The 72,089-nt window shown below is 46.4% G+C and overlaps 1 protein-coding gene across 1 annotated transcript; it reads left to right on the top strand.

The window, feature by feature from the left end:
• The first annotated feature begins 44,607 nt into the window (after positions 1-44,607).
• PDIA6 (protein disulfide isomerase family A member 6) lies at positions 44,608-71,144 on the top strand. The gene is made up of 13 exons (XM_083178549.1): positions 44,608-44,801; positions 46,029-46,170; positions 47,269-47,326; positions 48,571-48,697; positions 50,786-50,895; positions 62,612-62,754; positions 64,755-64,869; positions 65,648-65,788; positions 65,897-65,981; positions 68,581-68,653; positions 69,190-69,348; positions 70,318-70,414; positions 70,603-71,144. Exons 1-13 carry the CDS (start codon positions 44,783-44,785, stop codon positions 70,669-70,671), a joined length of 1,338 nt encoding a protein of 445 aa, XP_083034675.1. The 5' UTR covers positions 44,608-44,782; the 3' UTR covers positions 70,672-71,144.
• The last annotated feature ends 945 nt before the right edge of the window (positions 71,145-72,089 follow it).

Raw genomic sequence — 72,089 nt, 5'->3', positions numbered from 1 at the left:
GCCTGGAGGCAGGGACCCCTTTATAGGAAGGTCCCCACTCCCTCAGGGTCCCCGCCTGGACTGACCAGTCAGGGATTAATGCAACAGCCAGGGGAACTTATACAAAAGTTCCCCCCAGATGTGGCCTGCTGACTGTTTGGGCCCGGTGCTGGTTGACAAACCTCTTTCTACTCTCTTTCCCCCCCATATTTTGGGAACCAGGACCAGCCCATAAGCCTGATGCTGGTTATAGAAATATGGGGGGACCCCACTTTTTTGGACCCCTGAATTTATAAAACCAGGACCGGTTCAATGAGCCCACTGCTGCCTTGTACATATTTGGCGGTCATAAATACGGATGGCTGCAACATCGGAAAATACAAATCTGGAGAATATGGCAGCTTCGTAAATTTGCCATATTTTCCATTCATATTTTCAGATCATATACGGCCGATCCTGTTCGTACCCATCCGTATGGGTATGGACCGTATATGGCCGACATTAGTAAATTTCCCCCTTTGTATCTGAAACTAATCAGTTGTGACAGTATGGGGTACATTTTATAAAGCGTCTAAAAATGAAGAGATGATGTTGCCTGTTGTATCCTAGAAAATTATAGACATGGGGCCAGATTCTCTAAGCTTCAAAAGTGATAAAATGGAGAGTGATAAACAGCCAGCCAATCAGCTCCTGTCTGACATTTTTCAAACACAGTCTGTGACATGGCAGGTTGGAGCTGATTGACTGGCTGTTTATCACTCTCCATGTTATCACTTTTGAAGCTTAGAGAATCTGGCCCAGAATCTTTTCATATGTAGAAGTAAAACTTAAAGCCACCCACAACTTGTTAAGAGGACCAGTGGCGTAACTATAGTCCCGCAGCCCCCGCGGTGGCGGGGAGGCGCTAGGCAGGTGTGGGCGCCTGGGGGGTCTGCGGGACTATAGTTACCACCTGGTCCCGACTCCTGCCCTCCTTACCCCATTGCCGCCGGCGCCGCTGCCTCTAACCCGACACGCAGATCTGTGTCGGGTGACGGGTGGTCCCCAGCTCCGGCTGCAGTGCTAATATAATAAGAGACACTCGGAAAATGGCTGCCCCCATAATGCTGTATGGGGGCAGCCATTTTTCGAGTGTCTGTTATTATATTAGCACTGCAGCCGGAGCCGGGGACCGCCCGTAACCCGACACAGATCTGCGTGTCGGGTTAGAGGCAGAAGCGCCGGCGGCAATGGGGAACGGGTAAGGAGGGGGTTAATATTTCGGGGGGGGGGCGCCCGAAATGTCCGGCGGGGGGGCGCAAAAAAAGTAGTTACGCCTCTGAAGGGGACGCGGCACAGAACCTATGCCACTTAGGGGTTAATTATGCCAAGTTTACCTTCAGCTCACCAAGCAGTCATACTGATGGCAGACAGGCAGACTGCTGTATAAGTGGTGCAATGATGGATATGCAGCCAGCCAATGTCACCACTGAGTACAATGATTACACACAAATACGCTCACCAAACATTAATAATGGAGGGCATGGAACACTTGCATTACAAGGTAGATTGGTGACTTTCACACTTAGCAGAGCATGAAAACATGTCATAGAAACACAATTAAAGGGCATGGCACAATGGGGTTTATTCTAGTTCATTCTTTCTGACAAAATCCTTCTTAGATGGACAAAACCATGTGCACTGCAGGGGGGCAGATGTAACATGTGCAGATAGAATTAGATTTGGGTGAGTTATTTTGTTTCTGTGCAGGGAAAATACTGACTGCTTTATTTTACACTGCAATATAGATCTCACTTTGAAGAAAAACCCCACCCAAATCTAATTCTCTCTGCACAAGTTACATCTGCCCCACCCGCAGTGCACATGGTTTTGTCCATCTAAGAAGGATTTTGTCAGAAAGAATGAACTAGAATAACCCCCAATATGTCACTCAGCCCGAACTGCAGCATGCCGATAAAACAGCAAATAATCACAAAAGGGAGATTTATATTGAACATACTATTAAAAATATATAGTCATATTAACTACTTAATGGGGGAAATTTACTAAGATCGAATGGGTGCAAGTGCACCCATTCGTACCTAATCGATCTTAAATACAGCCGAGAACCCTGCATCGGCAAATTTACAATTAGTCCAATGCGCCGTATTTAAGTATGGTAAGCTCAACTGAATTTGGCTGTACGAATGAACACACCATTGATAGAACACGGATGTATATGCTATAGTGTTCTATCTGATCGGCAAATTGACTATCATTCGTGCTGCTGAAGTCGGCCGGGAATTCAGTAGAAAAAATAGGAATAGTGAGACCGCTTAGAAAATTAACTTAAATCACTAAGGGGTAGATTTATTAAGCTTGGTGAAGTGATAAACTGTCTGGTTTTTATCACCGGCCAATCAGCTCCTGCCTGTGAAGTTACAGGCTTGGTTTGAAAAATGACAGGTAGGAACTGAGTGGCCGGTGATAATAACCAGACAGTTTATCACTTCACCAAGCTTAATAAATCTGCCCCTAAGTGTGTAGGCCCCATTAGCTCCAGAGACCTGCAACTATCTACAGAAACCACTGCACCTCTACCACATACCTGAACAGGCACGCACCGGTGTGCTGTCTGACCCCACTCTGCTTCATGCTCCTCCTTATCCAGTATAACAGTGATTATGTCTGTACAGTCACCTATTCAGTCACTGGATTTGTGTCTTGGATCAGTTATAACTTAAGTATTGCAGTTGGAATTGTTGTTTTGATGTGTTACAAACTCAGTGAACACTTTTGAATTGTGCCATTTGATGTCTTCCTCTAACGGACAGTGTCTTTGGTAACAAGGATGCATTCCCCATACATTATCGCTTAACCAAGGTCATCCTTCGCTTCCATATACAGCACTTAGTGAGACGTTCGGTGCACCGAAGTGTAATCCTCAGGGGCTGACTGACAATACGCCATATTCATATTATGAACAGTAGACGGTATAGTCAGACCGGATGCACACTATTGGGGTGATTCGGCGTGGTTCGGAAGGGGCCAAATTCCCCTTGGGGGGGGGGGTCTGTGCATGTGCGTATTTACGCATGTGCAGACCCGCTGTACAAACGCCTTCGGTGAGCATAACATTCACCAAGGTGTTCGCATGGGTAGAGCTGGGTAGAGGAGGGAGGGGGTGGGCAGGCAGGGGGTTCCTGCTCGGGGCAAGAGTGTGACATCATCTCCTATATATTTGGCTACATCTGTCACTCAAAGTGTGTGTCTGTGTCTATAACGCTCTGTTCCTGGACTTTCCTCTTAATGTGTGATTGCCTTCATCTGTGCTGAACACCTTTCTGAGAAATTAACCTGTTTAAAACAGGTGATGGCAATCATACATTAAGGGGAAGTCTAGAAACAGAGCATTGTGTCCCTCCTGGAGAGGGTCATGTTGGGAGGTATGTGACAGAGAACCAGCCCAGTGAGCCCACAGACAGTGCCAGACACCCACTGCCTTCCCATGTTGCCCAGCACTGCTACTCAACAGCCACCAGGTGAGCGCCCCCCTCCCGCGATTTGCGGCAAAACCTCCCCCCCGCGCCCCCCCTCCCGCGATTCGCGGCAAAAACACCCGCTCCCCCGCGACCCCCCCTACCGCGATTCGCAGCAAAAACACCCCAGCGACCCCCCCTCCCGCGATTCGCTGCAAAAAGAACCCCCCCACGACCCCTCCCGCAATTCGCGGCATAACCACCACCCCGCGACCTCCCTCCCGCGATTCGCGGCAAAAAGAAACCCCCCGCGACCCCCCCTTGCACGATTGGCGGCACCCCCCCCTGCGACCCCCCTCCGGCGATTCGCGGCACCCCCCCCCCCCGCAATTCGCAGCAGCCCCAGGATTAAAATGGCACATGCAAAACACTGACATGGCTATGGTCGACAATGAAAAAGGTTGACATGAGTTTTTGAAGATTTATTTTTAATTTTTTAAATTTTTCATATTCATTGTCATGTGTCGACATGGACACCAATGAAGTGGCACACTTATGTCAACATTTACATGTGTTGACCTTTCTGTGTTGATTTTTTTCTTGTGGCGATTCGCGTCACACCCCCCGCAACCCCCCTCCGGCGATTCGCGGCACCCCCCGTCCCGCAATTCGCGGCAACCCCCCACGGAACCCCCATGAACCCCGCTCTCCCGCGATTCGCGGCACCCACCCCCCCGCAACCCCCCCCCTCCCGCAAATCGCGGCACCCCCCGCGATTCGCGGCAGCCCCAGGATTAAATGGCACATGCAAAACACTGGCACGGCTATGGTCGACAATGAAAAAGGTTGACATGAGTTTTTGAAGATTTATTTCATTTTTTGAATGTTTTCATATTCATTGTCATGTGTCAACATGGACACCAATGAAGTGGCACACTTATGTCAACATTTACATGTGTTGACCTTTCTGTGTTGATTTTTTTCTTGTGGCGATTCGCGTCACACCCCCCCGCAAACCCCCCCTCCGCGATTCGCGGCACCCAACCCCGCGACCCCCCCCCCTCCCGCAATTCGCGGCACCCCCCGTGATTCGCCGCAGCTCCAGAATTAAATTGCACATGGAAAACACTGACATGGCTATGGTCGACAATGAAAAAGGTTGACATGAGTTTTTGAAGTTTTTTTTTTCATTTTTTGAATATTTTCATATTCATTCTCATGTGTCGACATGGACACCAAATGAAGTGCCACACTTATGTCAACATTTACATGTGTTGACCTTTCTGTGTTGATTTTTTTCTTGTGGCGATTTGCGTCACCCCCCCCCACCCCCCCCCCCCCACAACCCCCACTCCCGCGATTCACGGCACACACACACACACCTCCCCCGCGATTCTCTGCACCCCACCCCGTGATTCATGGCACACCCCCGCGACCCCCCCCTCCCATGATTCGCCGCAACCCTCGCCCCGTAACCCCCCATCCCGCGATTCGAGGCGCCCACCCCCGCGACCCCCCCTCCCGCAATTCGCGGCACCCCCCCCAGATTCGCGGCAGCTCCAGAATTAAATTGCACATGGAAAACACTGACATGGCTATGGTCGACAATGAAAAAGGTTGACATGAGTTTTTGAAGTTTTTTTTTTCATTTTTTGAATGTTTTCATATTCATTCTCATGTGTCGACATGGACACCAATGAAGTGCCACACTTATGTCAACATTTACATGTGTTGACCTTTCTGTGTTGATTTTTTTCTTGTGGCGATTTGCGTCACACCCCCCCCCACCCCCCCGCAACCCCCACTCCCCGCGATTCACGGCACACACACACCCCCCCCGCGATTCTCGGCACCCCACCCCGTGACCCCCCTCCCGTGATTCACGGCACACCCCCCGCGACCCCCCCCTACCATGATTCGCCGCAAACCCCCGCCCCCGTAACCCCCTCCCGCGATTTGCGGCAACCCACCCCGCGACCGCCCTCCCGCGATTCTCTGCAATCTCTCCCCTCCTGCGATTCGCAGCATCCACCCCCCCACAACCCCCCCTCCTGCAATTCGCGGCACCCCCCGCGACCCCCCCTCCTGCAATTCGCGGCACCCTCCGCGACCCCCCCTCCCGCGATTCGCGGACACCTAAGTTGCAATACAGGGCATCTTTCATACAATTCTAACCATATTTCTCATATACAAACGTTCACAAATTAAGGGGGCGCAGCCCCTTACGACGGTGTGAAGAGCGCCCGTAGGGCGCGATGAATCACCTAGTATGACATAAACGTCTGTCCCATCTTCTGGAGATAGCGGTGGCAATAAAAGTTAATTTTCATTGACTTTCATTTCCGAAGGGGAGATAAATCAATCAATGGTCATGTGAGGGCATGCGAGCAGTACTGAATCCAAAGTTTCGTTCTTTGGTATTTTTTTATCAGCATGGATGTCTTTTAAAATGCAATAAATACACATTGGGTGACATTCTATGGGATGCGCTAAATGCGCATGTTTTATTCGCGCACCACATCGCCGCAAATCGCCTTTTTCAAAATCGCACTTTTCAGTCAAAATTCGATTATTTAATGTGATGCGCATTTGAGGCTGAAAAGTGCGAAGAGGTGCGATTTGCGGCGAAGCGGTGCGATTTTTAGTAACAAAAAAGTGCGATTTATTCCGCCGGTCATGTGCGAGTTTTGGACAAACCGGAGTGCGATTTACAAAACTGTCTCCGCATAAGTAAGAAACCCCACAACCTATTGGCCCACCTGTGTACCCTCCATTATGCATCACACCCCCTATATAAAGGGGCATTGGCGCCATTTCACTCTTTGATAGGAAGTAAGGAGCATGGAGAGGAGCAGTGGAAGCGTGAGTTCAGGAAGAGGTGTTGGTGGCAGAGTGAGGAGTGGCAGAGGGAGCAGTGGCAGAGTGATGAGTGGCAGAGGGAGCAGTGGCAGAGGAAGCAGTGGCAGAGGAAGCAGTGGCAGAGGGAGCAGTGGCAGCAGCCAGTCAAGTGTGAGAGGCAGCAGTGTGGCAGGCAGCATGGCCACAGCAAGGCCAGCCTCAGCCCAGACCCTGGCCATCCAGGCCCAGCAGGAGGAGGTGGAGGATCCGCTGGCATCCCCATCCTACAGCCAAGCCCTAGACCATACCCCACACCAGCTGCAGGAGGGCCACATGTCAGAGGTGGAGGAAGATGCTGGTGAGGAGGAGGAAGACACTGGCATGGAGGAGGAGGGCGACATGGCTGGTGGTGAAAATGAGGAGGAGGAGGAGGAGGTGGTGGTAGCTGGTCGCACCAAAAGTGGCCGGATGGTGAGATTTTCCTATGAAGAAAATGTCTCACTTGTCCGGGCTTGTTCGAGCGTCTGCTTGGAAAAAGCAACTACAAGACCACTGCCCAGCGCAAACGGGCTATATGGAAGGACATCACCCAGGCGGTGAACGCTGTGAGTAATCACAAGCGCCTGGTCCGCAATGTGAAGAAGCGGTTTAACGATATAAAACGCCAGTTAAAACATAAAATGGCCCTGGAGATGGAGGAGGCCACCAGGACTGGAGGAGGAAGCCCCCACCACTGTCAGCTACAATGCGTATGAGGTCAAGCTGAAGCGCATCATCCCACCTGAGGTCCTGCCTGGCATGCATGTGGCGGATTCCGACAGGCCACAAACGCCACCGAGAGCTGGTAAGTGTGACCCCATGCAATCTTTAACATACATGCCAATGTATTATACCTGTAATGTGCACTTGTATTGTTATGCTTTGTAAAGTGCTGCTGTGGGACTACATAGCCCAGCAAGGTCATGCACAAGAAAATGTCTGCTCCTACTTTCAAATTGCTGATAATGCTGGGCCCTGTAGTTCCACAACTACTCATATTGTGTAGTACCATTCTGTACCATTCTTTCTAGCAGACTAACATGTATGTGTAGAAAAACCCTGTGGTGTACTGGTGGTTTAGCTGCCATGCCTACATACCACCGATTAACCAACAGTTGTCATGTGTACACTAGTTTACTACTAAGCTTTAAATGAAATAATTGACAATAAACCAAAAAAAGGTGGTCAAGATATAATGCAGTCCTTATCCATTGGGTATTGTCCATTATTGTAAATTCAATGCATGTTTTCAGAAAATGCTTAGCCTTAGCAATGTCCATAATGCCTGTCCATCTTTCCTTGTACAGATTGTCCATCCCGAAGTGCTGCGGCATCCAAGAGAAGAAGGGCCGTTGCTGCTGAATCTGCGGAAGCAGGTAAATGAACAAACCACACCCCATTACACATACAGTACACACACCCATGTTACATCAACAAGATCTCAAACTACATTCTGCTCTTGCTGCTACATTGCTACAGAAATGAATGTAATCTGAGCTAGGCATGTGATATATTCTTAATGCCAATGTTGCATGCTGTATCGGGGTACATGTGTAAGTGCATAACACCCCTAGGTATGTGCGTCAGCCATCTATAGCCCTATGTAACACAGTGTATACGACAGTGTGGCCTATATATGCATCAATACTTACCTCTTCATCTGTATCCACAGGTGCTATACAACTAGGGAGCAACACAACAGATTCTTCAATAGTGGTGCTAGACGAAATGGACATCATTCTTGATCCGGTCGACACCTTTGCGGCAGAGGAAGAAATGCAGACCTCGTCACAGAGTGATCTTCCCCCAAGTGGGGTGTCTCCCAACCCACCCCCAACCACCCACCCACCCCATACAGCAGCTACTGCTTCCCAAGTAGCTAACTCCTTGGTTAATTTCAAGGACAAACAGTTAGAATTCATGGCCTCCCAAAGCCTCCAAATAGGTAATATACAGGGGTACATTCGTGACACCTTCCTTCAGTTACGCAAAATTGCACGTAGTGTACGGGTAGGTGTAGGCACTCAAGTGCGCATTGCCAACAGTATTGACACCCGTTTTGCAGAACTAACTGCTGCAATAAGGGAGCAGAATATGCATATTGGAAGCCTGGCGCAAAGTCTAACAGCACTAACCCAAACATGCACAGCGCAGACCAATGCCCTACTAGCTATGCAGGCCCAAATACAGCAGCAGGAAGCCAATGTGGGAGGTGGCGCAGCATCAACCCTCAGCAGTGTATCCAGCACCCCAATAAGTGGCTCCCCCACTTCCCCACCCCGTCGGAGTGTTAGGACCCGTGGTGGGCTTGGTGCAGGGTCGAGAAGTGGTGTAGGGCTGCCTGATGCAGGGAGAAGGTAGCTGCTATATCAGTGTGTTTAGTCATTGAAATGCCAAAGATCTTTGTACATGGCCCCACAGTTGTTATTTACCACATGTCAAAATGCAGAATGCTTCACCCCAAAAAAAAACAAAGTAAAAATTGCTAACCGCATAGCATTATGTTTGTGTCTTTTTCTCAATATAAATTTATGTGTGAATTATAACATATTGTAATGGTATATGACTATGGGATTGCACTAAAGTAGTGTGGTATAACTCCTTGGCTGGCAAAGGTTGTGGATCTACATATTCCAGCAGGCTCTGACACTCATGGTTTGGACTGTAATGGTTGTAGTGTGTCTGGGCATGCTGGCACATGTAGTTCCACAACACCAGTGAGCCATGTTTGACTGCAAACTTCATTCATACATGTATCAACAGTACTTAGAAGGTAGATAGCAGCTAGGGATAGGTCAGCACCACCATGTGCATCCTTTGGGGACTGGTGTTAGGTTAAATGTGGGTGGAAACAGATGGTATTGGTCAATAATTTGTTAATGAGTACACTTACAACACTGGTACATTTTAGAGTACAGGGCACATGTGCTTAGCAGAAAACTTACGGCTGCTGATGTATGTCCGCAACAACTTCTTTATAGCAAGTAACAGTTGAGAAAAATGCTTAGACAAAGTGGCCTGTGATACCACCAAGGCCCATGAGGTCACACACTGAGTGGAGGCTGTGGAAAAATAGTAGAGGGCACACATTAATTTGTGCTGGGCAGACACTGCATAGTTGGCACCTACAAAATGGTACAATTCATCTCTCACCTGCTCATATAACTCCTACAGGGTAATGGGGTTCAGCGTAACCATCCCCACAACCTGTTGATCCGACAGGTAGTCCAGGTACAGGCGAGCACCATACATACGTGGGGTACCCAGTAGTGGGGGGGCTACCAGGATCTGTTGGCCAGCTTACTCCCTCCTGCGTTGCTCCTCCAAATGGGACACATCACAGATAAGCAACTTCAAAATAGTCATCAAAATCTACATGATAAACCCTCACAGGTGTCCTTACTGATGTTGGGGTTAATGTAGGGGTGTTTGTGAGTGATCATGAGGGCACCTGTGTTGAAATTAACCATGTGTGCACTTGGCCAAAATGAGTTCTGTGCAAATTCGCCAAACAGAACCAGGTCTGAAATAAGTGCGATAATTAGACACCTTAAAAGTGCGAATTGCGAATGCGCATAGCATTAAATAAGCGGTTTGTATACTTTTGTATTGGAAAACATCTGGATGCGGTAAAAGTGCGAATTAATCTCACGCTTTTGGTCCGCATACCTTTACGCACATAATATGCGATTTCTGTCCCTTAACGCATCACATTAAATTTGCGATTTCAATGAAAAATGCGATATCGCCATTTTGTGGTCTAAATAACGCCAAAAAACGGAAATCGCATCCCATAGAATGTCACCCCTAAGCCCTAAAAGCCCAGCCAAATTAGGATTTTGGTTTCCAAAAATTGGGGGAAAGCTTGAAGCGTTTTTAATTCACTTGGGGCATCTCAAATCAGAATATAAGTTTGCACCATTTTCTGAATGGAGCTTCAGATTCTATGGCCAAAAAACTGTGGGAAGGGGTTAGACGGACATATGATGGGTTCCAAAGTCAGAGGAGCAAAAAAAAGCTGAATTTCCTAAACAAAAATTAAAATCCCCAAATGGTAAAATTTGCCTAATTTAATGCCCAAAAATGCTTTGTTTTCAAGTTATAGTTCAAAAAATGAAAAAAAAACAAAACATTTTTTTGGGGCCCATAGTAATGGAGCTTTAACTATAGCAGAGATTCTCCTGTGCTGTATAATATTAATCAAGGAACATTGGGAAGGTCAGAGAACCTTTAAATGGAAAATATTTAAGTTCATTTAAAGGTTTCACACATAGAAACATAGAATGTGACGGCAGATAAGAACCACTTGGCCCATCTAGTCTGCCCCATTTTTAAACATCTTACCTCAAACCATATTTGATCCTTATTTCTTTGTAAGGATATCAATATGCCTATCCCAAGCATGTTTAAATTTCTCTACTGTGTTTGCCTCTACCACCTCTGATGGGAGGCTATTCCACTTATCCACTACCCTTTCTGTGAGGTAAGTCCCATACACCTGGAATATGTCTCAGCTGCCATTTATGCATGAGCTTTGATTTTGGATCTTGTAAAAGGACCCGGTGCCAGTGAATATTTGCTATTTCACACCAGTCACGCTGCTGGCTGCTGCGCTCTACTGCTGCTGCTGTGCTCTGCTGTGTCCATCCAGATAAGGGCTGTGTGGGGGGTTCGCACACCCTGCACACATGTAAAATACTCACCTCTCTGTCAGTTCGGCACTGGCACAGAGTAAACATTCATAGGGAAAATGGCCACCTTGCAGGGGCACATTAAAAAAGGAGGTGACCGTGTGCAGACTCCAGGTGGGCCCCCTCCTCTCTGTTGTTCTCTAGTTTCTAGCATTGTGCTAGAATCTACTGCTCATGGGCAAGTCTCTGGAAACATGGCCACGCCATGTTCCATAGACAAATTTGATCACTGTGCATGCGCTGCGGCCATTTTGGTGGCAATATTCACTTAATTTCTGCCTCTGCTGTGTGGCAATGTTTCATAGATTCTGCCTCTGCTGTGTGTTTGTGCCGCTGCTCTTGCACTTAGTAACCAGGCCTGAACTTTGGCCTAAACTGAATGAAAACAATATTGTAGCAGCAAAAGCCTAACACTAAGGCCGCTCTCTCTACCTGACGCCTCATGTCCGGCCATCCCTGCCATGATCACTTAGTGCTTTCAGGCCTCTTTCCTTGCCATGTCACCCATCTGTCTCCCCCTCCCTCTAGATTGTAAGCTCCTTTGTGCAGGGCCCTCTTCTCTCCTGTTCTCACAGCACTGTACTCTTTCACTTCAGTTATCGTTCTCTCCTTCCCAGTGACCCGCATCTCTTCTCACTCGTAACAGCTCATCTCTTCCAATGGCTACCTGCCCTATTAGTACAAGGACGACTCCTTTGCTTCATTACATCTCAGCTGTATTGTGTTCTGAGACTTGTGCTGCTAATTGACACCTGTGATCGGTTTTAGTTGTTCAGCGACTAATGTTTAGTTCTGTGTACCCTATATTGTTCTAATGTGTACCCTGTATTGTCCTAATGTGTGGCATATGTGCGGTGCTGCCAGCCACTTGTGGCACCTTATAAAAAAAATGTAATAATAAAGGCAAGAACAACTACATCTGAATAAAGCGCTGTCTTCTACTGAAGCATTAAGGATGCTGCATGTGGTGTGGATCTAGACTGCCATCAAGTGGACGGTTTCCATGTATAAGACTACAGAACTTGTACACAATGCCAGCATTTTATGGATAGTATTTTACAATAAAAATGTCAATTTATCATATTGTTATGGATTGAAAAAAGGTATATTTAAGTTTTGAAGTTATTGAAAAACCTCCAATAATGATATATATAATCCTAGGGGATTAGGGGTCCTTTGGTTTTTGACAGAAGCGACAGCGTGGCAGGAAGATTCCCCTCAACAATCTCCCCAAGACATTATGGGACTCAGTACCAAGCTCAGGGGCAATTAGTCATGGCAGAGGATGCCTTAGCAATGTTCATGGCCCTCACAAATCTCACACAGGATAGGGGTGGAAGGAAGGTGGAAGGAAAAGGGGGGTGGCGAAAGAGGGGAACAACTTCAGTGTAAGTTCGCAATTTTCAATTCCTTTTGTGTGGTTGTTTCCAATGTCTGGTGGTCTCCACCTTGCTTATTTAGGCTACCCCCACCTGGCTAACGGAAGGAACCAAGGCAGACCCAACAAACGAAGACTCGGATTTAGGTTGCCAAGCTCAGAGTCCTCTTCAAGCCTCCTGAAGCCAGAGCCTTTATTAGGTGCCAGCTCCTGGGTATTTGTTAGGTACTGTGCAGGGCTGGATTAAACCTTTGGGGGGCCTGGGGTCGCTTTAGATAGGGGGGCCCCCTCCCACCCCCTCCCACTTGTCATTACTGGCCGCAAACATCAACGGAGAATATTACACTGTCAAAACACAGAGTAAAGGCAGTATAAACTTGGTCAATGGGTAGCTGCAGGGGGAGGGGGATAATATAAACATATTTATAAAATATTACATGAAAAGCCCGTGTCTGTCCCTCTGTACCTTACTCTGTAGGAGCCCTCAGCGCTGCCTCTAATTAAAAACCCGGTACTTGTTTCCTAGCACGGCGCCCGTGATTTTGATTGTATTGATCAGGTCGGAAAAATCGCGTCGATCGCATCGCATGCCAACCAAATCGCATGCGATGCGACCGACGCGATCGACCCGATTTTTACATTGGAATCAATGTAAAATGGTCCCTGAGACCCGATTTTACATTGATTTTAATGTAAAATGCCCCAAAACCCCCCATTTTAATATTAAACCCCCCCTCATGTTTTAAATGCCCCCCATTGTTAACGCCACCCCACTATTGATGCCAACCCGAAGCGTGGCGAGCGCAGCGAGCCCGCGAGGGGCGGCGGTACGCGTCCTCTGACCTTTTCATACCCCCACTATCCACGTCGGCGTGGAGTTGATTTAATAAAGTGTGGCGAGCGCAGCGAGCCACCAAGCCCAAAGCGTGGCGAGCGCATAACTTCACAGGTATACGCGTCCCCTCGCGGGGCTCGCTGCACTCGCCACGCTTCGGGCTCGGTGGCTCGCTGCGCTCGCCACACTTTATAAAATCAACTCCACGCCGACGTGGATAGTGGGGGTATGAAAAGGTCGGAGGACACGTACCGCCGCCCCTCGCGGGCTCGCTGCGCTCACTTGTGTGCTCAGCACCATTAATCATTGTCACATTGGCAGATAGGCGAAGCTGCAGCACTACCCCACTCCCATGCACAATACTTTTTTAGCTAAAAAGGAATAAAAAATAAAAAAATTGGGGAGGGGGTGGAGGAATGTATGCCAACCACAGGGGGCCCCTAGAAAGAGGGGGGCCAGGAGCACTGACCCCCTGTTCCCCCTCTTTAATCCGGCACTGGTGCTGTGGCCTTATTTTTTGTGCACCTGAACCTAGTGGCCCACCTGAAACAAAGGCAATGGTGTAACCCAGCAGCGGTTTGGTAGTCGCTGGGTTAGTGTGGGCATCGGGGGTCTGCGAGGGCTATTACTACTCTGCTGCTCAAAATCTGCAGATCTACTTGTTTGTGGTCCCGGCATTTCTCCTACTGCCATTAAAAATGCTCCTCATCAAATGGCTGCCCCCTCACAGAAGACAGTTATTGAAGATGATACACTAGGCGGCGTCATCCTCTAGCATAAGTGATTCTAATGAATGCTTCTGAGAAGTCCTGTTGGGCCCATACCGTATAGTTTTGTCTACTTTACGCGTAGAGTCCTGACGTACAGTATGTGACAGAGTGGTTACGTCACCGTTTGGACTTCAATTGGAATGTCCTCAGGCGTCCCTGGAGACCTCCACCTGGTAAAAGGGCAGCTGGGCAACAATCCTCTCTCCTCCCACCAAAGCGTTTCGATACCTGATACAAGACACCTTGACAAAGATACCTCAGGTATCGAAACGCGATGGTGGGAGGAGAGAGGATTGTTGCCCAGTGTTGCACGCCGCCGTCCGGGTATCCCTGCACCCGGACGGACGGCGAGTGCAGCGTCATCTGACGCTGCGGACGCAGCGTCATCTGACGCGGCGGGGGACGTTGCCGGGCAGCGTCCCAAGCCTCACTCTGAGGCTAAGCGTCGGGGCATTGCTAGGCAACGTCCCCAAGCTTCCGCCCGGCGGCCAGAGACGCGCTCGCCTGACGTCAGTCAGGCGGCGCGAAGTTTAAATAAATAGCCGGCGTCTGCTGGGCACAGACGCCGGTTATAGCTTTATGCATTTTCATGCTGCCAGCTTTGCTCTCCGGTCCCCTGGGTTCTCAGTCCCAGTATCCTTGGCAGTGGTTCTTCGCTGCAGCCATCCTGGTTTCCCAGCCTGTCAGTCAGTGTCTGCTCGTGGATCCGTTTGTTCCTGGAATTCCCTGGACTCCTCTGCTGAACTCCATCCTCAGCCTGTGAGCCTGCAGTGGACCCACTGTTTCCATCTCCTGTGGGTCACGTAAGTGCTCCAGTGGAGCCCTGGTCTATTCCCTTTTTGTTCCCTGGCCCTCCGTGGCTTGGCCCCTCTGTGGGATCATCTTTGGTTATCCTCTTTTGCATTCTTGTCCCCGTCTTCTGGTTATTGTTCCCTTGCCCCCCGTCCGTCATTAGTGTTCTGTTTAGGCAGGAGTGTCACCGTTCATCCAGATCCCTGCTTTGGGAGTCACGGTCCCTTTGGTGTATGCTTGGGGACTCCCTTCCATCCGCTGGTGTCTGCGACTAGGTCGCGCTCCCCGTCTTGGCCTGGTGCCGGCAGTTAGGGGTCTGTTTCCAGTTAGGTTCAGTAGTCAGCGTGCCCTCTTGAGTATCCCCGTGGCGATCGCTTACCCCTTGTCACCACATAAGACCTGGCTGCATCGGGGTCGGAGCGGGCCTAACTCGCTCCTTCGAACGCGGCGGCCCCAGGTGAAGCCTAGCTCCGCAGGGGTTTGCCATCTGCCTCGGGGACTCAACAGAGAGAGTGTAGGACTTGCTGTGGTCGTCCTAACCGGCGGTCCCGGCTGTGGGCTCACGCCTTATTTCTCACCGTCTTGAACCCGTATGGTCCCAGGTGCCCAGGCCAGGGCAGCGTAACACCCAGCTTCCCTTTTACCAGATGGAGGTTCCAGGAATGCCTGAGGACATTACCAATTACATCATGCTTGTTTAGTCTGCAAAATCTTTTTTGTGGACCATAACAAACGAATGCCTTTGAATTCCAAACAGGGACCTAAGCGCTCCGTCACATATGTCAGTAGTCTACCTGTAAAGTAGGCAAAACTATACGGTACGGGCCCAACAGGACTTCTCAGAAGCATTCATTAGAATCACCTATTTAAATAACACTATTGTGTTTTTGTTTCTTCTTTTCTGGGTATAACATCCCTAAGAAAATAAGAGGTTGTCATCAGCGCCAGGGACTGTCTCGGTGGTTTTCTTGTTTGGTGTGGTATCTGTGTGTTGTGGTGAAGCACATCATTTGAGGTTGTCCCATCAGGCTGCTAATGCGCATAAGTGTCTTCACATTTTCACTTTTCTCACTGACCATAGAGCCCAAAATGGGTGTCCCCTTTGACCTCCTCCTGTTGCCAGGTGTTTGAGTAGCTCTCTGGATTCCAAGGTTAGCTTTGTCTTGTAAAAAAAATATCCACTTTTTGTTACTAAAAGCTCTTCCTATGTAGTGGAGAAAGTGCGCTATATAAATAAAACATACTTACTTACTTACTTACTAGTGATGGGAGGGCACTGCATCCTTCCCGGGACCGACCCCACAAGCTAGACAGCCGGGTTAAATGGGGCTGACCACGTTAATAACATGGGTCCAAAGTACAGTGTAAACAGGGTCTGGCCCGGTTATCCGTGCCCAGAAACCTGGGTCAGACCTGGGTTTTTAGCTCAACCTTTATTTCCCCCCTAAAGCAAAAGAGCTTAGCTTCTGCTGTCTGTAATGAAGGGGGGTGGGGGGGGGGGGGGGGTTGTCCCCAAATTAGCACAGCTAAATTGAGACTCAGAGTACCGGTAATGGTACCAGGTGTACAATTTCTCTAACCTTACCTGCAGGTAAAGGTAAGCATTACATATCCTAAATATAATCTCATAATACTAGAGCAATACAGAAAGGTCAGAGTACTGTACTGCTGTAAGTATGCTGCACTATAATTATCAGCTTGAGATGCAGACAGCATAGCACTGTGTAACATTCACTTCATTCTTCTTGCTTTCTCTATAAACTTGTTGTTTGTAACTGATAATGTAATTACTGATAAAGACGAACAAGCTGTTCTAAACAGAAAGGACCAGGGCACTGATACAGTAGTCCATGTTATACCATTACGCCATCCAGCAATGCACCAACAGCATATACACCTCTGTAATAACACAGCGCACCTATCTCATACTTGCCTACCCTCCCGGAATGGCCGGGAGGGTCCCGCAAATCGGGTCCCCCTCCCGGCCCCCTGCGAAGGTGGGCAAGTCTCCCGCAATTTTCCCCCCTTCCCCGTGGTATAAAATCCAAATTCCGCGGGTCTGCGGGGAGGGGGCAGGGCTAAATGATGCGAATTGCATCATTACGCGTCATTTTAGCCCCTCCCCCACCCACGGATCCGCAAATTGATGTGGCTGCCAGTCATGGGGGCGGGGTATAAGAAAAGTGACTTTCGCAAAATGGCTGCCCCATACGAAAGACAGTTTTTTTTAAACAGGTTTTCCTATGAGGCAGCCATTTTCCAAAAGACACTTTTTTCATAAGTGCATCCGTCCATACTGCAGTGACGGGATCCGCAATTACGGAGGTACCGCCTCCACAGGGGGGGGGGTGTTTCTTAACACATTGCGGGGGGTGGGGAGTCGGGGGATGTTGACACACGCGCGGGGGGCGGCTCCAGTGCTATGAATATTTAATGAGCGCTCATTAAATATTCACTGCACTGAATTTAGGACCCAGCTCATTGGCTGGGTCCTAAATACCGTTTCAGACCCGATTTTGATGCCAAAATACCGGGTCTGAAACGGGTAGGACCCTCCATTTTAAGTGGTCCTGCACCTTTCAGACCGCACAGATTACCGTTTTAAAACGGTTAAAAATCGGCAAAATACCGTTTTTTAAGTGCGGTCTGAAAGGGGCATAAGCTTCATCTGTAGCTAAATGGTCAGAACTGGTTGGCATCAGTTTCCACACATATCCTAAGCTGACAGCATATAAATACTGCAGAGTAAGTACATAGCAGTAATGTTGTAAAGTGATCTTTATGCAAATCACCACAGGACACTGGAGAACTGCAGAAGTGTGACTTTACTAGCTGCAAGTCATGCTGAAATATTGCTGCAGAGGCACATCTGGCTGCAGAGGCACATCCACATTGGGGCTGGCAATGATGGAATGATATCATGCATCATGGGCATTCCCATGAGAATTTTGGGCGTTGGGCGGGTGTGGGGGGCGGATGGCTGACGCGGGTGTGGGGGGGGGGGGGGCGGCCGGCCGGCTGACATCACAGGATGTCAGCCTACCTGCCCATTTCCAGCATGTATGCATATGTAAGGTTGTTCAGAGAAACCTTACATATGTGTGCATCTTCCACATCTTTCGATGGTCGGTGACCATGGTTAGCCCCACCCCCACTTCCTAATGCTTGCATTACCAGCACTGCAAAGTGTGGGGCTCGGCTACAAAAATGCGATTCAGTGTGAGTTGCATAGTTGGCCCCACCCCCTTCTTCCATCTGAGTGGTATGGTGATGCGGGGGTATGAGGTGCAGGGGGGAGCGGAATGTGGGAGCCTTGCCTACTTTCCTGGTTTTGGGAGCCTCCCTACCATTCCAGGAGAGTAGACAATTATAGTTCTTTCTAACAGTGCCTTGAGGGTCCCCTATTTTCTCTTATCTGCATACTTCCAGTCATTGCTTTGGGTATAACCAGCATTTGCTTAGGCTACAATATACCCACTTCCATCACTCCCATTAGCCATGTTCTGCGGTGATGCCAACCTGATTGCTGCATGGTCTGAGGTGGCAGGAGTGATACCCGGTCTGAATGGGGCATGGGAACTAATGATTTCCTAGTTCACATTTGAGAATGTTAATCCATCTATCTCCTTATTCATGGAAGACTTGTTTTTAACTGTTAACCCCTTCCCGACATTTGACGTACATTTACGTCATGGTCGGGATGTATTTCCCGACACATGGCATAAATGTACGTCATGCCATTAAACTGTCACCGCGTCTATAGACGCGGTGACAGAGGGACGATGTCTGCTGTCCCTGACAGCAGACATCTTCCCTCATTGCCCAGGGGGGGCAGCGATGCCCCCACCCATCGGCGATCGCTGTGATTGGCTGTTCAATGTGAACAGCCAATTACAGCGTTTTCTGTGTACCGGCGAATAACGTTCGCCGGTGACACAGGGATCGGTGGTGATTGGTGCTGTTAAGTACAGCACCAATCACCAGGGGGTGTAAGGGTGTCACTGGTGGTCACCCCACCTCACCCCACCTGCCCCCAAAGGCTGTGATTGGTCCGTCGGACCGACGGACCAATCACAGCCATTTCACCTCAAATGAAATAACGGAGACAGCCCTGCAGCCGCCATTCCGGTCAGGAACAGCGTGCAGAGCGGTCTCCGTGCCCATCTGTGCCTATACTGACCTGATCAGCGTTGGTGGCATCCGTGCTGCCAGCTCTTGCTGTGACTTCCTGGAACTTGTGCTGCTGCTGCTGCTGCTGCAGCAGCGTCATTGTGTCAGAGATTTAAATTGTGTGATATAATTTTGTATCTGCTGCCCCCTGCTGCCCCCCTTTTGTGCTGATCAGTGTAAACTAACTGATCAGATTTTTTTTTTGGGGGGTGCAGGTTTTTTTTTTTTTATATATATATACCCTGTCAGGTTGCACCCACAGCTGTGTGCCTGCTGCCCCTCACTGCTAATCAGTGTTGCATCACTGATCAGCAGTTGTTGTTTTTTTTGAGGGTGCTGTGGGGTTTTTTTTTTTTAATTTTTTTTACACCCACGGTGATTTTGTGGGTGTCCTGTGGCCGCAGAGCGCTGATCAGTGACGTACATCACTGATCAGCATTTTTGACTACACAAAAATAATAAAAATGTCCCAATCATCGCAAAGACTGTTTTCAGCGGAGGAGGCATATGCCCTTATTGCCTCTGACACTGACACAGCCAGTAATGCAAGCGATGAATTTGCATTCGCCTTAAGCTCCTCTTCCTCCTCTAGTGATGAGGGACCCCCTCAAAGACGCCCCCGTAGAGCAGCTGAGACCCCCCCCCCCCCCCAATGATTGATCTCGTATGGACCCCACCACCAGACAATTTTGAGCCCCAGGTTCCTGAGTTTTTGGCCAACCCAGGAATCCAATTTGATACTACAGGCCTCAAAGAAATTGACTTTTTCAAAGTCTTTTTCTCTGATGATTTTATAAATTTAATGGTGGACCAAAGTAATTTATATGCCCAGCAGTTTATTGCCCAAAACCCCACGTCATCATTTGCTAGGTGGACCCCTGTAGATGCAGTAGAGATGATGACGTTTTGGGGTCTGGTGTTACATATGGGCATAGTTAAAAAGCCAGAAATTAGGCAATATTGGAGTACAGATGTTCCGTACAGCACCCCACTTCATCGTATGGCCATGACCCGGACTCGTTTTGAGACGATCCTTAAATTTTTGCATTACAACGATAATGCACAGTGCCCACCCAGAGATGATCCCACCTTTGACCGGCTATTCAAAGTCAGGCCGGTCATTGATCATTTCAGCGCCAAATTTGCTGAGATGTACATCCCCCAAAGATTCATTTGTGTAGACGAGTCACTTATACATTTTAAAGGAAGGGTTAAATTCCGCCAGTACCTTCCCAATAAGAGGGCAAGGTATGGCATAAAAATGTATAAGCTGTGCGAAAGTACCTCAGGGTACACCCACAGGTTTAGGGTATATGAAGGGAAGGACACAAGAATTGAACCGCCAGAATGCCCCCCCTCCCTCGTAGGTGTTAGTGGAAAGATTGTCTGGGATTTAGTGCACCCCTTCCTGGATAAGGGTTATCACCTCTATGTGGATAACTTTTACACCAGCATCCCCCTGTTTAAGGCCCTTGGTTCAAGAGGTACAGCAGCTTGCGGTACTGTGCGCAAGAACCAAAGAGGCCTCCCAAAAACGCACATTGCCCAATTACTGAGAAAGGGTGAAAGCAGGGGAATATGCACCGAAAATATGTTGTTGGTCAAATATAAGGACAAGAGGGATGTCCTTATACTGACAACAATTCACGGAGACAGTACCACCTCCGTCCCTGTACGAGGTACCAGTACCCACACCTCAAAACCTATTTGTATCCTAGATTACAATAAGTACATGGGCGGAGTGGATCTTTCAGATCAGGTACTGAAGCCGTACAGTGCCCTGCGGAAAACAAAAATATGGTATAAGAAGCTGGCCGTGTATATCATCCAGATGGCACTGTATAACGCTTACGTACTATTCCGTTCTACCAGCCAGACGGGGACATTTATGCACTTTCAAGAGGAAGTCATAAAGGGCCTAATATTTGGGAACCAGCAGGCAGAGGGCCCCAGTACTTCTAGTACTGGCCCCAGTACTTCTAGTACTGGCCCCCGTATTGTATCAGGGCAGCATTTTCCTAACGAAATCCCCTCCACTGGAAAAAAGGGCAGGACACAAAAAAGGTGCAAAGTTTGCTATAAAAAGGGAATACGAAAGCAAACTATTTTCCACTGTGAAACTTGCCCCGACAAACCCGGCCTATGTATGAAGGAGTGCTTTAAAATATACCACACATCTATGGATTATTAGGTTCATCATTTCACCGTGCTTCGGGGGTCTTGCTAATGCGACATAGCACCCACCATTCATTCCACCAGAATCTGTGCTGCAAAATCCAAATAACACTCCTTCCCTTCTGAGTCCTGCCATGCACCCAAATGGTATTTTTTGGTCACATATGAGGCATTGCCGTACTCGGGAGAAATTGGGGCACAGATTTTGGGGTGCTTTGTCTCCTTCATTCCTTGTGAAAATGAAAAATTTTGAGCCAGAACTGCATTTTTGTGTAAAAAATGTAATTTTTCATTTTCACAGCCCAGTTGTACCAAAATTGGTGAAACCCCTGGGGGTTTGAAATGTACACTATACCCCTAGATGAATTACCTGAGGGGTGTAGTTTGCAAAATGGGGTCACTTGTGGGGGGGTTCCACTGTATTGGTGCTTCGGGGGTCTTGCTAATGCGACATAGCACCCACCATTCATTCCACCAGAATCTGTGCTGCAAAATCCAAATATCACTCCTTCCCTTCTGAGTCCTGCCATTTTTTGGTCACATACGAGGCATTGCCGTACTCAGGAGAAATTGGGGCACAGATTTTGGGGTGCTTTGTCTCCTTCATTCCTTGTGAAAATGAAAAATTTTGAGCCAGAACTGCATTTTTGTGTAAAAAAATGTAATTTTTCATTTTCACAGCCCAGTTGTACCAAAATTGGTGAAACCCCTGGGGGTTTGAAATGTACACTATACCCCTAGATGAATTCCCTGAGGGGTGTAGTTTGCAAAATGGGGTCACTTGTGGGGGGGTTCCACTGTATTGGTGCTTCGGGGGTCTTGCTAATGCGACATAGCACCCACCATTCATTCCACCAGAATCTGTGCTGCAAAATCCAAATATCACTCCTTCCCTTCTGAGTCCTGCCATGCACCCAAATGGTATTTTTTGGTCACATATGAGGCATAGCCGTACTCGGGAGAAATTGGGGCACAGATTTTGGGGTGCTTTGTCTCCTTCATTCCTTGTGAAAATGAAAAATTTTGAGCCAGAACTGCATTTTTGTGTAAAAAATGTAATTTTTCATTTTCACAGCCCAGTTGTACCAAAATTGGTGAAACCCCTGGGGGTTTGAAATGTACACTATACCCCTATATGAATTCCCTAAGGGGTGTAGTTTGCAAAATGGGGTCACTTGTGGGGGGGTTCCACTGTATTGGTGCTTCGGGGGTCTTGCTAATGCGACATAGCACCCACCATTCATTCCACCAGAATCTGTGCTGCAAAATCCAAATATCACTCCTTCTCTTCTGAGTCCTGCCATGCACCCAAATGGTATTTTTTGGTCACATATGAGGCATTGCCGTACTCGGGAGAAATTGGGGCACAGATTTTGGGGTGCTTTGTCTCCTTCATTCCTTGTGAAAATGAAAAATTTTGAGCCAGAACTGTATTTTTGTGTAAAAAATGTAATTTTTCATTTTCACAGCCCAGTTGTACCAAAATTGGTGAAACCCCTGGGGGTTTGAAATGTACACTATACCCCTAGATGAATTCCCTGAGGGGTGTAGTTTGCAAAATGGGGTCACTTGTGGGGGGGTTCCACTGTATTGGTGCTTCAGGGGTCTTGCTAATGCGACATAGCACCCACCATTCATTCCACCAGAATCTGTGCTGCAAAATCCAAATATCACTCCTTCCCTTCTGAGTCCTGCCATTTTTTGGTCACATATGAGGCATTTCCGTACTCGGGAGAAATTGGGGCACAGATTTTGGGGTGCTTTGTCTCCTTCATTCCTTGTGAAAATGAAAAATTTTGAGCCAGAACTGCATTTTTGTGTAAAAAAATGTAATTTTTCATTTTCACAGCCCAGTTGTACCAAAATTGGTGAAACCCCTGGGGGTTTGAAATGTACACTATACCCCTAGATGAATTCCCTGAGGGGTGTAGTTTGCAAAATGGGGTCACTTGTGGAGGGGTTCCACTGTATTGGTGCTTCGGGGGTCTTGCTAATGCGACATAGCACCCACCATTCATTCCACCAGAATCTGTGCTGCAAAATCCAAATATCACTCCTTCCCTTCTGAGTCCTGCCATGCACCCAAATGGTATTTTTTGGTCACATATGAGGCATTGCCGTACTCGGGAGAAATTGGGGCACAGATTTTGGGGTGCTTTGTCTCCTTCATTCCTTGTGAAAATGAAAAATTTTGAGCCAGAACTGCATTTTTGTGTAAAAAATGTAATTTTTCATTTTCACAGCCCAGTTGTACCAAAATTGGTGAAACCCCTGGGGGTTTGAAATGTACACTATACCCCTATATGAATTCCCTGAGGGGTGTAGTTTGCAAAATGGGGTCACTTGTGGGGGGGTTCCACTGTATTGGTGCTTCGGGGGTCTTGCTAATGCGACATAGCACCCACCATTCATTCCACCAGAATCTGTGCTGCAAAATCCAAATATCACTCCTTCCCTTCTGAGTCCTGCCATGCACCCAAATGGTATTTTTTGGTCACATATGAGGCATTGCCGTACTCGGGAGAAATTGGGGCACAGATTTTGGGGTGCTTTGTCTCCTTCATTCCTTGTGAAAATGAAAAATTTTGAGCCAGAACTGCATTTTTGTGTAAAAAATGTAATTTTTAAATTTCACAGCCCAGTTGTACCACAATTGGTGAAACCCCTGGGGGTTTGAAATGTACACTATACCCCTAGATGAATTCCCTGAGGGGTGTAGTTTGCAAAATGGGGTCACTTGTGGGGGGGTTCCTAACTTTTAGCATCTTATGGTGCCTAGAAACCTACATGGTGCCTAAAAAATAATCTCATAAAAAGGAGGCTCAAAAATCAAATCAAGTAGGTGCTCCTTCTATTATGAAGCCTGTGGTTTGGTCAACGTGCACACCTGGGCCACATATAGGATATTTATGAAAACAAAAGAATTGGGGGAATCAATTTTTAGTCACATTTCTCTAGTCAAATCTACTGTGTTCCTTAGAAAAATGTATTAAAATTGAAAATCTGCTAAAAAAATGAAATTTTGAAATTTCACCTACACTTTGTTTTAATTCCTGTGAAACACCTAAAGGGTTAACAAACTTCCAAAATGCTGTTTTGAATACTGTGAGGGGTGCAGTTTTTGAAATGGCATAATTTATGGGGGTGTCTCACATACAAGTCCCTCAAAGTCACATCAGAACTGAACTGGTCCCTAAAAAAATCAGTGTTTGAAATTTTCTTGAAAATTTGAGAATTTGCTATTCATATTTTAAGCCTCCTAGTGTCCAAAAAAATTAAAAGGAGGTTGAAATAATGATGGAAACATAAAGTATACATATGGTCTATGTTAGTTATTAACTATTTTGAGTGGTATGATTATTTGTCTCACAAGCAGAAAATTTAACATTTTGCAAATTGCAAAATTTTCAATTTTTTTACGACATTTTGGTATTTTTCACAAAAAAAACACAGACTGTATCGACCAAAATTTACCACTAACTTGAAGTACAATGTGTCACGAGAAAACAATCTCAAAATCACTGGGATAAGTAAAAGCAAAAAAAAGTTATCCCCACTTAAGTGATACATGTCAGATTTGAAAAAAAGGGCTCTGTCAGGAAGGCAAAAACAGGCTGCATCGGTAAGGGGTTAAAAAACATTTGTGCTCTACTATACTAGTAGTAGTTTGTTTATTTATAAGGCGCCGCAAAGTGTCCGCAGTGCCGTACATAGGAAAAAAAAACAAATTACAAGGTAACGTATAGGGTGTGTTGATAAAATACAGCATAAATAGGGGTATAGCTGGTAGAACTAAAATTAGCATCAGTTCTGAAGTAGGTGTCGAAATTGTTGAGGAGACTGAAGATGAAGTAGAGGAAGGGAAGAACAGGGCAGGAGCACTGGTAAGGTAAAGAGGTAGGGTGAGTACGTGAGGAAGGAGGACCCTACTCATAAGAGTTAATAGACTAAAAGGAGGTGGGTGGACGAACGAAAAACAATAGGATAAGTAGGAATGGATGGAGGGGTAGGGTAGGCACTCCTCCACCCTGATCACTGCTTCCCATGCTAGAGTACAGGACTTTGCCCATGCTGCACCCCTTCAGTTGAACGCACTCCCTCGGTCCATTAGACTCTCCCCAACCTTCCAAAGCTTCAAACGGGCACTGAAAACTCACCTATTCATCAAAGCATACCCTTCCACTGCATAAACCAGCTGGTTCTCCGACCCCTTGCCTTTTTACATCCTGCTATCTAACCACCACCCACTCGCGTGCACCTCTTGTAATCTGTCTGTCTCCCCTTCCTACTAGATTGTAAGCTCCTCTGAGCAGGGCCCTCTTCCCTCCTGTTGTCAAAGCCCACTTCTCTTCACATTTCACTCCCAGCTCTCCTATACTCCAACACTCAGTGACCATCTTTGTCCGCATACTCCTCTCCATCATTGGCATCTAGCCTCTAGTTGTATGTTGATTAAGTCCTCACTACTTATATTTAAGCTGTAATGTGTAGTGATCTGTGGCGCTCTTTATTTGTACTGTATTTTTGTTATTTATTCAATGTCATGCCAAGCTTTGTCTCCCTGTATTGTTCCTTTGTACGGCACTGCGAAACACTTGTGGCACCTTATAAATAAAATTATAATAATAATAATAGGCAGGATAGGAGGAATGAAAGAGGTTAGGAGGAGGAGGAGGGATAGACTAGTTGGAAGAAGTGGGTTTTGAGGGAGCGCTTGAAGGAGGTAAGGGAATCAGAAAACCTAATGGGTGGTGGGAGGTTGTTCCAGTGCAGGGGGGCAGCGCAAGAGAAGTCTTGGACATGGGATTGGGAGGAGGTGATTAGGTGAGAGGTCAGTCGGCGGCGGAGCGAAGAGGACAGAGGGAGTGTGGATAGAGATCAGTGAAGAGAGGTAAGGAGCGGTGGAGGAGGAGAGAGCCTTGTAGGTGGTGGTGAGGAGTTTAAAGAGAACTCAGAAAGGAATGGGGAGCCAGTGAAGAGATAGACAGAGGGGGGAGGTGGAGGTAGAGCGGCGGGAGAGGAAAATGAGCCTAGCAGCGGCTTTAAGAATAGATTGGAAAGGGGCGAGGCGGGCGAGAGGAAGCCCGGAGAGAAGGATGTTGCAGTAGTCAAGGCGGGAGATGATAAGAGAGTGAATGAGAATTTTGGTCGCGTCAGTGGAGAGGAATGGTCTGATGCGTGAGATGTTGCGTAGGTGAAAGCGGCAAGACTGTGAGAGAGCACGAATGTGGGGGGTGAAAGAGAGGGAGGAGTCAATGATGACACAGAGGCAGCGCGTTTGGTCGGTGGAGGTGATCTCGGTTACTACTGTATTTTTATGTCCTGCTATAAGGAATCAATGCACCATTATACAATGTTTTCTAAAGTGCAGATAAACACTACAGAGTAAATGAAATATTTATACTAAATACAATTATCTAAATGATATGCCACAGTGACAAGACAATCCGGCATTAACATGAAGGGAACCCATCCGGCACACATACATTTACCCACTAACAATATGTAATTCCTGACCCAGAGAACATGGCTCTTTCTAATAATGTCAGATATGATAAGAAACCGTATGTGATAGCTGCCAAAATACAGAGTCAACAAAGCCAAATAATCCTCAAGCACAAAGCTGCATTATATCACCTGGCCAACATCAGCATTTGGTGCTAGATAAGAAATGACAGCTATATTCAATGCCATCGGCGAGGGGGTTTGTATGGCGAGGATGACTGGTTTTCGATGAGGATCGCCGAAAACAAGCCATCATCGCCGTCACACCCCCTTGCCGGCCTCTCGCCGTATTCAATGTTCCAGCAAAATCCTCACCGTCAGAGAACGGCGAGGATTCCCTTAAACGGCGAGTCTGACACACTTTGTGGTGAGCCGTTTTAATGGGCACACTCGCCGTTTCCACCTTGCTGAAAAAGGGGATTTTTGTAAGAACTTACCGGTCGAACCCCTTTCTCTGAGTCCAGTCCGGTGACACAGCTCAAGATGGGATGTAGGAGGGTCCGCCAGGAGCCAGGCAACTATGCTTCTAAGTCTTTGGGAGCAGGCTCCTCCCTACTGCATCCCACAATGCTTCAGTTAAACTTCAAAAGCACCCTAGGATACATAACTCAGTACAATGCCTGAACATCTTATATGCAACTTATAACACATAACATGGCAACCATGAACGGTACAACTTACTGAGCGTTAGGGAGGGATTGCAGTGTCACCGGACTGGACTCAGAGAAAGGGGTTCGAACGGTAAGTTCTTACAAAAATCCCCTTTTCTCTTTCGTCCAGTCCGCTGACACAGCTCACGATGGGACGTTCATGGTACTTTGGGAGAGTACGCTCAGACTGCCAGTTCTCATCACTGCCCGTCCAAATGAAGCGTCCTCCGACGCGAACTCATGAAACCTGTAGAATTTTGTAAAGGTGTGAACAGAGGACCAGGTGGCTGCCCTGCACAGCTGCTCTGCTGTGGCCCCATGGCGCACCGCTCACGAAGAAGCAACTGACCTTGTAGTATGGGCATCTATGCGAGATGGAACAGGCCTACCTGCCTTACAGTAGGCAAACGCAATAGTTTATCTCAACCAATGAGCAATCGTTTGCTTTAAAGCAGGCCACCCAATCTTATGTACATCGTACAAAACCAGCAGCAAATCAGATTTGCAAATATCCTTCACCCTGTTCACATAGATTCGCAATGCGTGAACCACATCCAACTTTTTCAAACTGTCCCTATTCCTTGTTCCCTCAGGCAGGGAAAAAACTGGGAGAACAATGTCCGGATTTAAATGAAATGAGGATACTACCTTTGGTAGAAATTTAGGTACTGTTCTGAGCACAACCCTATCATCATGGTAAATCAAAAATGGTGACTTGCAGGACAAGGCACCCAACTCCGACACACGCCTAGCTGAGGCGATGGCCAATAAAAAGGTAAGTTTCCAAGAAACATACTTGAGATCTGCAGATCTCAGTGGCTCAAAAGGAGGTTTTTGCAACACGGATAAAACAAGAGACAAATCCCACGGTGCAACCGGCTGTCTGTAAGGAGGCTTAATCCTGTTCACACCCTGCAAAAAGGTCTGTACCTCTGGTACCAGAGCCACCCTCTTTTGAAAGAAAATGGTGCCGAAATTTGCACTTTCAAAGACTGTAAGCTAAGTCAGGATGACAGGCCATCCTGTAGGAACTCCAGTAGCCTCGCCACCTTAAACCTAGATGTATGAACTCTCTGCCGTTCACACCACCTGATGTAGATCTTCCAGACCCGATGGTAGTTGGCCGCTGACACCAGTTTTCGGGCCCTTAGCATGGTCTGGATTACCGCCTCTGAAAAACCCTTCTTTCTTAATAAGGAGGACTCATAAGCCACGCCGTCAAATTGAGACGAGCTAGGTCCAGGTGTAGAAACGGTCCTTGACTTAGTAAATCCCGGCGAAGAAGTAGTTGCCACGATTTTGTCGATAATTTCAGTATGTCTGAGTACCATGACCTCCTGGGCCAATCTGGTGCAATCAGTATGGCCGGTACTCTCTGGTTCTTTATCCTTTTCAACACCCTCGAGATCATTGGAAACAGGGGAAAAATGTAGACCATACTGAAACACCAAGGGATTGTCATGGCATCCAATGCCCAAGCCGACGGGTCCCTCGATCGAGAGCAAAACCTTGGCACCTGAAATTGCTCCTTGACGCCATAAGATCTATATCTGGCAGTCCCCAGCGGTCTACAATTACTTGAAAAACTTCCCGATGGAGTGACCATTCCCCCTCCAGCAGATCAGCCCTGCTGAGATAGTCCGCCTCCACATTCCGGATCCCCGGAAGTAACACAGTTTATAGTGCTGGCACCTGTACTTCCGCCCAGGTGAAGATCTTCACAATCTCTTCCATTGCCATCTTGCTGTGAGTTCCTCCCTGATGGTTTAAGTATGCCACTGTTGTGGCATTGTCGGATTTAACTCGTAATGGCAATCCCTTCAGAAACTCTTCTGCTTGACACAAAGCATTCCATACCGCTCTCAGCTCCAGTATGTTGATAGGAAGTCTGGATTCCTCCTTGGACCAAAGGCCCTGTAACCATAGGTGGAGGACCACCGCTCCCCAACCCCTGAGACTGGCATCCGTCGTAATGACCAACCAATCCCAAGAGCAAAGGGACCGCCCCATCTGCAGAGTCTCTATATCCGTCCACCATTCCAGGGATACTGTTGATTCCTGAGACAGAACCAGCCGTTCCTGCTTCACAGTCTTTGTATTTCCCGACCAGCACGCTAGGATGTTCCACTGGAAACTCCTCGAATAGAATCTGGCAAACTGCAACGTCTCGAAGGTTGCTACCATTTTGCCCAGCAAGCTTACCCCCTGCCACACTGTTGATGCAGGAGCCTGAAGAATTGTCAGCACCATCTGCCGAATCTCCACTGCCTTGGGGTGTGGTAAGAACACCCTGTGAAGGTGTGTGTCCAGAATTACCCCGAGGAATTGCAGACTCTGAGTGGGTGTTAAATGCGACTTGGAAAGGTTTAGCACCCAAACCTGATCTTGCAAGAACTGTGTCGCAATACTCAGGTGTTCCTAAGGTTTTCCCGCTGACTCCGCCTCGAATAAAAGGTCGTCCAGATAGGGAATAATTACTATTCCCTTTAGACGGAGAGCTGCAGCCATGACCGCCATCACTTTCGTGAACACTCTCGGAGCCGTCGCTAAACCAAACGGCAGAGCTTGGAACTGCCAATGGTTTTCTCCTATTGAAAATCTGAGAAGGGACTGGTGATCCTTGTAAATGGGCACATGGAGGTACGCATCCTGAATATCTACAGATGCCAGAAACTCCCCCGGCTCTATGCTCAGGAGCACAGAACGCAGGGACTCCATGCGAAAATGATCAACCCATAAGTGAAGATTTAAAGATTTTACATTTAGAATAGGCCTGAAAGACCCGTCTGGCTTGGGGACTAGGAAAAGGATCGAATAAAATCCCTTTTTTCTTTCCTCCTGAAGTACTGGAATCACTACTCCCTTGTCCTTGAGAGACAAGGCTGCCCCTAGAAGAGCGGACCTCAGTGACGCGGTCCGAGGCAAAGGCATAGAAAGACATTTCTTGGGTGGAATGCCTCTGAGATTTATCCGGTAACCCTCGGAAATGATGGAAAGGATCCAAGGATCTACTATGGATTCCCTCCACCTGTCCCGAAAGTGCAGGAGGCGACCCCCCACTCTGAGCCCAGAACGGGGAGCCCCCGCCCCGTCATGCAGAGGATTTATCATCACTTTTCTTTGCATGCTTTTTTGTAAAGGTCCCAAAACGAGACTTGGAAGACTTTCCTCTGTTGGCCTGAAATCTACCAAGGCCATTCTGTCCTCTATTGGATGCTCCACCCCGAAATGGTGGCCGAAACTACGGTTTGAACACTCCAAACTTGGAGCCTGAACTGTTGGAAGTAGTGGGGAGAAATGTACTCGTACCCCCTGTAGCCTGCTTAATAATGGCTTCCAGCTCTGAGCCAAACAATAATTCCCCTTTAAAAGGCACGTTTTCAAGGGACTTCTTAGACTCGCTATCAGCTTCCCATGCTTTAAGCCAAAGAGCCCTTCTAGCAGTAACATAAGTAATAGACACTCTGGATGCCATTTTAGCTCCTTCCTCACTGGCCTCAGAAACATATTCTGCAGCACATCTCAACTTTTCTGCCAGTATAAAAGCCTCAGAATTCTGGTGGAGTAGACTACTCAGCTCCTCCGCCCACTTGATCTTTGCTTTAGTAACCCAAGCAGAAGCAATAATAGGCCGCATGGTGAATCCCACGCCTTCAAAAATAGCTTTCAAGCAACCTTCTACCTTTTTGTCCACTGGGTCTTTAAAGGCAGCGCCCCCCTGAACAGGTAACGCAGTGGATTTAGACAGTCTAGCAACGGATGCATCCACTAATGGGGCTTTTTCCCATAACTTGCTATGTTCCTCCGACATGGGGTACAGATTAGCATATCTCTTAGCCACAGGGACGTGCAGTCAGGGTAGGCAGGGGAGGCAGTGCCTACCCTGTCATTAATGATTACTATCATTAAAAAATACAAAGAAAATACTTATGACACATATTATGTGTCATAAGTATATGTTTTGTATTATTATAATCATTTTACATTTTTTTTTTATTAATTTAGGAGGCATCAAGTGCGGTGCCTCCCACTGTCTATAGTAAAGGAACAGAAACAGGGGGCGGGCAAGGGGCAGGGCTGAGCACTGGGCTGTAAAAGCCCATTTAAAAAAGGTGTATAGGCGGCACCTATAGCAGTGCCTCGGTGACAGGGACGTGCATTCTGCCTATATGAAAGCACACCCCTGTCACTGAGGCAGATGTGATTGGGCACAGTGGCGCTGCCTCAGTGACAGGGACGTGCTTTTATATAGGCAAAAAGCACATCCCTGACTGTCACCGTGGCTCTTCTATAGGTGCCGCGTATAGCACATAGCCATTTTTAAAATCGGAGGAGCCGTACCGCACGGGGCGCCGCTGCTCGGCTCATCCACTGACTTGTATTGCCGCCGACGTCGGAGCTGTCTCCCGCGGTCTCCCGGCCACTGGGTACCTGTGTGCACTATGCTGCTCATTTCTGCCCGGGTTGTCCCTTCTGCCTCCTGCACGGCGTTCTACTTCCGGGTGCCTGTCCTTGGACCCTCTGGACACTGCTGCCAGTGTGTTGGTGCTGCAGGTAATCAGTGCCTGTGCTAAACAATGCTGTGTATATGGTGTTTGTGGAGGGTGGGGGCTGTGTTTTTTTAAGTGACACAGGTGCATTTGTGTAAAGTGACAGAGGTGAGTGTGTTGTGTAAAGTGACAGAGGTGTGTGTGTTGTGTAAAGTGACACAGGTGCATTTGTGTAAAGTGACAGAGGTGTGTGTTGTGTAAAGTAACAGAGATGTGTATCTGTGTGTTTGTGTAAAATGCTGTGTGTTTTTCAATGAATGAAGTATAAAGGCCAAATGTACTAGCCTCTAAGTACAGTGACTGTGCGGGATGCTGGCTGAACTCAGCGGTTCTTTTAAAGAGGCAGACATCTACAAGACAAAACCATGCATTGTAAATGATTGCCCTGTTACAAAAAACTCAGAGTTCAGCCGGCACCCTGAACAGCCACTGAACTCAGAGGCTAGCACATTTAGCCACCTGTTTTTTTTAAGTGAAATAGTTATGTGGGCAGACCCCATGGTGGCTTGGTGGAGCCAGCAACGACGGGGTCTGTGGCGAGCGCTGGTCCGGGTTGCTTCTGCATTGACAGGAAGGAGCTGCTCTGCCAGTCTCTGCTGCTTATGCAGGCGGCAGCTCCCGCACCTACCTGTCAGCACAGAAGCAACCCGATCCCAACGCTCCCCACAGAGCCCATCGGCACTGGCTCCACCAAGCCAGTGCCTCACCAACCACTAACCTCACCGCACGTCACTGCTTAGCCATCAACAACCTTTTATCAGGAGTCTTTCCTGCTTCACTCAATAGAGAAATCATTCCCTTATCAGAGGGGAGACACACAGGGTCTCTGAGACTCTTCTTAAAAACAAGAAAGAAACAGGAGTCTTTTCTTCCTCTGAAAGATTCAGAGTCTGTTTTACAGCCACAATCAAATCCTCAATGCCTGAAGCTAAAACCTCAGCCTCATCACTCATGTCCCAACTCCAGTTCTCCTCACACACACCATCATCCAAGTCTCCCTGTAAGATGGGTGGCGTAGAAACAGGGTGCCTAAGCACACTATCATCAGAGGATTTTGTGAACTGCTCCATCAAGGCAGTCATTTTATGAACCCCTTGAGCAGTATCCTGCATAGCCTGCAACAAAATGGGGTCACCCTGAGCCAGGGTAACTGACCCCCCAGAAACATGAGAAGAGGTGAAGTGGCCAGGAGACCCTAACAAGGAATCCTTCTGCCTATTCAACGCCTCTGTAAGAGCATTCATAGATCTGCCCAATGCCAAAGCCCAAGCAGGTTCAGCAATCTCCGTTCTAGGGGAGCACGACCCACTGGGAACAGCTTCACAGGAAGGGCATAAATCCCCCTGGTCCCCATGTTCACATGTAAATTTAGCTTCACATTTTTTGCAATAAATAAACATGTCCAGCGCTCCCTCCTCCACAGCAGCAGAAGTAAACCCCTCAGCCATGTAATACACAATGCAAAATGACAGGCACCGCACAGAGCATGGTATCAGTGTACTTATCTGAGCTGGTAATCCTGTCAGCGATCAGCGAGGGAAGCACTTGTCAGAAGAGACTGGAGTCTGTGTAGAATTCACTCTGTCAGCTCCGCAGCATGGAGAAAAAGGCGCCAACACACAGTGCAGGAAGAGACCAAGTCTCTGCATCAGCGGGGAGACCAGCCCATCTGGCGTTTTCTCCCCCTTCAGCCGCTCCCGCTGTTGTCTCTCCTTATCTCCTTGTATCTCCCTTCAAATGAGACCACATGGAGTCGTCCGGCGGCGCCGAACTCCTGTAAAAGACTTCAACTCCATGGCGGGATTTCCGTCTCTAAACCCTTCAAGATGGCGGACGCCATCACGGGGGGTCCGTCCCCCAAGATCCCCTTCTGCAAGGAGCCGGTTAGGACACCCCCGGGGCCCAGGTGCAGAGGGAATTAAAAAAAATGTCCCTCTGCACACAGAGAGCTGACAGGACGCGCTTCTGTCAGTCTCTGCTGCGCTCTCAGTGTGTATGAACTATTCTCAAAAAAATCCAAAGAAAAACTACTCCTGTGGGCACCTAAAACTAACTGGAGCATTGTGGGATGCAGTAGGCAGGAGCCTGCTCCCAAAGACTTAGAAGCATAGGTGCCTGGCTCCTGGCTGACCCTCCTACATCCCATCGAAATCATCGATGGTTCATGGCCGATGTCAAATACTTTTGCAGTCGATGGGGGAGAACCAGATGGTTTCCCTCCATTGATGGAACAGAAAAATGCAAAATTATGTTTTGCTTTGGGGGAGGGGGGACGCCCGCCCGAACCACTTCTAACAAGGAGGGAGGCGCCCGTCTGCACCACTGGTCCCAAGGATACGGGGGTGCCTGCCCGCGCCCACACGCACTGCTGTATAACATAGCCATGCCGCTGAATAAGATAAGTGCAGCAGGCGGCAGCGGAACTAAGCGGAACATCAGAGGCAATAGAGTGCCCCTTTAAGACTGGCGCCCGGCGGCAGATGACTCCATTGGCTCCGGGAGTGCTGTACACTCCAGAATCTCAGTCAGCAAAGCCTTTATCATTTTGAGGTAAAAGTCTTAAAAAAAATCATCCAGAAATTGCAGAATTAATGCATCTAATGATATATTGCCCTCTTGTGGATAGTTTGCATAATCATTTGTAAACGTTGAATGTGCCATACTAGTGATAATTGTTATAGAATTTGTCTGCCAGCACCAGACTGATGCATAACATACTCTTGCTTCCCCTTACAAAATGTGTTCACTTATTTCTATTAAGAGAACATAAAGATCAAAATGGACATGGTAGAATTTACATTGATCCTGATTCTGAGTTGTAAACAAAGCCGATATCTGTGCGAATAGTCAAATATGCATACACCTACTGTAAGTCATTAAAAAGTCACATAGTGAATGTGTCCAACAGAGGCACAGTAGCTATAGAGACGCACAGTCTCAGAAATGTATTGGAAAGGCAATGGGTGATGAATAAGATGTATCTGTCAGCACAGAGATAAAGGGGTAGAGGTATGAAGCAGTGATAAGGGAGGAGAAGCGAGCCAGAGGAGAAGTGGCCCATGGCAACCAATCAGCACTGGAGTAACATCTGTAATTTGCATAATATAAAAATATACAGAGCAGGTGATTGGTTTCATGGACCACTTCTCCTCTGGCTCACTTCTCCTCCCTTATCACTGCTTCATACATCTACCCCTCACTGTCTTATGGACACGCTATGGGAGGCTCACGGGTATGTTTCTAAACTGGTTCCAAATGCAGACAGTCAATCGCTGTCATTGGGGGGCGATAGAGGGCGAATCTCCTTTAGCAGATGGCGCTGTCATTGGGGGCGATAAAATCTGCTTTAGCATGTAAGACACATGTAAGTTCCATTGGTGAATTTTATAGTATCGTCTAAATCTAAGGCAAGATTGCTGTCTGAAGAAGCACAACGTGGGTTTCTCAGTCCTTCCTTGCTTGTACACCAGGAGAAGTTATGCACTAATACATCGGGGGAAGATGTGCACTGGTATACCAGGGGAAGACGCACTGGTACACTAGGGGTAGACACATTGGCACACCAGGGGGAGGAGCGTGCTTATACAACAGGGAAGGTCATGCATTGGTTCACCAAGGGAAGACACACTGGTATACGGGTGCCGGACGGCTCCCCGACAGTCGGGATTCCGACAGTCATTCCTCCGACGTCGGAATCCAGACTTCTCCCTCGTGGGGGTCCACGACCCCCATAGAGGGAGAATGAAATAGGTGGCAAGCGCAGCTTGCCACCGTGCCCGCAGCGTGGCGAGCGCAGCGAGCCCGCAAGGGGCTTCATTGCGCTCACCACGCTGTGCAGTCGGGATTCCGACGTCTGACTAATGACTGTCGGAATCCCGACTGTCAGGGAAATATACCACACCCTGGTATACAAGGGGGAGGATCGCACTTATGAGACACATGCTTGTACAACAGAGGAAGAGGTGTGCTTGTAAACCAGGGGAAGACATGTACTGATACACCAGGGGAAGATGCACTGGTACAAACACAGGTAGCCCAATATAAAAAAAAAATCTAATTTAAAAAAGAGAAATTGGTGTACAATTATTATTTATTTATTAATATTTATTAACAGTTTCTTATATAGCGCAGCATATTCCGTTGCGCTTTACAATAGCAGACAGTGATACAACAAAACAGGGTATTTACAGACAGTCAACATGTAGGAGGGCCCTGCTCGCAAGTTTACAATTTATAGGGATTAGATTATGAGCGACATACAGTATATAGATGGTTGGCAGATAAACAAGGTGCAGTCTCCTGTCCAAAGGATTATCATTTGTGCCATCTGTGCCATATAATTCCTTCCAAGATAAATTAGAACAGTCTCTTTACCGTAAGCTAAAGTTCAAAGAATTCTTTCAAGCCCATCCTTCTAATTCTGGTACCAACACTGTATCTATTCCATATCAATTAGCGCAATTCCATCCCAAATCCACATTCGAGCCGGTATCATCAAATGCTAGTATTAAGAGTTTTATGCGATCGATTGACGAGGACTCAAAAAAAGGGGCCAGATTCTCTAAGCTTCAAAAGTGATAAAATGGAGAGTGATAAACAGCCAGCCAATCAGCTCCTGCCTGACATTTTTCAAACACAGCCTGTGATATGGCAGGTAGGAGCTGATTGTCTGGCTGTTTATCACTCTCCATTTTATCACTTTTGAAGCTTAGAGAATCTGGCCCAGGGAGAGAGAAGCCCTTAAATCTTTATCTCAGAATGATTTAACCATCCACTCTGCGGACAAAGGGGGCGGAATTGTGCTCCAAGATGTTAAGGATTACAACATTAAAATGATTCCTCAATTATCGGACACAAAGGTGTAGACCAAAGATCTCCAAGAGATCCTTCAGAGCAATGCACAAAATTATTGAAAGATCTATTACATCAAGCTCTTTGATCCAACTACATTTCTCAGCTTTCTAATTCCTCAATTCCCTCTGGTCCACCTTGTTTTACACCATTCCCAAAATTCACAAGGACGCCCAGAACCCGCCAATTATAGCAGCCCGTGGATCGTTGTTGCAGCCTACAGCTATATTGCTGGATTCTATGGTGCAGCCGCTCATACATGAGCCTAGCTTACTGTTGGACACCAGAACTTCTCTCCCTAGGCTATCTGAGTTACCTACGCTGCCTGAAAATTGCTGGCTTATTGGCATTATTTTGCATCGGTAATACATTTTCTACAAACTATTCTGTGTTTCATACAGCTCCCAAATAAATGCAAGTGTATCATCTGAAATCTCAACTGCGGCGTTCTATGAACAACCATCGGGATACATGCAAATGCCCAGTAATGAACAGTAAAGAAAAGAAAACTTGACATTTGAGATATACTAAGGCAGTGGTTCGCAAACTGGATGCCATGGCACCCTGGAGTGCTTTGGGGCACTTGCAGGGGTGACTTGGGGGGTAAATAAGACCTGATTGTATCATCACAAATTCACACGGTGGCCGATTATCGATTAACTGCTACTTTTTCCTTTCGCTGGCAGTTTGCATGGTGATTGACAGGAAGTTGGCATCTGGGGGTAGAAACTGGTCGTTAAGTGGGAGTGCTAAGAAAAACGCAGGCTTGCCTAGGAAAATGCTCGGAGTGTCCAGGAACGTGATAGGCGGCCTGAGCATTTTAGGGGAGTGTGTGTGACGTCAGATTCAGGCCTTTTCCCATCGCACCGCTGAGTAATTCTCTGGTTACTCTGAGCCTGCGATGCCCAGTGTAATGATAATTTGTTTGTGAGCCTGTTATGATGACTATGAATAGATTTGTAGATGTACCAATCCATACGCACAGCGATCACATTCATTTGCAAGGTGGGATTTCACTCTACCTGTTCACTGGATGATGCGAGTTTGCAGCTGTGCGATCAGGTATGAGTTAGCCCCTTGGATCAGCTGGCGCCCTCGTTAATAATCCAGTCCGTTGTCTGTGTGTGCACATACGACGTAGGGGGTCATTATTCACCCACAGGAGCGCTCATCGGCTGTCATGTACAGCGTACACATTGGGCGATAAAATGAGCGATATCGCTTACAAGGGCTAAAATTAGCGATGATGCTAATTGTATCGCCCAGTGTACACGGGGCTTTAATGTATCTTGCCCACAATGTGACGGTGAGATCCAGCAATGTGGCAGTGTAGCGATACTTCACATTGGCGTTAACGTTTCACTGTATGATGGTGCAATGTACAGTATTGTTAAATGCTGTAGGTAACAATGCTGCGTGGAATCGTCCCAGTGGACATACAGAACATATACTGGGATGATTCAGTGAACAACAGCCAGGAACGACGGATTGAGGAGTACACAGTTCAGTAGATGTATTATAGCGGCATGGATCATGTCAATGTAGCTCTCATGTGTGCCCTGGGGGGGGGGGGGTGTTTAGGCAATTGGGCTGTGTCTCTCCTACCGGCCAGCTCCACTAGGTATGTGCAAGATGTTCTATGCAGAAGTGTGGTATAGGGTACCGACAGTCGGGATCCCGACAGTCATTATCCCAACGTTGGGATCCCGACTGCCCGGACTCCGACAGCATGGTGTGCACAACAAAGCCCCTTGCGAGCTCGCTGCACTCGCCACGCTGCAGGCACAGTTGCTCGCTACGCTCGCCACCTATTCTATTCTCCCTCTATGGGGGTCGTTGACCCCCACGAGGGAGTATAGCCGGTAGCCATGGGGCACCTGTCTGTCGGGGTTTTAACTGTCGGGATCCCAACGTTGGGTAAATGACTGTAGGGACCCCGTCTGGCACCCCTATGTATTGCAGAGCCCAGAGCTGTCACTTCTGTGGTGATGGGGAAACGACAGCTGCAAAATTGATAGCTTCAACCACTGATGACCATTCATACATCTGCTGGCACTGCGGCATGCTAACTTGTAGATATCAACAATACCAATAACGACTACTCCCTTAGGACAATCCCATAGTTGTGACTCTTCTCTTACTGTCTTAGATGGAGAGAAAAGCGAGGGAAGAGAAGCATCAAACCAGCTGCAAAATGGGTTATTTTTGTTATATTAAACCCAAATTATAAATCACAGCTATGATGTGACCCTAGAGCCGCATACACACTAGATGATATCGCTCTGGGAGCGACACTGTCAATGATTCATGTAGATTCCTGGGCAATCGATATAGCACATACACGCTAAATGATAACGTTAATGATATCATTTAGTGAGGTCATTGTTTCCCCCTCCGTACATGCAGTTGTTGATGATATAGTCAAGATTCAGATGCATCTTAGATTTAAGCTTGCGAGCAGGGCCCTCCTACCTCTGTGTCAGTTTGTTACTACCCAGTTTGTTTTATTACTGTTTCCAATTTTAAAGCGCAACGGAATATGCTGCGCTATATAAGAAACTAAATAAACTGCATGTACAGATGACAGGGGACATGGTTAACATGGAGTGCACATTGTTGATTATATTGAGCGTACACAATAGAAGATATGAATTATAAATCGTTATGGTCATATCGTTAACGATAAATCATCTTGTGCAGCGGACCCAAAATGGGTCCCGACCTTCTCAGCATGGGGTCTCAGTCAGTGATGCAAGGAGTCTGGAAAATAGGTTGAATTGTCTGTTATTTAAGACTTCTTCCATCATAAACTCACTAGCGGGTATCCCCACAGGCCACACCCCGAGATCATCACATAAAACCATAACTTAGCTTAACTTATCTATAGACTTATCTAAAATAAAAACACGGACACAAGTGCGGGCGTTTCAAACAGACTGTCAAAATTTATTTTGACAAGCAACTAGGATAACTATAAAATGGTGGCGGCACCAAAGAACGGTCATTATAGGAAAGTGGGGTTTAAAGATGTTCACGCATACCATCGCTGGGTTTACTCTCCCTGCACAACCATCGCGGCAGATGGTAAATGGCCATCCCCCGGGCAGAAGCGTGGCCCATGACAATCGTTGTCAAGGGAGAGCGCACCCCACTATCTACATACACACAGATCTATTAGAGATGACCGTTCTTTACCGCCGCCGAAGAAGTGAAATAGGGACGGGTGGGCGGGGCTTCCTGAGACAGAGGAGGATCACACTAACTCGTGATCAGTTCTAAGCCTGCTAATCCCTCCCCCTGGCTCTGATAGGCCTTGTGCCCATCCTCATCAACATAACATGTGACATCTAGCAAGTGCAGCCTGCTGGAACCCTGCGTGGTTTATGTCAGCCTCATTGCTTATACAGCATTCGGTGTCTCTTTCTGTGCCTCTACAATGCTGCCATGTATGTGCTGTCTGCTGACCACACATGTGATGTGATGGGTTATGGTATATCAGACTCCTCCCATCACTCTGTGCCTCTACAATGCTGCCATGTATGTGCTGTCTGCTGACCACACATGTGATGTGATGGGTTATGGTATATTAGACTCCTCCCATCACTCTGTGCCTCCACAATGCTGCCATGTATGTGCTGTCTGCTGACTACACATGTGATGTGATGGGTTAAACATTTTAGACTCCTCCCATCACTCTGTGCCTCCACAATGCTGCCATGCATGTGCTGTCTGCTGACTACACATGTGATGTGATGACCTTCTGTAGTAACTTGCTGGGGTCCCGTAATTATTCTTATTGTCTGATGCGGTCCAGAGCCGTCTTTTCCATTGGGCTCAATGGGCAGTTGCCCAAGGGCCCCAGGATTCAAAGGGCCCATTGTTGGTGCACTCAGCACCTGTCTCCTATGGCCAGCAGCAGCAATAGTCACAGCTTCCATGGCTATGTCCCCTTGCGCTACCCGTCCCTGCATGTGGGCATCCCCCTTGGTCCCCGCCGCGTGCTGTCTCCTGTGAGTGACAGTGAGCCCAGCGGGTAGTGCGCGCCGCTGCTGTGTGTGCACAGTAATGTACTTGTACTGAGCATCATTGCTGCAGGGAGGTGCCGGGCCGCTGGTGACTAATTTCTCCCCCCGGCTGCCATCACCTACTCCACAGCGGGTTCTGCTACTGCTCCAGAGTCCGGGTCCTTGCAAGGCGGCATCTGCTTGTCCATCCCCGCTCTGCTGCTCTGTAAGCGCTGCGCTGATTCTGCTCCTCCCGCTGTCCCGGCACTGCTTTCTCCCAAAATTTGAACCAGGTAATGCTTTCATGTTTAATTGGCTGTGTACATTGTGACAGAAGCTGCAGCTCAGTGTTTTTCCACTGTGGGGACATACAGGCCCGGTTTCAAAGCTCCAAAAAGGGGTAACAAGCAAGGAGGAGAGCACAAGAGGTAGCTTGTGTGAACTGTGTGTACTTAAGCGCAACCAGAGAGTGGAAGCCCCATATGGAGGGGGGGGAGGTGGCGAATTGTTTTGCCCGGGGGCCTGAGCTTCTGTTAAGACGGCCCTGATGCGGTCCCAGAGCAAAATAGTTTGAGGACCCCTGGTCTAGTGTGTATGGGGCGTATAGTGGATAGGCTGCACTAGTTCTGTTGTCAACTTCTGTATTTCAGAGGAACAAATAATACAAGCCTAAATTCTACCCAAAGACACCAAGTGACGCACACAAGGGTCAGGCCACTGTAATTCACACAGATATTCACACAGAAAACTCATAATGGCAGATAATTGCTGAGCGAATGAGAATTATATTACATGTAAGAACATATTATTGTCTCTTTAGAGGTTACAGTTCCACATTAATTATAACGACATAATTACATATTCCAGCATTTCAACGTAATATTGTTATTATTATCATTGTTTATTTATATGGCTGCATATAAATCAGTAGTTCCTTACAGCAGCGAAATAGAGCTTATGACACAGACGTAAAGGACAAGCTGGGGAAGGACTGGATATTTAAGAAGCATAAACTGTACATAAGACGTAATACGCAGCATGGGAACCAACTTTCCTTAGATAATTGGTGCTCACATTACATCCACCATATGACTCATAAAGCACCCCCATGGGAGGCAAGTCCAAACTATGGCCCTCCAGCTATTGTGAAACTACAAGTCCCAGCATGCCGTGCCACAGTTTTGCTATTAGGGAATGCTAAAACGACGGCAGCAAATATAAGCAGCCTAGTGAACAGTGTCTATTCCCGCAGGCAGGGGGTCTGGGGGCATGGTCAGTAGCTCACAGAACCGCTGCCCATGCCAGCGGCAAAATAGGGGCATGGCCTCGCGGGAGTGATGCAATGTGTAGGCCATGCCCCCAAATTTCGGGCATGCACCTTCGGCGCACGCGACTGTCCCACCGCGCAATAGCTGAAAGTTGGATAAGTGGACTTTGATCAATATAGAGCAACAAGGAGACCGCCCCCCTCAAGTTTGGCAGGACGGGCTGTGAGCCCGGTGCGCAAATCAGGGACTCGGTACTCACTACCACGTACATACGCAAGCACTTGCTACTGTACCACTCTAGATTGATATTCAATTCCATTTTCTAGTTTTAATTTTTTTATTTTTGCATTTTGATTTTTTTTCTTTGTTTTGCCCTGCATTGTCTTATATGTTCCTACCAAGTAAAGTAAAATATTATTACCATTTACCTACTGTTTCCTAAAATCCATTAATCGCCACATAGTGACAGAGCTCAGCACAAAACCTATTGATTGTATGTACCCATTGAACAGGACGGTGAAGTCAGACCAATCCTAGTGCTTTGTAGCTAGTCCACAACAGAATCACTTAGTGCGCAGGTATACTAAAAAACACCCCAACCTAATGCATGTCAACAATAGTGGTCGACGTACTGACTGTCCACCTAATGCATGCTGCTGACCCAAAGTCTGGATTCCTTAAAATACACTATTGAATTCTATTTGGCATAATATGAATGAGGGGCATTAGTGCATGGCTTCATGTGGTCATAGTTCATAGGTCAAAGTGAGCAGGGGGAGATGGGGGCATTGATGGAGATATTATGATCTATAGGGGTGATTTGGAATGACATGGGGGAAATTAGGGGAACATGATGATAAGAAACATTGAATTACCAAAATAGTGATAGACACACCCCGGGGTAGTGCTAGGCATTAGGGATGACCATCGATAGTCACCATTGAGTGCACCATCAGTGCTTAACATAAAGGGCATAAAACCATCGACTTGCACATCTACATGGTAAGACATTTATTTTGGTACCTCAACTGTACTTTAAGGTTCAGCTGTTTTCTCAAAATAGGTCTCACAGTAAAAAAAAAAAAAATGATATAGGTTGCAACCCATAGGCACTCTCTGAATGTATGTAGACCTGAGCTTCACTTATACCTTTATATTTTTATTTGTATATTTTGGTACTTGTTTCCTAGCACGGCGCCCGTCGTGGGTGATCGCATACCTTAAGTTAAGGTAACTTAAGGTATGCGATGGATGCGACCGACGCAATATTTGGCTATTTTTAGCCTTTATTGCCGGCAATTTGATCGTGTCCATCACATGCCATTATAATGGCACGCAATGCGACCGTTGATCGTTGATCGTGTCCATCACATGCCATTATAATGGCACGCAATGCGACCGACGCGATATTACATAGGGAGCAATGTTAAATTAGCTAGCTATTACAAAATTGCGTTGATCGCGTCCTTCGCATTCCATTATAATGGCATGCGATGCGACCGACGCGATTAACGCAATTTTACATAGGGAACAATGTTAAATGGGCCAATGGCCCTGATTTTTGATTGTATAGGCACCCTAATGGGTAATGTGTATGTTAAATGCCCCCCATTGTTAACGGCAACCCATGATTAACGGCAACCCGAAGCATGGCGAGCCTAGCGAGCCCAAGAGGGGCGGCGGTACGCGTCCTACGACCTTTTCATGCCCCCACTATCCACGTGGGCGTTGAGTTGATTCTATATAGTGTGGCGAGCCACCGAGCCCGAAGCGTGGTGAGTGCAGCGAGCCCCGCGTGGGGACACGTAATACCTGTGAAGTAATGCTCGCTGCGCTCGCCACGCTTCAGGCTCGGTGGCTCGCCACACTATATAAAATCAACTCCACGCCGACGTGGATAGTGGGGGTATGAAAAGGTCGGAGGACGTGTACCGCCGCCCCGCGTGGGCTCGCTGCGCTCGCCACGCTTAGGATTGGCATTGATCGTGGGGTGGCGTTAACAATGAGGGGGCATTTCACCCATGAGGGTAGGTATACAATGAAAATTGGGGTATGGGGGACATTTTACATTGGGGCCAATGTAAAATCGGGTCTCAGGGACCATTTTACATTGGTTCCAATTTAAAAAATCACGTCGATCGCATGCGATTTGGTTGCATGCAATTTGGTTGCATGCAATTTGGTTGCATGCGATGCGATCGACGCAGTTTTTTGGGTCCCTAAGGATGCAATTAAAATCGCCTGACGCCGTGCTAGGAAACAAGTACCTATATTTTTTTTTATTGAAGCAATGAAAGTTATAATACAGGACAATTATATGTGTGAATATTCCTATTTTCCCACCCTCCTTTGTTTGCAATACATCAGCGCCGCCAAATGAGATAAGCCGATAAGTGAGTAATTGCAGGGTGTAGGGAAGGCAGATAAGGGGAAAGGGCAGAGATAGGAGACCACAGGGGAGGCCACACGGATGACGGATCCATATTATGAAAACTTAACAAAAAAGTTTGACCCGCACCCGCCCATCTTCACTAAAACACATCATTCATGGTCGCGTCCTGCCCTGGCCACGCCCCTCGAATGTCAGTCACACGCTGCCGGCCAATCAGATGCTCCCAGCTCGCCCTGACAGAGAGTCACCGGCGACTGCTCTACCCGTCCGCCCCTGATTGGCTATATTAGCGACGGGGAATCTAGGGGTGACCAATGGTTGTCAGACACGGCGGAAGGTGACTGTGTAGTTCTGAGTCGGTGAGGCGGCGAGAGAATCATTATCACACAGCTTACACCGAGCCGCGGAGGGACGTCACCGGGAGCAGCAGCAGTAGCATGGCCAGGACTCTGCTGGGTAAGTCCGGGGTCCTCTCCAGCCCTGCCTGAGCCGCATCCTCCTATCATTTCCATCTTCTGTATCCTATACACTGTGCATGTCTGTCTGTTTCCCACTGCAGAAAGGTGCTCCTACACCCAGGGGTTCCTTTATTGCTATAGTTACACTATCTATACATATATTTACTGCAGGGTGCTCATATATCCGGCTGTTTCCTTTATTGCACTTGTTTAATAGAAAAAAACAACCTATCTATCTATCTATCTATCTATCTATCTAATATATATATATATATAATCTCCCCATCTCATTTACTGCAGGGTGCACATACACACAGTGTAGTTGCCATGTCAATAGTTCTATCATGTGCTGTAGGCCACTGTGTAACCATATAGCCATAGTCTATATATAAGATGTATCTGGTTATATACAGTTACTGCAGGATGCCAATACACGCAGGAGGTCCTCTACTGCTATTGTTGCATATGTGCAGCAAAATGTGTCATATACTTTCATAGTCTAGGGAGTAACATATATATCTCTACATACAGTTACTGCAGTTGTTGCAATGCAGTACAGTATACCATGCCCTGTACACAACATTGTTACCCAGTGTGTGGTACCCCCATAGTTTCTGTAGAGAAGGGGGTACCACACACTTGGTAACCCTGCCAGGAATACCTTTATCGCAGTGATGGGGTGTACAGTGTTCTACATTCTGCTGAGCCTCCTAAAGACGTATACATTAGTAGAACAATGTCTATTGGGGTTACATTGTTTTATTTTGTGCCTGTTGGGTGACTTCTGTAAGTAGCAGCGAGAACTGACCTGAGGGTTTTCACTGCATAACTAAACCCTTTCACTTGTCTTACTTGTAGTCTAAAGTGCTAAGGATTGGTCATATGTTATCTCTGTGTTTATATCTCTATAATAGACCTCTGTCTAGTAACACTGCTCTCCATTGACTACCTACCTCTAGTTTAGATTCTTCATTAGAGTCCATAGGCTCCATCTTCTCCAGGCTGCAAGCACTTCCTCCACTGGTGCACGTGGGATTCCGCGTACGGTTCTACACCTGTTACTGTTTCCTCCAGGTGTTCCACTTCCAAGTGATAAGCCGTGTAGCTAGTGCATCATTGCAGACTTGTGCCTCATTGTATATGTCTCTTGTGCTTCTAAATGTAGATGTTTTTAATATTGGTTTCTGTTTGTAATTCCTTTTATTTGTGTTTTGTCTCTTTGCAGGTGCAGTGATCTGCTCACTGTTTCTTGCAGTGAAATGTATGTACTCTGCCAGTGATGATGTCGTCACGTTAACCCCCTCTAATTTCAACAAAGAAGTTATCCAGAGTGACAGTTTATGGCTGGTGGAGTTCTATGCTCCCTGGTGAGTGCTTTATAAGGTCCAGTTTCTGTGGCCACAAGGGCTGGGATTTATTGAAGACAGTACAGGAATGGAGGGCCTGATTAATATTTGTATTCAATGGCCGATTTACGCTCAATGACAAGTGATTGACTGGAATTTACTGTTTGAAGGTATCAACTGGCAGTCTACAGGGGTTGGTTGTCATCGTTGCCATTTTTGTATATAGTGTGTACCTGCCATCGGCTGCAAACTCGTATGTGTAATAACACGTCACCTGTGCCGCTACAGCTGTGTCTAGTTTGTGTAGCCATAGTCCAACCTTTAGGGCCGGTACTCATCTGTCACAAATATGGGTTAGGCATTTTTCCTTGTCAGGGTCCATTGGTCCCACAGGGGACATCGGGGTTGTAGGCGGATCCAGGGGGTCCGAGGCACCAATCAGCGAAGCTATTTAGAATTCCCAGAATGCCCGGGCCCTCTCCCCTACAACCCCGCCTCCAGGCTCAGGCAGCCAACTTCATTAATGTACAAACATAAGTTCGCCCAGAGTTCGCCCAATCATCAGGAACGGAGTTGCTACATTTTGTTCTGGGTGCGCTCTTTTCCTCTTGTATATGTTACAATCCTTATAATGCTCTGTACAGTGTTGTGGAAGACGCGCTCCCGTGGGCATCCCATCGCACAGTTCAAAAAGTATCTGCTGCACATACTTTTAAACTAGTTTCCAATCACATCGAATCGCATGCGATATAGCCCAAAACCATTGCAGTAATCGCAGCATGTATGGGCACCTTTAGCAGATGTACTTTTTTTTTCTGTTCTAGTAGAATTATTATTCGACACATCTGACTTTTGTAGGACAAACAGAACCCTGAATAAAAAGGATTCTGTCTGTCATGTCACTTCCAGAAATGCGCCAGTTACGTTATTTAATCAAGGCCTAGTGACTAACATACAAAGGAATTGATGGTCCTATGAGGTCTTTGGGAAACACGTAAAATAAGTGTAACTGGTGTTTTTTCGTTTTCTTATGTAATGACGATTGGGGCATTATCTAGCAGCTAAACTGTACAATAAATACTGGTTGCTCTTGTGTAACTGACTGATTTCTTTTTCAAGGTGCGGGCACTGTCAGAAGCTGACACCTGAATGGAAGAAAGCAGCTACTGCCTTGGCGGTAAATGTTTGTTCTTAAATTAGCTATTTTCCGTTGATTGTGCCTTCCAGTGCTGCCTCATATAATAAATGGGTATAGTATATAGAATAGAATCAACTTTATTGTTCATGTATGCTTGCGCACACTAGGAATTTTTTGTGGATTACAGTGCAGCATCAAGCAGGGATGAAGGGGGGGGGGGGAGGCATTACATACGTTACATTAAGACATTACATGTGGGAACACATGCCCGCCGAGCAGCACAGCGTCTAGGCAGACATCCATGGCACCACTGGTCGTTGCAGCAGCCAGGTAGGTGACAATTTAAGCAGGGACAGTATAGTGGCACACAGGGAACACATGCCCACCAAGCTGCACAGCGCCTAGGCAGCCATAAGCGGAGCCACTGGTTGTTGCTGCAGCTGAGTAGGTAACAGTATGAGAAAAGACAGCACAGTTATAGCAGAGACCGTACAATTATCACATAGAAGACACAGGGTTACATATGGCTGAGTGCACAGTTCCTAGGAAGCCATTTACAGCGCCGTCTTCCCGTAGGAGAGCCAGCATGGGCGGTGTTGGTGGGGGGGTGGGGCAAGAGTGAGTCAGTGAGGCCTGGGGCTGGAGTTGGGCCCTCCCTGGGCTGAGTTCCACGCCACGGTGTCTCCTGGGGGCAGAGGCCTCATCACCTGGGTGAGAAAGGGGGGCAGAGACTGGGCCTGCAGGAAAGGAAGCCACTGCTTGTGTCTCCTGAGGGAAGAGCCTGCGAACTGGGGCCCATAATCCGGCCAGGGCTGGGCCCCATTCGCCTCCCTCTGAATCCATGCCTGGATGTGGGGAGATGAGTGTTCTGAGCAGATAGCTCCGCACACAGCGCTGCATAGTGATGTGCCACTGAGCAATCTATCAGGGCCAGTGTTGTATGCCCATACACACGGAGCAATGTGGGGAGATGAGTGTTCTGAGCAGATAGTTCAGTACACAGCGCTGCGTAGCGATGTACCGCTGAGCAATCTATCAGGGCCAGTGTTGTATGCACATGGAGCAATGTAAAGGCATTTACTAAATGATCTAGTGAGATCGCTTAGAAAATGCCCAGTGATCGCTAGGTGTGTAGGCCCCATTAGGTCTCTGATCTCTCTTTTATTGCACAGATCCTGTTTGTTCTCTACTGCAGATCACAAAGGTGTAATATCTGAGAAAAACATTTTTTGCGCAATGTGTTAATACATGTGGTTAACGCAAATGTTTTATATTGTTGACAGGGAATTGCGAAGTTGGGAGCTGTTGATTGTGATCAGCACAAGTCTTTGGGTTCTCAGTTTTCTGTGCGTGGCTACCCCACTATCAAAGTGTTTGGCGCCAACAAGAACAAGCCAGAAGAATATGCGGGTAAGTGAGGTTTTTACTTTTTATTGGTGATACAAATGGGTGTGGCTTACTACGTGGCCATTGTGAATTCTATCCGCATTCACAATATCGACAATGGGATTTTACATGCAACACTAACTCGGACCTTAACCCCATTTGCAGTGTTAGCCGAGCAGAACAATTCTGTATCCACACCCAGTGTTGTAATTATGACCACAGACCCTTTCACAGACTCGTTCAGTTAGTAACCAAAATGCAACGTTTTGGATACCTCATTTATCTTTTATTCAGGTTTCTTAAAAAAAAAAAGAAAAAAAAAAATGATGGTGCTTGTTTTTTTTTTTTGGTTAATATTTAAATATCTATCTAATGCAAAGTATTACTGAGCTTATTGTGTTATGCGATGGGCATATCTCTCCATAACACTGCAGCTGACAACATGTACACAAAAGGGGATTAATCTGTACAAGAATGGATCCTTCAACTAGATTTGAGGTCATCTAGCCAAAGAGTTAACAGATGTGACCCTGTTCTTACCCGCAGGATTGCTGTGATGTGTGCGCACGTTCGCTGGTGCATGCATATAGGTCCCATGCTGTGTGAAATCTCAAACCTATTGATTATTGCAGCGCACATGCGTGAGGCCAAATGGTAAAAAAAAAACCAGCAATGAATCTATTCATATTCCCCTCACTATTTGATAGACCGGAAGCCGGTGTAGGTGGGTGGTACAGTAACTGTCCAGTTTCTGGGAGTGTCCAAAAATGCAGACCTTTTACGAGAGGGTCTGTGATGTCAGCGCCGGCCTCGATCCACTGGTCTGTCGCACAGTTGTATGAGGGTCAGAGTTACGCACACTTGCACAGACTGGAAAAATCATTCAGCGGTGAGTGAATTGCGAATGGATGTGCGAGAAGATAGAGAATTTGTGACATTTTTCGCAGACTTGCACAGGGCATGATATCACTGTTGCAATAGTATAGTCGCAAAATGCAGCAATATCACGGACCCATTTGCAGCTAAGATGAACTGGCCGCATCTGTGTGCAAACTCTATTAGTCGAATGTGATTGCTACTGCTTTAGCACTCGCATCAGTTTGGAGAATAAGAAGTTTTGTGACCGTGCACTTGGGACAATATATTCAATGGTATTAAAAGATCTTTTTTTATTCATGAATTGAAAATTATTGTTAGAGATCCCTTAAAAAAAACAAAAAAAAATGGGGAGTATTTTAAATGAAGATGTTAAAAAGAAAATCTATATATTTTCACTACTGTATCATGGGTTATTCTAGATTACTCCGAATTTATACTAGAAGAGAAGTCAAGTGATTTGTGTGTTCTGCGGATTCTCCGTATGGATTAGCCAACAGTTCCTCCCATGTAAACGTGCATACCAGCAGATGAGCGGCCGGGCTGGCGATGATGCGAAACGTGCGTCAGCGCTCATTGCTGCCCCGCACACACTGGGCGGCTTTCGAGCTGAATGCAGCTCAAAGAATTAAACTGAGCCGCATTCAGCTGAAAGTCGAACAGTGTGTGTGGGCCTTAACATCTCTGTGTTATATTGTATCCTTCTGTTTAACCCAGTTGCCTTTCATAGTGTTTCTAATGGGATCCCACTGTGCCAATGCTTTTAAGTTAAGTCACACAATAAATTCATATCTGTAAAGATTCGGTTGGATATATTATCTGTATGGCTGTATCTTGCATCACTGCTAGTGCATAGTAGGATGCTCGTCTATATGATGATCTTAGTTGTTGGGGGGGGGGGGGGGGGGAGTTTTAGTTGGATAATAAATAATGTGTGCCACGTTTGGTCCAGATCCATTAAGTAATATAGAAGCTTATGCAGAAACAGTATACATACATATTTTAACTCTACTATATCGATAGTGAGACATGGTATTCTCGAGAGATGGCTATTCAGTGGAACCTTGATGAAGATGCAGATTTAGCAATACCTTGTGTTTTTTTTTTTTTTTTTTTTTTTTATTGGAAGACTGATTTTCATATGGTGCTTCATAATGTGGTGATGTGCACACTGGTATGGGAGTGCTGTTCTTCTATTGGTATATAATCTATGCATATTCCTATAACCCTATACAGGAGGCAGATCAAGTGAGAGCATAGTGGATTCCGCAATAAATGCACTCCGGGCAATGGCAAAGGACAGACTGAGTGGAAGGGGAGGTGGATCTGATTCTGGAAAGCAACAGGTAGGTATCAAAGCCAAGGCAAACTTTGTGGATGGTTCTTATTGTGTTCTGTAGGTGGCTGCAGTGGTATAGCCTGGTAACTCTAGATAACAGCTGCTGCATGGCATTGTTAGATGCACAACCACCAGACATAATTTACTGCATGTACAGTATCTAAGTCCCATTGCGTCTTGTCTATTTATATAGTGTACCTGTGCAGAGGTTTATATCTGAATTTACAGTTAAGACTGAATCCTGATTTTTAAGATCTCAAAGTTAAATTCTGTTGCTCCTGTAACATTCTATCATGTTCACTATTCACAGTCTAGCCATAAATGCTGTGATGCAGCAGCTGTGCCGGTGCTGATTACTCAGTTTTAGTGTTTGTGCTTTGGTTGTTCATCTTGCTGCAGTCATGCTTCTTCCCAGTCAGGATGGATTTTATACTAGTAAGCCCGCTCGATGCAAACCTTCTGTGTCTGTGCATGTGTGAGTAAGAGATGTAGTTTCACTCTGCCAGCAGATGGCAGTGTTTTGGAGAGTCACGGACACTAGATAGAGCGAGATCTATAGATCCCAGCACTCCGGGTGTTGACCATCAGAATACCATCTGTAAGCTCTGGAGCTAGGCTTGGGCTATGGAGTGTTGGGCAGTGAGTGGCGTGCTAGGGCTAGTATGATCATATCTGTCAAAATCCATTTGATTTTAGAATGTCTGTCTGTATTCTGCGTGCCGGGATATCTGTACCCATTATGAGCAGTTCTCTCCTTTGGCAGAAGAACTCACCATGCCAGAAGTAATACAGTTGTAGTGCCAGTTGTTACAGCGCTGCTGGCTAGGGCGGAGAAGTATGACTTAATACTGGGGTATGAGTGGAGATGGCAGGCTTGTGGTGAATTGCCCAAAGAGCTGCAATATGATAATGTGATCTAGGTTTCTCCCCTCTCTGTGGAAGTAGAGGCTCAGCATGTGCATACAGTGAGCAGGGAAGAGAATAAGGCTTGGTACAGAGGGGTAATTGTATGAAGCTTGGAGAAGCGGTCACTATCCCCATAACCACCTATGTGCCAGGTGGTAATTCACCAGCCAATCAGCTCCAATATGTAAATTGACAGTTAAGTGCTTATTGGCTGGAGCATTATCACCTTGCACATAACGTTCTTTAAGGGGACAGATACCCCTTCTCCAAACTTCATACATTTACACCAAAAGTGAGCTGATCGGTTGTATGGTTCCCCATGTGGCGATGCCACAAACTGCAGCTCACCTTGTCAAAGCAAAACTTTAAAATGTATTTGTATCTAGTCAAGTGTCTTCTTTCCACTCCTAAGAAAGTGTTGTAGCCCATAACTACAATGTATCAAACTTGGCAATGAATGTATAAAGCAGTGGTTCCTAAACGTGGGTCCTGATTGAGAAATGTATGCCAATGCATTTGCAGCTGCGGAATAAGAAGTGTGTGATAACAGACAAAAGCCTCTGCTCGCTGGTTTTGTGATGAGACGTGTACAGATGGCTTTGTAAATCCTAGTGGCTGTGTACAAAGACGCAATAAGTTTGATAATTGACTGACCTGCCAATGAGGCTATTGTTCTAATGGTCACAAAGCACTGCCACAGGAATAAGACACCAGAGCAGTCACAGCTGTGAGCAGGATCACAGTTGCGGATGAAACCAGTGGTGACACACCTGCATTATATGTGGTGTCGCCTGTTGCCTCTTCCAACTTCCTGATAGCCAATCACCTTGCGAACAGAGCCTCTGTGACCGTCAGCACTAGGCCATTGCAGCGCATGCTCAACTAAACAAAATCTGGTTGCGTACATCCCTGGATCAGGCGCTTGGTCCTCAAGGTTTCCGAAAGTCCATGTTTTAAAAATATCTGAGCACAGCTGATATAATTGATACCTCTGCCAGTTTGATTTAACCATCTCTCCTCAGGCATAGATATCCTTTAAAACCTGGAATTAGGGAGTCATGAGGTCAGAGTTCAGTAGCCACTGGTATACATGACCTAGGTGCCCTGGTTATATAACAAATAATGTGGGATCTATGTTAATATTTTAATCTTCCTAATCTAATTTATCAAATTTTTCATTGGGATCTTGTATTAACAATAGTGCAATACACATATAAAATAAAAATGTTTATTAAACCATTTGGTGTGTATAACCCACAAAGAGATCCACTTTGCCTTAGTTTGTCAAAGCAAACGCTGATTGGCGGATAGCAAATATTAGGCATGTGCAGGTCTGGATTAACCCGGAATATTAAAACCGGATCCTATTGGCTTTCCGGCTGTTTTAGAGCCAAACCATGTGACAGCTAATCAGAATCCGCTTTATTGGCCAGGTATATTTGGTTTAGATTGATGAGCAACAGCCAGAGTGGGAACACATAAGAAAAAAAACAGATATCTGTCTATCTCTGTAAAGCAGCCGTTCAGCGGCGCCACTTGGTGATTGCAACAGCCAGATAGGTAGATTGTAAAACAGTACAAATATGGGACACGACAGGAGTGACACGGGTGATATATTTGGCTAGCGGCACAGATCCTAGGCAGCCATCAGTGGCGCCATCTTTATGTTGCTGCTCACAGGGCAGCAGTGGAGGGGGCTCAGCAGGCTAGCTTGGGTGGTGGCAGGATGAGTCAGTGAGGCCAGGGGGGGAGAGTCTGTGAAGCTGGGGAGCCGGAGTTGGGCCCTCTTTGGGCTGCCCCTGATAGTGGTACCGCCTCCCTTGGGGGCTGCCGGGTTCACCCGGAACTGAAGCCTCGGGTGGGGGCCTGCAGGCCGGAAGACTGTGTGTCGCGGCCGGGGGACTCCTCCTTCCCTCATTGCCGGGGGCTGAGCTGATGCCTGCGTGTCGCAGCCTGGTGATACAGCCAGGGGATCCTGCTGGAGGCTGTGGTGGACTCCTCTGGTGGGGCCTAGGATGCTGCCGCACTCCGGAGCCCCCTCTGTCTCATTCTCCGCCTCCCTTCCTCCGTCTTTGCCTCCCTCTCCCTCCTCCGACCTCATCTCCCATCTGCGAGGCTCCCCTTCTCCGGGGGCCGGGGAGGCAAGCTCCGGTGGATGGGAGTTTGCATGCGTGCGCCCATCCCCAGCCCCACCGGAAGTAGCAAATCTCTTGGGTTTTAGCAGTAGTAGAAAAGGGGTATTAATCAGCCACACATATCATGCTTGATCGCCAATAAGATCCCGTTTTGAGAGCTGGGTAAATCTAGTCTGAAGTTCCTTAGCATACACTATTTAATCTAAAGCAAAAAGAAGCCAAATAACTTCATACTGACATTACCAATAGCGTTCTTCTCCCGTGTGTCGCTGGAAGTCACAATTCACCAATTAAAAATTAGAGTAAATGTAGACCGTGAAAATCTGCTATTACATGGTCTGTGTTATATATGAGGTGGTACTATATTAGTATTAACAAGTGTTTGCTTTTCTGACATGCCGACTTCAGCATAGAGTATTTGTTGGGTGGTATTTCAGTTCTTGTCTCTTGCTCCTTCTCTGTGTTTGATGGTATGAAACACATGTAGCGGCAACAAGAAACTTGTAACGGCAAAATTCCAATGCGGCAACAGAAGCCGGCCAAGCAACGCCAACCAGGCCGCTATCCGTCTGCTAAGGCACCCCAGCAAGGGCAAAATCGGCATCCGCAACCAGGGCAACAACTGCCCCACCAGAAGCCTCAATATCGGCCTATGAAGGAAAACTATCCAGGGTCCCACCAACAGGAGCAGTATCTGCCGCCACAGGCACGCCAACCTGGGCAATGTGATCGAGCCGACCGTTAAGCCTCCGTATCAAGCGGAACAAGAGCAGCCAACTGTCTAATTGTTCAAATGATCCCTTGAGCTGAAACTTTCTCTGTGAACTGATTGGGATCCTCTTTAAATCCAGGGCAGTCTTGTCCATGCTGTACTCTCTCTGAATGACAAAAGCAGAAGCAACTCTCCGACTTTCATACAATGAACTTATGCTTTGTAGAGAGGAATGGGGTGATCGTTTTCCTCCTCTTCGTCACTGAAAGATGACTTAGTTTTATTTATAGGCCATATTCCTCTCCCATGATTACTGTCTTTTTGCTAACACTGACATTTTTGAAATATAAATGTTACTTTTGAAAGCAGTCTGATACAGTTGTAGTGAGCTCTGTTCTGGGTCACTAGACAATACATTGTATAACCACATCAACTGACTATTGGTTGTCAGACATTGCCGTCTGTAACGGAATGGAAAACACTCACACACCGCTTAAACTTATTCTGGAAAAACTCAAGGTTTATGTAATATTTGGGCTATTTCCCATTGCCCCAGGAAAAGCCAAAGCCTACCCTTAAACTTGCAGAATTTATAAACGGTACCATTAACTAGGAGGTTCTGCTTCCTTGGCATAATCCAGAGTGAAACTTGGCCTTTTAAATTAGAAATGTTTTACATGAACCACTTTCCTACCTTTGTACTGGACAGTTACAAAATACTTCAACATGAGCTTTAATGTGAAAACATCAACATACTGATTTAAAAAAGGTTTAATAATGCAGTGGAACAATTGAACATAAATTTATTCATTTAATGGCACAACTCTACGCTAATGGGAGGGGCTGCTCCTTCCACTGTCTAACTGGTTACCTGCTGCATTCCATCCTACTGCTAACAGCATGACCCTACTACATGCATTCCGCTGGCCTCCATCTCTGCCCACTTCAGAAATGGAGAAAACTGACTATTATCCGAGCACGCTGTCGGCACTCAAAGGCATTTAGCACATTTCCGAAAACTGTCTGGCCACCTATCAGGTAGCCATAGCAGACTATTTAGAAAAGATAATTCCTACTGTGTAGTAGCTGTTCGTCCCGTATCATCTTCCTAACATGGAGTCCAAGGTATTGTTGTCTCTACAAAGCAAAGCTCAAGCTGCGTCTCTATGGTAAAATTGGACTAAGTGCAGGACGGCTCCAGGTTCTCATGAAACCAGTGTACACCTACTTATACTTATGGCCAAGTTCTAGCAATATTTTCATTACAACATGCATTCACTATTGGGTTTCAATCAGACTGCAGATGCTTCTCTGACACATTAGAAAGTACTAATGGCCTATGTACAGGGGGCACCACAACAAAATAAAATAGTTTAAACCCAAAACCAGCATAGTACATGACTGAGCTATGAAGTAAGCACAAGCCGTGTCCTTAACAAACTCCCATAACCAAGTGGCTGGCTAATGCTGATGGCTGTCACCTCCTAGTATTTGCACTTCCCTTTTAACACCAATAGTAAGGCGTTCTTAGCTGTATTTGGGTCTGGGGCCTGACCATTGGTGAACTTTACCCAAGATGGAACACTACTTCCTTACCCAGTACTACCTCTGGGTGGGCAGTGGCCAGGCAAACCTCTATACTGGGTTACTGGGTATGTGCAGAGAGATCTCTTCCAGGATACTGTCGGGAGGCTGATGTAGTTTTCACTCTGCATTGGGCCCTTTGGAATATCCCTCAACAGACTACCACACACAGTGTTTAGGGAAGGCTATAACATTTGACGGTACTTATGTAGTATCTGGGCTGCCGATTTTTTGATTGTATGCCTTAAGTTAAGGCATACAATCAGATGCGATATCGCATCGCATACGATGCGATGCGATGACCCGATTTTTCCATAGGATTCAATGTTAAAATGGACTGAGTCCATTTTAACATGGAATTCAATGGGAAAAAGGGGTCCTTTTCATACCCCTACTATCCAAGTGGGCATGGAGTTGGATATAAACCTGTAGCGAGCCACCGAGCCCGAAGCGTGGCGAGCGAACGGTATTCTGTGTCCCCTCGCGGGGCTCGCTACGCTCGCCACGCTTCGGGCTCGGTGGCTCGCTACGCTCGCCACAGGTTTATATCCAACTCCATGCCCACTTGGATAGTAGGGGTATGAAAAGGACCCCTTTTCCCATTGAATTCCATGTTGAAATGGACTCAGTCCATTTTAACATTGAATCCTATGGAAAAATCGGGTCCATCGCATCGCATCGCATGCGATTTGGTCGGGTGCGATGCGATGCGATGGACCCGATTTCAAAATCGGCAGCCCAGTTACTACATAAGTACCCATTTGACTACTCACGCTGAGTGTTCCTGCCTTGGGAAATAGACATGAGAGAGCTATAGAAAATTTTGGCTAAAACACAAAAAATAATACATTGACCAGCCTTCGTATGATTTCCCCCCCATTCCCCTTCCCAATCAGCAACTGAGGGGGTAACCCCAGGCAAACCACCCTTCTGCAGCCACCAACCCACCACTGACCTCTCCAGAGCAGCAATCCCTGCCCATGCGTAGACCATCTTACCAGAGAGCTCTATGCAGCTGGAGTTTGGAGACCGCACCACCCTGGAGGAGTCCCTGCAGGCCAAGATGGGAATAGCAGGCAGTGCAGACTGGCAAGGATGCTCCTGTGCGTGGAATATGGGCATAACAACTCAATGCTGGGTCTGATGGTGATCCCTCCCTGCATAATATGGTTCATAAGAGACAACACAATCTGGTCACCATGGTGACCTGGTCCCAGGGATTTGTTAAGCCCTGATATAAGACCTATGGACATCAGCTAAATCGGTTTATTATACAAATTCTTACAGAGAGGAGATGCAATGTTTATTATTTTTTGGAGGCCATGATTGATAAATGAGAGGTCCATCCGCATCTCCCCTGTCTTGTCTATTACCTTCTTCGGAAGCCACAGTAGCTTGAAAGGTCTATTGTTGGGTAGGTGTCTACTGACCTAGAGGCTGTAGTAGTAAAAGCTGATGGCATTGCTGAACCGTAGGAGGGTCGGGACTCTGTAGCCTAGCTGGCAAAATTCTCCGGTTTAGAAGCCATGGTCAAAGCTTGCCCTGACTTTCCCATCACTGAAACAGTCTAGAAATAGTTCTCAGATAGGGCTCCATATAGAAAAATAGGTGTCGAACAGGCAGGCAACCTCATGAAAATATAACAGATCCCTGCAAGAAAGAAAATCTGCTGATATCCACAAATCTATATGCAATAGGATCTGGGTTTTTTTTTATGGAGCGATTAATATATCTGGTCTGTGTTGGAGGAGCTAAGCAGTAGAATCTGGTGTGTAAAGGATCATTACACCACACATTGAAGATGGCACTGGCAACTGTTAAAATGGTGCAGGAGAACACAGCAGGGAGACAGCCCTTCCCAATCGTTCACCAGAGGAGTTGGTCTTAGAAATCACCACCAGGAGGAGCATGACTCTGGAGCCCTCGGCTATACCCAGTAGACAATCATTCAATGTGGAGAGTTACATGGAGATAGGAGAGTGGGTTACATGCGGCCCATGCCATACCTAACACAACGGACGGCCATAAACTTTTATTTTACAACTACAATTAACTGAGACTTGTACATCGATTGCAGCCGCCGGGCGAGATGTACTAAACCTCGAAAGCGATAAAATGGAGAGTGACCACCGAACATTTAGCTTGTAACTGTCACTTTTCAAACCGTCTGTAACATGACAGTTAGGAGCCAATTGGCTGGTGCTTTTATCACTCTAAATTTTCATCACTTTTCTTCAAGCTTGGTGCCTCAGGCCCAGTGAGAGCTGTGCGTCAGGAAAGCTCCTCCACCCAAACAGCCTATTAGGAGAACAGCAACGGATTCAAGCTGGGTGCACAGTATACAATTTATTGTCCAATAGAACGTTCAGACCCATATCTGCATGATATATGGTACACATCGCATGGTAGTGTGTTCCTCCTATCTGTCATTTCTAAGCTGAAACCCCAGGAAGGATTCCCCAGGTGACCTGTGCCCCGGATCATATAATCATTAGAGCTGTGCATCGCTGGCTTATACCATCGGGAGGTGTACCCTGCTTTAGGCATACTAGAATCCTGAATTGAAAATGGCTACTTCACAAGCGGAGTGTAAAATCTAATGCACAATATGTATACACCCTAGTTTCTTTCTTGTAGCGATTAGACCAGTGCATCAGGTCAATTTATCAGGCTTACACAGTTCCTGCTGCTCCTGTGGTGGGTGGATCTCTACAGCAAAGTATTTGCTGGTTCTTTGCATTTGTACAAGCAGAGAAACGTATGTATATATCGTTCTAGTGGCATCAGTTTGAATATGCCGCACTGTATACAGAACTCTGATCGGTGGTTATTGAAGCAAATGTAAATCTATAGACTGGGACCTATGACGCCCGTTCCATTACTTATGATCTGATGTCCTCCAGACCGCACACGACTTGCTGGTTTAACTTGAGAGTATAGAGGATACCGACCATTTAGCCGATAAAGTAATTGGCATCTATGGACATCTTACTCCTGACAACCTGAAGAACTAGCCATTTATGTATCCACTGCCTGGGCGGGGAGAGCTAAGAGTCTGTGTGTCATGACTCATTTCTGCTGGCCAGCTGCTCTGGCTGAGGATTGCACAGCTGGTCGTCTGTGACTGATGGGTGCGATGTTGGATTCCGGCTTGCGATGTCTGTGGCAGTTCTGGGATGACCGTTACCTTCAGGTGGCATCTCTACTCCCGAGACGTCTCCTGCATGTGCCACCTTCAAAGCGGCTTCAAATTTCCCTCCATCTCAGGCCCTTAATTCGGTGAAACCTGCCTGGCCTATCCTGGTAACCAGACATTGGTACATCATTTTGAGGACAATGCATTGACACATGGAAGTTGTGGGGAATTCCAAGTGACGCAGAACTTCTTTCGGTACTTGTTTCCTAGAACGGCCACAATCGTGAGTGATCGTGGCTCTTAATTAAGGGACACGATCCTCACGATGTGGCCGATTTTTAACAATTTTTTCCCTTTGATTGACAGAAATCGGGTCAATCGGTCGGTCGCGACCAATTAAAATCGGCCGCGATGCGACCGACCGATTGACCCGATTTTTCCATAGACTTCAATGTTAAAAAATCTTTTAACATTGAAATCGGGAGGATCTTGTCGGTCTTGTGCCATTATAATGGCACAAGATGAGATGGACTTGATTAAGTCCATCTCACATAGGGAAAAATGATAAAAAAGGTGAAATGGGCCAATATGACCCATTTCACATTTTTTATGTGCCCGCCATGACCCCACGATAGACGTCAACCCAAAGCGTGGCGAGCGCAGCGAGCCCGCGAGGGGCGGCGGTGCGCGTCCTCCGACCTTTTCATTCCCCTACTATCCACTAGGGCGTGGAGTGAGAATAGAATAGTGTGGCGAGCGCAGCGAGCCCCGCGAGGGGACGCGTATACCTGTGAAGTTATACGCGTCCCCTCGCGGGGCTCGCTGCGCTCGCCACGCTTCGGGCTCGGTGGCTCGCTGCGCTCGCCACACTATTCTATTCTCACTCCACGCCCTAGTGGATAGTAGGGGAATGAAAAGGTCGGAGGACGCGCACCGCCGCCCCTCGCGGGCTCGCTGCGCTCGCCACGCTTCGGGTTGACGTCTATCGTGGGGTCTAGCCCACTTAGTAACATTTGGGGGGGCAATTGAAAATAATCAAGTGAAAAAAAAAAAAAAAATCGGGTGAAAAATCGGTCGGTCGGATCGGTCGCATCGCATGCGACCAAATCGCATGCGATGCGATCGATCCGATTTTTTATCTTACGACCACAACGATCTAAATCGTTGTGGCCGTGCTAGGAAACAAGTACCCTTCTTTCTCATGGCTTTGATGCCAGAGCAGTGCTATATCTGAATCCCAAGGATCTGCTTTTATCACCATATCCTCTGTTAGGAAAATCCTATAGGAAGTATTCGGCTTGCCCATGCTAGTAGCCCCAACGTATACAGGGTTCTTCCTCACATTGGGTACCTGAGTGCTGGACTGCCTATCTTTGGAGCCCAGCGATCAGTTAGCCGCTGCCCCGCCACAGTGAGATCCCGCCCATGTGCATAACTGCCAATGGCATTGCAGTCGTGCAAAAACAGCCAAATCCACTGCACCATCAAATGTCACACCAATGCCCTGGGCCCCCCTAAAGGCGCATCCAGAATGATATTCTATTGACTGTAAAACTGCATACATGAAATGTACTAAGCTGGATGTGCACATATTGTCTTCATTCCATAAATAAATACATTAACTCTTATGTATTGTGAGGTTTTGTTATCTTTATAATTGTAAGCAGTGTGTACGGGCTGTCTGCAGTTTGTTGGATTGACAGTTAAAGTCCAGGTGGTTGTGTGCCATGAAATTAGTCCTACAGTGCCTCATGGGCAGTGCTGGGTGTGTGTTGTCGGTGACAACGGATGACAGCCGCTCTAACCAGTCATACTTCTGGTATATGATACGGTGTGGGTGCCCATCACTGACACTTTAAATAAAACTGTGCTTTTAAAATGGAATAAGGCCAATGATGGGTTGAATTTTATTATCTTCTATTTCTGTAGTACAAACCTATTCTCCTGTGCTCTATAGTCGGGGAAATAGACCTACAACGATGTTACAGGTTAGAGTTTATACTAAATGCACCAACCTTGTTAGCAGACAGAAGATATTGTAGGTCTTACTATACATAGGAAACTTATACATAGGGACAGATGTTCTCAAGGTGCACATACATATGCGGTCGCGATCCGTTGGGGAATCTGTGAAATGAAGCACGTTTATGCTAGGTACACACCAGAAGGATGCAGATCGTAAGACGATCGTCTCATGATCTGTTGAAGCACACAATCTGCATACGATCTGATCTCGATCTGTACCCATTTGAAGGGGTCGTTCCCAAATCCTACATGCTGCAGGTAGGATCTAAAATATGACCAAATGACCAGCGGGGACGCGGATCGGAATCGGATCAGAAATGGCCCAAAACATGCCCAATTTGCATACAATTGGTCGCATTTGTAACAAAATAGTGTGAATTTAGGCCAAATCGTTCTGGTGTGTACCCTACATAAGTCCCGATTGTGCAATCCCCGTTGGGGGGGATCCTGATTATTGCACATGTTGTTTTTTTTTTTAATAGCCCTTGATTCCCTGGTGCAACTGTCGTGGGATTGCCCTAATACACGGCTGGTGTTTGGGCACCTTAAGCCCTAAATAGTTATAGCGTGCCAACCAACCGGAACATGTTTGTCATTTTTCAAACACAGCCTTTATCTCTCTACAAGCCTTTGTGCATCTCCCACATAGTCCTTTCTTAAACCCACTGAGCATTGGCATCCTTAAATTTTTATCACATTGGGCTAAATAGAGACGGACCATTGCCAGGCTTAAGACGCATCTCAAACCTTTCGAAATGTGATGATTGTGTCACTATGTTTTGACCGTGTAATAGAAGCGCTACAGTAGCTTTGCAGCTGGAGATATAAAGTTCCTTGCCTTTGGTGTGTGGATAGTTTTAAGCCAGGGGTGGCCAAACCTGTCCTTAAGCTCTACCAACAGTTCATGTGTGTCAGGCAACCTGTGTCTATAGTAGGAATGAGTGCAGCAGGTTTGAAAATATGACCGTTAGTAATGACTGCAGCTGTGCACCAGCTATGTGATCTGGGGAATGTGACAGTTGTAATGACTACTGCTGTGCACCAGCTAGGTGATATGGAAAACGTGGACTGTTGGTAAATCTCGAGGACCGGTTTGGTCAAACCCAGGTTTAGGAACTCTTGTTTATTTTATGTTTTATATAATATTGTGCCCTTTGGAAAGTGCCTGTAAAGTTAAGTGTTCTCCTATTTACTAGAAGTATTATTTTGAATTCTTGTCTCACAGAGGAGCAGCGGTGGTGGCAGCAGCGGTGGAAGTAAAAAGGATGTTGTGGAACTAACCGATGACAATTTTGACAATAAAGTATTAAACGGCGATGAAGTGTGGCTTGTAGAATTCTACGCTCCGTGGTGCAGCCACTGTAAGAAGTAAGTGCAGAGACGTCACTCCTCTACTTGTATAATAAGCATTTGATAAGTCACTGTTTTTGTCAGGTCCTTTGGGAAATGTTAGAACAGGATTCTTAAAACAAGTCCTGGACAGGGTTATTGCCCCTTGAAAGGACGTTTTGAGCCTGATGGCTGCTAATCTCCACTGTTTCCTCATTTTGATGGTTCCTGTTTATTGGTAGATGGTCAGTCAGCCGTACAACGGACAAGTGGGGGGTTTATTATATTGAGTGGGTATTCAAAGCCAATTATGATTAGCGGCTCGCACTTCGAAGGGCAACAAGGTACTCTTTACCTAGAAGGGCGCCCACGATTTTCATCGTGGGCATCGTTAGTAAAAAAAAATCGCGTCGGTCGCATCGCATGCGACCAAAAAATCGCATGCAATGCCCGCGATTTCCCATAGGGAACAATGTTAAATGTCCCAATTGACCCGATTTCCTATAGGAAACAATGTTAAATGGGCCACAGAGGCCAAATAGGCACCCTGAAGTGTGAAATGGCCCCCACAATTGTTAACGCCACCCCCCGATCAACGTGAACCCGAAGCGTGGCGAGCGGCGGTACGCGTCCTACGACCTTTTCATACCCCCACTATCCATGTCGGCGTGGAGTTGAGAATAGAAAGTGTGGCGAGCGCAGCGAGGGGACGCGGACAGCTGTGAAGCCCGCGAAGGGGCGCGTATACCTGTGAAGGTGTCCGCGTCCCCTCGCTGCGTTCGCCACGCTTCAGGCTCGGTGGCTCGCTGCGCTCGCCACACTTTCTATTCTTGACTCCACGCCGACGTGGATAGTGGGGGTATGAAAAGGTCGTAGGACGCGTACCGCCGCCCCTCGCGGGCTCGCTGCGCTCGCCACGCTTCGGGTTGACGTTGATCGTGGGGTGGCGTTAACAATTGTGGGGGCCATTTCACACTTCAGGGTGCCTATTTGGCCTCTGTGGGCCATTTAACATTGTTTCCTATGGAAAAATCGGGTCAATTGAGACATTGAACAGGAAAATCAGGTCAATTGGGACATTTAACATTGTTCCCTATGGGAAATCGCGGGCATCGCGTTGGTCGCATCGCATGCGATTTTTTTTTTTAGTGCATGCGATGCCCGCGATGGCCGCCCTTCTCGGTAAAGAGTACCGGCAACAATTATACCCCGTTAAGACAAGCCCTGGTAACAAACCACACCTGACTTGGGAAGCCACCAATGAGTAGCCTCTTAGGCATAAACCAATGACCTGGATCTGCCTTTCACACTGCAGCCGACGCGGTTATAACCCTAGTCACGACCTAGTTGATGTACTCAGGAAAGAGGTTTAATGCGAACTCAGAGACTTGTTTATAATTTTATTATTGACCTTTTAAATCCATTGCATAGTATATCTACTCCTATATAGTTTAGTAGTCTACATAGATCACTGTTCCTTTCAGTAGATGCAATCCTTTCCATTGTGCATGGTTTTAGGGTGAAATTTAATCATTTTTATTGTGCTCGATCTCCCATTTTACAGGGGAATGGGGGTGGGGGGGGTGGGGGGGCTACTATTCATATTTATTGTAGTCAATGTTTTTTTTGTTTTTTTTATATCACAACCAATGAATCCTGGGTTTAGCAGTGTAAATTGGCTCAGCCCAACTAAAGCCATGAAAGCAACCTGAAAAGTTCTGTTTTGGTGCCCAAATGGGTCACTCTTCCCTCAAGGGGGGTAGCAAGCTGAAATGACAGCACCAACCGCTCTACATTCCCCCATTGGAGCAAAAATTGTCCTTGACTTCAATTTGTTGTGCGGAATTCAATTGTTGCTCCGTTCAGGCGAGAACAGCTGCTGACGTCCAGGATAATTGGGAGTGATGTGCCTGATAAAAAAAAAAATAAGCTGACAATTGAATATCCATCTGACTTCTCCTGACCTTAATTGTTATGTGTACTAATTAAGCTTGATGCAGTTGTGCAATCTGCTAACTAATTGTCCTCTCACATCCTAGCTTGGAGCCTGAGTGGGCAGCTGCTGCCAGTGAAGTTAATGAACAAACCAAAGGGAGAGTTCAGTTGGGTGCAGTTGATGCCACTGTCCACCAAGGCCTAGCCAGTCGATATGGGGTGAGTATTACAGTTGTCATTAGGGGATTAGTCCAGATTTGACCCAGCCTAAATGGTACAGCCATACAAGGACTGTGGTGGCCCTACACTGGACAGTTGGATAAATTATCCGGTACTTATGTATTATCTGGGCTCCCATGTTAAATGCACCCCATTTTTTCCTACCCCTACTATCCAACTACGCATGGAGTTGATTTTATATAGTGTGGAGAACCACCGTGCCCGAAGCGTGGCGAGTGGACGCGGTCTCATAAGAAAAACGGGAGCCCAGATATTACATAAGTACCAATTATCCAATTATGAATGATATAAAACAAACTGTGGGATTACACACCATGCATAATCATGTATGTTGGTAAACCACCAATACCAGTGGCCAGGAGTGTTCCCCCCCCTTGACCTGAGCAGTTAAGGGGCAACACTAACTTGTGTCCATCCATGTGTAGCCAAATGAACATGGGTCATTTTGCCCTTACTGGGTTAAGCTTAAGGATTGCCCTCAGTGGCCTCCTCTTAATTGAATTTTTAATCTATGCAAAATTCTGGGAAAATAGCCTCCACGCCATATTCAGGGGTTTCTGCAGTCCTGCTGCGGCTGACGCAGGACTCCGGAGGGTAAGTATTGGAACTTTAAACATCGGACAGACTTGCCGGACTCTCACCATTGCATGCAGGTCTCCTGCTGTTACATTTCCCTCCATATCCTTTCAGTATTCGCTGCATACAACAAAATTACATTAAGGTAATGCTCTCGTGTGTTCCTTTTGTGGAAATCTAGATCCGAGGATTCCCCACCATTAAAATTTTCCGGAAGGGAGAGGAACCTGTGGATTATGAGGGTGGCCGGACAAAAGCTGACATTGTCGCTCGTGCTCTGGATTTGTTCTCCGATAACGCGCCACCCCCCGAGGTCCTGGAGGTAGGTATTTTCTTTTCTCCGTAGTAATATATGTTTAAGCTAAAGTCTACATTTTGCCGTATTGTTAAATTCCCCCCCCCCAAATAATAATAATGTTGCTTTGCACAGATTCTGAATGAGGACATTGTGAAGAAGACATGTGATGAGCACCAGCTGTGTATAGTGTCTGTACTCCCGCACATCCTTGATACAGGTGATGATAAACAGCGCTATGTTCTGTATCCATTGCTTTTAGTAAATCCAGTCATTGCACAGTAGATTATTAAAAATGTGCTGTGAGGGAACATTAAACACTGTGGCAGTGTTCAGTGGGGGGGTTTCTATGGCAAGGGTGGCTGTTTTTCGCACTATTCTATGTTCCGGGGGAACGGCAAGGATTCCCCTGAAACGACGAGCTATCGGCACTGCTCGCTGTCACAGCTCGCCATAGGGCATTGATATACCCCTGTATCTCCAAGAGCAGGGGTGGCCAAACCGGTCCTCAAGATCTACCAACGGTGCATGTTTTCCAGGCAACCTGTGGATCTATAGTAGGAATGAATGCAGCATGTGTGAAAATGTGACAGTTAGTAATGACTACAGCTGTGCACCAGCTAGGTGATCTGGAAAACGTGGACCGTTGGTAGAGTTCGAGGACCGGTTTGGCCACCCCTGTCCAAGAGCATAGACGAGCAGGCTAAACATGCATGTATAGAACTTGTGTCTGTTTTGTTATTACAGCTTATCTTACCCACATTATTCATCACAGCCTTTTATCTTTTACCTGCTGTGCTGTCCTCGCAATGAAGTGATCCGTTATGTGTAGTCCGTGGATGGGGCCATGTTTCACAGCCTATCCGTTCTAGTTATACCCCTTTTACACCGCCGAAAAATCCGGGTCAGCGGCGGGTCAGACCCGGATCCGCGGCGGTGTAAATGGGGGGTATCCGTTTCCATTTACACGGGTCCTCTACCCAGGTCCTGACCTGGGTAGAACACGGATAGGACCCGTGTAAATGTCGGTGTAAATGGTCCCGCTGCGGGTGCAGGCACCCGCAGCGGGTCCACAGCGTGCAGCGCTGGGGAAGATGTTCCCAGCTGCTGCGGGAGGAGGGGGGTCCCTGCGGCTGCTGAGGAGAGGGGGGTACCTGTCAGCCTGCTGTGCTGGGGGTACCGGGGTGCTGGGGGTACCTGTCCTGCCTGCGGTCAGCCCTGCCTTAAATAATATTTTATATATATATTTATAGAAAAATATATATATATATAGAAATATATATATATATATAGAAATATATATATATATATATATATATATATAGAAATATATATATATATATATATATAGAAATATATATATATATATATATAGAAATATATATATATATATATATAGAAATATATATATATATATATATAGAAATATATATATATATATATAGAAATATATATATATATAGAAATATATATATATATAGAAATATATATATATATATAGAAATATATATATATATATATAGAAATATATATATATATAGAAATATATATATATATAGAAATATATATATATATAGAAATATATATATATAGAAATATATTATATATATATATATATATATATATATATATATATATATATATATATATATATATATATATATATATATATATATATATATATATATGGCAGGGCTGACCCAGGTTAAGTGTTTTTTTTTTTTTTTTTAAGGTGCTGGGGGTGCCGGAGGGTACCTGTCCTGCCTGCTGTGCTTGGTGTACCTGGGGGTGCCGGGGGTACCTGTCCTGTCTGCGGTCGGATCTCAGCGGAGAAGATGATGTGCGCCGCTGCTGTATCACCCCCCCCCCCCCCATCCGGCAGCCGGTCCCTGCGGCGTATGGAGTGTCAGTATCGGCGGTCCCTCCAGCGCATAGGAACTAGTACTAGTTCCCATGCGCCAGAGGGACCCCCGCCACTGACACTCCATACGCCGCAGGGACCGGCTGCCGGGGAGGGGGGGCGGGGGGGGGTGGTGGTACAGCAGCGGCGCACATCATCTTCTCCGCTGAGATCCGACCGCAGACAGGACAGGTACCCCCAGCACCCCGGTACCCCCAGGTACACCAAGCACAGCAGGCAGGACAGGTACCCTCCGGCACCCCCAGCACCTTAAAAAAAAAAAAAAAAACACTTAACCTGGGTCAGCCCTGCCATATATATATATATATATATATATATATATTTCTATATATAATATATTTCTATATATATATATATATTTCTATATATATATATATATATATTTCTATATATATATATATATATTTCTATATATATATATATTTCTATATATATATATATTTCTATATATATATATATATATATTTCTATATATATATATATATATTTCTATATATATATATATATATTTCTATATATATATATATATTTCTATAAATATATATATAAAATATTATTTAAGGCAGGGCTGACCCAGGTTCAGTGTAAATGGTGCAGACCCAGGTCCGACCCAGGTCAAAGTGCTGTGTAAATGGGGTATAAAGCAGGGTCAGACCCTGGATACTCCAGCATTCAAAGACCAGGGTCCGACCAGGGTTTTTGGTGTAAAAGGGGTATTAGTGAGACACCATTCGCCAACCTCTAGTGATGCTGCTGCTCATAGTGATTTTTAGAGCATACTTTTAGTCTTTGTACCCGACCCAAGTGTAAATCCAGGACACACAATATTCATCCCCTCCCTGGCGCCCCAGATGTCCTGCAACATTTCCCAATGTCCTAACTGTGCTGTGTATTGCAGGTGCTGCTGGCAGGAACGCCTACCTGGAAGTCATGCTGAAGATGGCTGACCGATACAAGAAAAAGATGTGGGGGTGAGTGTGGCAGCCAAAAACAAATGTACTTCTGAAACCTCATACTGACATGGTTCCCCTCTATGCTGTACAATGACAGCAATGTTATTGAAGTAAACTACATGGCTGAATATTGAGGACATATGCATTGATTTTACAAATACATATAGTTACAAAGTCTTATAGATTCATATACATATATTTAATCCTGCGTCAGTGTTTCTACATACGTACCTCTGAATAGCACACGCTGCCTTTGTGTAAGGCCTGATATAACTCCCCAACAGTCGGGATTCCGAAGGCCGTTTCGATGACATCTGAATCCCGACTGTCAGGAGCCCGAAAGGGGGCCCCTTGCAGGCTTGCACCCTCATGAGGAAAAATAGCCTGTGTATGTCGGGATTCCGATGTCAGAAAAACGTCTGTCTGCATCCCGACAGTCGGGGAGTACTCCGGAACCCCTTTTTGTAATGGTACAGTTGGCATTATATGCTTATTATTCACGTAAACATAACACCGACCAGAGAGCAGTACCGTCACTGTATGTTCTGTTCCAGGTGGCTGTGGACGGAGGCTGGTGCCCAGCTGGACCTGGAAACCTCTCTGGGGATCGGAGGCTTTGGTTACCCAGCGATGGCAGCAGTTAATGCCAGGAAGATGAAGTTTGCACTTCTGAAAGGCTCCTTCAGCGAGCAGGGAATCAATGAGTTCTTGCGGTAAGGATTTATTCTGTACGCCCTCATACGCCTTGTTTTCCGTATTGACATCATTTGTTATGCGGTATCTAACTTTCTGCTACGACCATCTGTAAAGCCGATTTGCCGTCTGCTGTAACCAGGAACGCAGTGAATGACGTCATAACGAGAGGAAAACCTGATCTTCCTCCATGATCTGATATGTTTTAAATTAAGTATTTCTGCAGTGCTCGGTAGTTATCCGTATACTGGGCAATGGCCTGACACTCTGACCGCAGGATAAGATGCACTCGGAACATTTCCCAGCGCTTGCAGCCAGTGAAGCTCAAAAGTAAAATGTTGGCCCCCCCTCCCCCTATTGAATAATATCTCCCATTAGTACTTCAGTGTGTCTTCTGGCTGCACTTTGCATTCTGTTCTATGATTAATGTGTAGGTGTTGATGAATGGTGACATCTTCTGCAATTATTTTATATATGTGGGTGTCTAACTACCTGTAAAAGTTCCATCTGAAATATCCTGCCGGGTGTTCAAAGCCTAAAAGCTTGCTTGTTGTTTTCCTGTAAATGCTGATGTTGTTTTAAGGACACCGTAGAACTCTCTGCATACTGTAGAAGTGCAAGTAGAACGTCTCCTATCTAACTTTTAAAAAGGGGCAGACTAGATTTTCCAAATGGTTCTTAACTGCCGTGAAGTTCTATGTAACTTGTCTAACAAGGGAAAGCGAAATTTCCGCTGAAGAAAAGAAGCCTATTTTCAGCAGATAGATTAATTAGAAGAGTTCTATTTAAAAAAAAAAAATTGTGTTCTGAAGCTACGTTTTACATGAATCTGTGAGTAGCTCGTTATTTGGTATATATTCCATATATTTATTTGAAGTCTTTGAACAATGCTGTTACAAGGAGTTTATCAGCGGTGTAGACCTTTAGGTCCCAGGCAGCACCGTGACCAGAACGATCTGCTAATTCTCTCCCACTGTTGTATATTTCAGAGAGCTCTCGTTCGGCCGAGGCTCTACCTCACCTGTTGGCGGTGGTGCAATCCCCAAGATTAACACCGTTGAAGCCTGGGACGGCAAAGATGGAGAGGTAAGATTGGGTCACTGTTCATCTTCGTCAACTGCGCTGCTCGTCACTATACCAGTAGTGAAGTTCTGAACCTCATGTCCCATACACCTATACATTCTATCTTTGGGGGTTTACAGTCTAGTTAAGAACTAGAGAAAAACAATGGTCAGATTTGCTGAATCCGCACTGACTCTCTGCTTCTTCTGCAGCTCCCAGCTGAGGACGACATTGACCTCAGCGATGTAGAACTTGATGACTTTGATAAGGACGAACTGTGAAGAGCAGCACGTATATACCTCCCTGTTTTATTGTTACATCCCTCTTCTTGGAGGAAGTTTTGCAGCTGGCGGACTGCTACCCATCTGGAATAATGGGTGGTTCTAGTCATGACATTTTACAAGAAAACAACATGCCCTTGGAGAGAAGGATTTAAGGATACCAAAGAATGGTTCCTCGCGGGAGAACACTGAAAAATTCTATGAATTGTTGTAACAGTGAGTTTCATTGTATGCGGTTTAGATTTTGGGGGCATCGGGTGGTTTTGGGGATTTTTTTTTATGGGCTGGGAGGACTTGTTTTGGGAAATATGTGTCTTGAAGGAATTGTGATTGACGCCCTTTTGGCTTTATGGCCATTCAAAAACTGTCTCCTAAATGTTTCCTTGGCTGACATTGCAATGTTATTGTTTAATGTATTTTCCTCCGCAAATTGATCGGCTTGACTCCGTTTATGAATAAAATATTTTTTGACATTTGGTGTCCCTTTTTTATTTGTTAATTTTTTTCCCTTTTTTTTATTTTATTGCACAATTCATGAATGGTCCTGCTCACAAGGGCTTATACGTAAATTTGCATATTTGGTTTAAGTTCACCTGTTTTCCTAAAAGTGCAGGAGTTGATGTTTTGAGAAGTCGTCCACGTATAATTTTAGAGACTGTACTTTATTTATGCTACCTTGAAGGTGATTGGTTGCTTATAAATCAACCCTGGCATTCGTTCATCTATACTAGGGAGCGTGATATACCTGAGACACTTCAGGATTAGGTGACCAAGAAACATTGGGGAGGATGTATTAAGCCTGATAAAGTGAAAGGTGATAATGCACCAGCCAATCAGTTGTTTTTGAAAAATGAGACGAGTTGATTGGCCGGTGCGTTATCATCACCTTCTACTTTACCAGGATTAATACATCTGCTCCACTGTTCACAGCTCCCTCACTACATATCCAGCAAGTTTGAAACAGATCATTTTGCTTTCATTGTCCGTTAAGGAGTAATTTTAATTGACCGATACAGCAAAAGAGAGATTTTCACCATATTGAAATTATTTAACATCTTAAAAGCTTGGAGCCTCTTGTTTTGCAGTAGGAAAGCACAGCGGTATGACCATTCTTGAATTGTTAGTTATTATGTAAACCAAACAGTAATATAAAAAGTTACATAAAGCAGTTTACATATGGCTGCCTAGTCGCCGGTCACTTGTGGAATCTACATCAAGTCCTAACTGTTGTTGTTAATAATTACTTACTGGTGATTTAAAAAAAAAAAATGACTTATGCAATTATATTGCTCTAAAGCAGGCCTGTCTAAACTGTGGCCCTCCAGCTGTTGTGAAACTAAACATCCCAGCATGCATTGCCATAGTTTTAACATTCCCTAATAGCAAAACTGTGGCAAGGCATGATGGGACTTGTAGTT

This window comes from Crinia signifera, chromosome 3 (genome assembly GCF_055691185.1).
Source record: "Crinia signifera chromosome 3, ASM5569118v1, whole genome shotgun sequence".
NCBI lineage: Eukaryota > Metazoa > Chordata > Amphibia > Anura > Myobatrachidae > Crinia > Crinia signifera.
The sequence above is the reverse complement of the archived record's forward strand: the minus strand, read 5'-3'. Positions and strand labels throughout refer to the sequence as shown.

Coding starts and splice junctions, on each gene's coding strand:
- PDIA6 (XM_083178549.1), top strand. Junction 64,870..65,647: donor GCCTAGCCAGTCGATATGGG/GTGAGTATTACA, acceptor GTGGAAATCTAG/ATCCGAGGATTCCCCACCAT. Junction 69,349..70,317: donor GGAATCAATGAGTTCTTGCG/GTAAGGATTTAT, acceptor TGTATATTTCAG/AGAGCTCTCGTTCGGCCGAG.